Consider the following 72,089-nt stretch of genomic DNA (forward strand, 5'->3'; position numbering starts at 1 on the left):
TGCTTGAAAATCAAACGACCTTCATGAATCGTCCCTTGATCACGATTACCTGAAAAAGATCAAATAAAAATGGCTTAGAGGACCCGGAGTGTGCCCCGGGGGATCATTCTGATGCTTAAGTAAGAGACTAATAAGAGGTTTTGAATTGCAACATTAGAAAGAGTAAATATGAGAATGAGATGCTTACCTTCTTTTAGGATCCCTTTTTATAGTGGTGGAGGCAAACCCTCATTCAACTTGACATTCATGGGGTATCTTTATGTCTAAGGAGTTACAACCAACTCATGGGGTTGCAAGTAACTAATGGGCGGTTATGTAAGCCATCAATTGCAATCTCCTTAATCGCACAAAGGATTATTGATTGTTTAGTGGGAGTTATGCGAGACACTCAACGTTACCCAAAGCTGACCTTATGACTGCTTGCCTCCATAGGCATATTTATAATTATGGGTGTACTAATTTTGGCTGTATCAGTTGCCCCCCGAATGCTCTCGAATATTTGAAGCAAGTTTTCGAGTGTAATAATTCCAACTAGTTCCTTAAATAACCAATAAAGGTTAATTCCAATTAATTTCGGCCCCATTCGGGTAGGTAGGCCTTCTAGCCGAAGTTTATTTGATAACCAGCTCAATGCGAGCTAGTTTTAATTCTTAATCAGCCCAATTCGAGGCAACGATTCCAGCCCCCAGCTTTATCCGAGCCAAGGCTGCCGCAATAGCCAGCTTAATCTGAGTTGGTTTCACTTACAATTGGCTCAATCCAAGGCAATCAGTGTTTTTACCTGGTTTGTTTTATACCTTTGCTCAATTCGAGTAGGATGCTTTGCAATTTCTTAGATTAAAGTTTATCTACCTCATGAGCTATGCTCATCAGTTTGGGCTGGTCTTCGGGTCTTATGAGTTGTGCTCATCAGTTGGGCCAGTTTTTCGAACATCATGAGCGGTGCTCATCATATGGATCATTATTGGTGAGCCGTGCTCACTCATTTGTTGCCTTATAAGTTGAGCTCATCAAATGGACCATTACAAGTGAGCCACACTCACTTATTTATGCCTCATGAGTTGTGCTTGCAAGTTTTTAGGGTCTCATGAGCTGTGCTCATCAAATGGGCCATTACACATGAGTTGTGCTCACTCCTTTGTGCCTCATGAGCTATGCTCATCAAGTGGTCAAGTCGTTAGGGCCTCATGAGCTGTGCTCATCATATGGGCCATTACGGGTGAGCCATGCTCACTCCTTTGTGCATTATGAGCTATGCTCATCAAGTGGGCTAGTCTTTAGGGTCTTATGAGCGGTGCTCATCAAATGGGTCATTGTTGATCTAAGTATGTTGATCCACACCTTTGGGATTTGCACCATTGGGATTTGTGTTATTAGAATTCGTGCTATTGGGGTTGACACCACTAAGGTTTGTGAACCGTGTGTCTATAGGTTGCTTCCTTCCCTTCCTTGGCCACTTCATCTAGGTTCATTAGATTTTTCCTTTTTAGATCGGTCCGACTCCTTCTTGTGGTCATGATCAAGGATAGAAAACCTCCTAAGGGCTCCCACAGACGGTGCCGACTGTTGCTTCCTAAAAATTGAACGGCCTTCACGAATTGTGCCTTGATCACGACCACTTGAAAAAGATCAAACAAGAATGACTTGGAGGACCCAGGGTGTACCCTGAGGGATCAGCTTGATGCCTGAGTAAGGGACCAATGAGAGCTTTTGAATTGCAACAGTAGAAAGAGTGAGTATAAGAATGAGATGTTTACCTCCTCCTACGATCCCTTTTTATAATGGTGGGGGCGAATCCTCCTTCAGCTTGACATTCATAAGGTACCTTTATGTTTAAAAGGTTACAAGCAATTCATGGGTTGCAAGTAACTCATGGGCGCATTAGGGATTATTGATTGTTTAGTGGGAATTATGCGAGACACCCAACGTTACCCAAAGCCAACCTTACGGATGTCTGCCTCGATGGGCATATTTGTAAATATAAGCGTACTGATTTTGGCTGTATCAATATATATATATATATATATATATATTTATATTCTATTAAATAATAATATAGTCTCCTAATATCAATACATATAATTGTGGCACTAAAAGTATTGTAACTTGTTTTGGTTGAATGTTCTAAAAATTTAGAATGTAATCTAAAAATTTGGACTTTGACCAATTTTTATAGATTAGGCTACATTAGCTGGTTGGTCAAACAAGAAACTGACTCCCTTTTTGGATTAAATCACATATCATATTTAATATTATAACAATTTGGATAAAATTAGAAAAATTAGAAGAATTAATTGAACATAAGTCAAACCCTCAATATAAATTTGAGTTTTTTTTTTTTATACATTTAGCATTCATATTTTACACAAAGAAGGACTAAAATTCTTTTATAATATTAATTTATGAAGTACGAATTTTGAAATTTTAGTTTAATTTTTTTGTAATACTCGCGTCTTTCAAAAATTACAGTCATGATAAAAAGATGATTTTTCTATAAATAGAAATAGATAGCTGAAAGCGTGTTAGTTGATTACTTAAATTTAAAAGTATTGAATTATGTTTTATTTGTTTATTACATGTTTAGCCTTTAAATTTGTATGAAAATTGCATATAATAAACATTTTTGTAGGATTATAATTATTAATTATTTTCTAAAATTTATTGTTATCATTTTTATTTTTATATGTTTTAAAAAAATTTAAAATAAGTATAAGTTTATATTGCCACGTTGATATCAACTAATTGATTTCAAACAATAGAGTAGTTGGGTTGGTCATGTAGAAAATTGGTAAGATTGGTTTAGTTTTTAAGCTATTATACTTATTTGATGGATTTCTCAATTTAGTTTATTAAATTGATGTTATTTTTTTAATACAATTGAATGAAAATAATTAAAAATATTATTTTTTTAAAGATAAAATGAATTTTTTGTTTAGTGTTGACTAATAAATGTTACTATGTTAATAAAATTAAATTCAAATTTTTTTTTAATATTTTTAAAAATTCAGAATGTGGCAAAACGAACAAGGGAGATAAAATCTCTTCGGATCTAAAATCTAAACAGATCTGGGTCCAATCGCCCAGTTGCCCATTTACGTCAGAGGCAGCATTGGAGTTGTCACGCATGGTGGTGTCGCTACTCGCTGCAATTGCAATTGCAATTTCAAGTTCACAGGCGGACCATTTTCTCGCTTCTAATTGGCCGACAAGATATCATCTCCATATCCATCCGCTGACCTACCGCTCTTAACACCAGCAAAACCCATCTTCAAAGTCTCTCTCTCTCTCTCTCTCTCTCTCTCTCTCTCTCTCTCTCTCTCTCGTGCTATGGAGACTCTCCCTTTAAACCAGGCTTCTTTGCGCCCTTCTCCGGCTAATCTGTGTCCTGGGTCAGTTTCAGCTCCTGTGCTCTCTCTACCGAAGCTGAAATCTCCTGCTCTTAGCCGCAGGAGAAAATCTCTGGTGACAAGGGCCTCTGTGGCTGTTCAGCAGCAAAAACAGACCAAAGTTTCGCTTATTAGAATAGGCACGCGAGGAAGGTACAATGTTTTCGATGCGATTCAATTTATGGGCTTCGTTTTATTTATGAAATTTTGCCAATTAGATTGCTGATTGACGTGATTGGTGCTTGAATAAATCACTTTCTTCCATTCTTAGGATGTCAGTATTAAGGTAAGTAAGCTAAGATAGCTAATTGAAAAGGTACTTTCTCTTCTTCCTATACGGAGGAAAGTAAAATGTAGCAACCCAATTGCTCAATAACTTCTAGCCATGTTTGAAAACTTTTACGAGTCCTACAATTATTTCAACATTGTTTAGACAATATGCACTTTTACATTTGTTTTGGACAGTGTTAAAGAGCATAGATGCTGGCTACACGTCATGTACATATTCAAAAAAATGTTGAATAATTTAGCCGTTCAAAGCTTTTGGTGTCTACATATCTAAACATAAACATCAAAGCATCAAAATAGGAATATTAAGGTGAAGATGTCATATAATAAAGATGTTAACACTTGTCACTTAGAGAACATGGAACAATCCTTTGGTTTATTAGGAAAAAGTTGGGTTTGCCTGAACTTGAGGGACAATTTTTTGGCATCTCTTTTTGTGGCCTTGACGGGAAGAAGGATGCTGTAGTATTATGGAAGTGTGCATTTTTTGCAGTGTTGTGGGGTTTATTGTTGGAGCATAATTTGCTTATTTTTTTTTGGGAAGAAGCTAAAAACATTTCCTTTGGGATTAGATTCACTGTTTATCCTTGTTTTGGTGTATTAGTTCAGGGTGCTTCAAGTGAGTGAGCTTCTCTAACACATTCAATGGGATTGGTTTTCTTTGGTGGTTTGATTGATGTTTTTCCTCTCTTTGTCTACTTTTTGTTGTGTTTGTTTTGACTTCTGAATAGGAAGTTCTCTCATTCTCCTTTTTGTACATTCTTTCTTCCATAATATATCATTTTCTTTTGGTTATAAAAAAATAAATCCAAATTCATTGTTTGTGTTAAATGTTATTTTCGTCTTTTAGTATTATTATTAAGTGTGTTAGTATGTTAATTCATGCGAGTCAGTAAGGATTTTATGGTCCTTAGAATGTATTTGATTTCTATTATAAATAGAGGGGGAGACCTATATTCAAGTAGGTCATTCATTTAATCAAAATCTCAACATGGTATCAGAGTGTGATCCAACCTAAACCTTGTCACACTTAGCTGTCGGAGAACACCTTCCTGCCGCTGCCCTTCTCAGACCACCTCCACTCTTTGTCATACCACAAAACCAACCATATAGCCAAAAATAGAACCCTTTGAAGCCAAACCCTACAAAACCCCATCACCGGAAAGTGCCCTATCCACCACCGCATGCCGATAGACTGTTGGCTGTCTTAACCCCATGCGCCGGCATGTGAGAGAGATTCCAACCACTTTTTTCTGATTTTTTCCTCTGCCGCCGTGTTTTGATTCCTTCCCTAAACCATATTATCAAGTTATTGGGCATATATCCAACCTTTTTCGACCATGCACTCGTGGTAATCTGTTGTTTGTTGTTTGGTGTTCTTGAAGGCTCTTGTGTGAGTTCTTGGAGCAGTGGCAGCATTTGTAAGTTGAGTTGTGAGGCTGCGACAGTGCTATATCAGTTGGTAAGTGGTTCACCTTGTCCGTGGTTGTTTTAGTGCTTCACATGGTGTGTGGTTGTCCCAATTAGTTTTGATTATTCTCCTTGTTTGATATTGGTGCGGTTGCTGGTTTGTGAGTGTTGGGATGGAGCCTATGAATCCCAAAAACATGTTTCCTTCATCGCTGTTATAGATAACAACTCAAAAGTTGGATAAAGAATTATGTTCAATGGTCTAATGTTGTTCGAGCTTATTTAGCAAGATTAGGAAAATTTGACCACTTGCTCCAATTTGATCCTTTTGATGACAAGAGAAAAAAGTGTGGATTCAAGAAGATGCCTTAATTGTTTCCCTCTTGTAGTATTCAATGGAGCCCCAGATTGAATGGATGTGCATGCATCTAGATACATGCAAGGATATTTGGGATTATGCAAAGCTTCTATCCTCTAGTAACATTATAGATTTATCCTAGAAGTACTTTCGGTTACAACAAGGAGACATAAGCATTGCAAATTATTATGGAGAAATGAAATGTATTCATGAGGAGATTAACGGTGTGCAATCCATAACTGCCAATGTTCATGAGATGCAGAAGCAGAGGGAGCAGATGATAGTTCTTTGGGTTTTAGGAGGCTTGAGACCCAAGTTTGATGCAGTTTTGTCCTAGATACTTAGTCGTGCAGAGTTGCATCATTTGCTGATGTTTATTGTTGCGTCCTTTGTGCTTCCTTTAGCACATATTCTCTTGCTCTTGTCTCTGGCTCTGAGAGGACAGCCTTTGCCATAGGGTGATTCTAGTTCCCTACCAAATAAACATAGAAGTTATTGAGGAGGTTTGAGCGATCGTGGTTGTAGAGATGGATAAGGTAGAAGCATCCTTGCCAAGGCACTCATTGTGGACAAGGTAATCATACTATTAAGCAGTGTTGGGATCTCCATGGTAGATCCTCATGTGTTGCTAATGCAACTACCATCGACTCCATACCTTTGGGGGCAGCCAATGCAGCTACCATTGACTCCACACCTTTTGGGTCAAGTGGGGGGCCATGTATTGTATTTGTGTTAGATGAAGAGTGTTCCAAGTTCCAGTAGTATCAAGCGTCACAACAAGCTTCTCTTCCCATTGCATCTCTTTCCCAAATAGGTAATACCATAGCATGCTTGTCATCCAATACTTCTCATCCTAGTCCTTGGGTTATAGACTCTACTGCCACTGATATGCCTAATCTTCGCTCTACTCTTCAATATCCTGCAAATTACCTTGTGTTACTCTTGTTGATGGATCCACCATTGTCGTCAGGGGAATTGGGACTGTAAATCCCACTTCTATTTCTCTTCTTTCGGCTTTGTATATTCCCAAGTTTCCTTTCAATATCATGTCTATTAGCAAGATTACTAAATCTATGAATTGTTCAGTAACATTCTTCCATAATTATGTGGTTATTTAGGATTTGAAGACGAGGAAGATGATTGGCAGAGGGTGTGAAGTTGGTGGACTATATCGCTTTGAGCCGCTATCTCCTTCTACCGTCTGTGTTGCTGCTGCCACACCTCTCCAAATTCATTGTTGCATTGGTCATCCTTAATTGGAAAAGTTGAAACATCTAGTTCCTGATTTGATCTTTGTGTCTAGTCTTGATTGTGAATCTTGTCAGTTGGGAAAGCATCATCATGTCCCTTTTGCTTCTTGAGTCAATAAATGGGTTGTAAGCCCTTTCATATTAGTTCATGTTGATGTTTGGGGTCTTACTAGAGTTGTGTCCAAGTTGGGTTTCCGGTACTTACCTTTGGGAATGATTATTCAAGGATGACTTGGCCATATTTAATAAAAATGGATTTGAGTAATTTTATATGTTTTGTGGCGTTTTTTTTTTCGAAATAAAGACTTAATTTGGTTTGCCAATTCGAATACTTCGAAGCGATAATGCTATAGAATATTTCAGTACACAATTCACTACTTATAAATTCACTACTTATATGACTCAGTTTGGTATTGTTCATCAATCATCCTGTGCTCATACTCAACAAAATGGATTTGCAAAGAGGAAAAATAGACATATCCTTGAAATTGCTCATACCTTACTTTCTCAAATGCATGTACTAAAGTGTTTGGAGTGATCGTGGGGTGGATAAGTTGGATCCTTGTGCTATAAAAAGTGTGTTTCTGAGCTACTCGTATACTCAAAAGGGATATCATTGTTCTAGTTCTACATTGCATTGCTTCTTTGTTTCTGCAGATGTTTCCTTCTTTGAGTCTACACCTTACTACACCTAGTTCCTGAGTGCTTCTGATCTCAATGAGTCTCTTTCTTTGCCTAATCTTCCAAATTCTAGTTTGTTGTTCTTGCCCAATCAACAACCTATATCTCCATGTAGTTTGAGTCCTTCTTATGGTCTCGATCGTCCTAATTTGTAGGTGAATTCATGGCGGTGACTCCAAGGAAGAGAGTTCCCTCTAGCTTCTACTACCGTGCCTTTGATATCCTTGTCTGATGATAATATTTCCCATGATGTTGATCTTGCCATTGTTGTCTGGAAAGGTAAACACACATGTACCCAAAATTCCATTTCCAACTATGTTTTCTATGATTTCTTATCAAATTCCTATTATTGTCTTGTTACTGCTTTATCATCTACTGCCCTTCCTAAATATGTTTTGGAAGCCTTAGCTCACTCTGGGTGGAGAAATGCCATGGTTGAAGAGATGAATGCTTTGCAGAACAGTGGTACTTGGGACTTGGTATCTCTTTCTCTTGACAAATCTGTGGTTGGTTGTCGCTGGGTATACATTGTGAAAGTCAACCCTGATGGTTTTGTGGTTGTTTGAACGCATGTCTTGTTGCTAAGGGGTATAATCAAGTGTATGGTTTGGGTTATTCTGATGCTTTTTCTCCTGTTGCCAAACTTACATCTATACGTTTGTTCATCTCCTTGGCTACCACTTGTCATTGGCCTTTGCATTAGCTAGATGTGAAGAATGCCTTCTTGCATGGTGATTTTGAGGAGGAGGTCTGTATGGAGCAACCACTTGGGTTTGTTACTTAGGAGGAATCAGGATTATTGTGTTGGTTCAATAAGACACCATATGGTTTAAAAAAACTCCTAGAGCATGGCTTGGTCGATTCGTTACTGTAGTACTTGAGTTTGGTTTTCGATGGTGTGCAGTGGATCACTTTGTGTTTTATTGTCATACTTTATCGGGTAGGATCCTTCGTATTGTGTATGTGGATGATATTGTTATTACAGGTGATGATGATAAAGGTATTTAGAGTCTCAAACTTTTTCTACAAACTAAGTTTCAAATCAAAGATTTGGGACCATTGAAATACTTCCTGGGTACATAAGTATTAAGATCTTGTATGGCAACTGTTTTGTCATAGAGGAAGAATGTCCTTGATTTGTTGGTTGAAATTGGATTATTGAGATCCAAGTAAGTTGATACGATCATAGATCCAAGCATCAAGTTAATGTCAGATATGGGTAATTTGTTGCCTAATTGTGGATGATACCGAGGACTTGTTGGAAAGTTGAATTATCTCATAGTCACTCGGTTGGACATATCTTTTGTGACAAGTGTTGTGAGCCAATTTCTGGATCCTACGAGGACAAGTCATTGGGATGCAGTAATTTGCATCTTGAGATATCTCAAAGGTGCACTTGGGGGAAGTCTTTTATATTGAGATCGAGATCACACTTAAATTCAGGGATATATAGATGCGGATTGGGTTGGGTTGCCTTCCGACCGAATATTCACTACTAGGTAACATATATTGGTTGGTGGTAATTTGGTTTCTTGGAAGAGTAAGAAACAAACTGTGGTGGCTGGGTCAAGTGCTTAATTAGAGTATAAAGCTATGACTCACACCATTTGTGAACTTGTTTGGTTGAAAAACATGTTGGAAGAATTGGGTTTTCCACTTAACTTTCAGGGTTGATGTGTGATAATCAAGCTGCTCTTCATATTGCCTTCAGCCTAGTCTTTCCCGAGGAAATGAAACACATTGAAGTTGGTTGCCATTTTGTTCAGGAGAAACTTGTGCAGAAGCTCATTACTATCACTTATGTCAAGTCCGATATGCAGCTCACTGATTTGTTAAACAAAGATTTGGGGAGTGCTTGTGGTAAATTTATTTGTAACAACCTAGGAGCATATGATATTTATGCTCCAGCTTGAGGGGGTGTTAAAGTTTATTTTAGTCTTTTAGTAATATTATTAAGTGTGTTAGTATGTTAATTAGTGAGAGTTAGTAAGGGTATTATGCTCATTAGAATGTATTTGATTTGAATTATAAATAGACAGAGAGGCCTATCAAGTTAGGTTATTCATTTAATCAAAATCTCAACAGTTTGAAAATTGATGCTCCCAAAACACAGCATAAAGAAAAAAAGGAGTAGAAGATGTGTTTGATGAGATTAGAAGGAATTGCAAGAATAAAAACTGTGCAAAATTCATAACCTACTTTGGATCTGGCCCTTGGGGGTGCACCAAAAAATAATTAAAATTTATTTTTACTTACTTTGTCAAATCCCTTGAAAAAGGAAATTTTTGGAAAATATTTATGTAGAAATCTTATTCTTTACAAAAAATTTTTATTATTATTTCATAGATTGAGAGTTAAAGTTTAAGATTCCACTCTAATCCTTTCCAAACACACTAGGGTTAATAATAGCTGCCATCCCTAAATTTAATGTGCCAAATGATATGAACTCTAGAATGGACCAACACCTTTAACTTATTTAATTTGAATGGCAAGAGCTTCGTTAATGTATACTTTGGATGATCACTTTTATGTAATAAAAATGAAAGAGTGGGAGTTATGACCCGCTACGTTCAATAATCATAATCTAAATTCATAGGAATCCTATTTAATTGAATAGAATTGCCATGTTGTTATTTTTAGAAAAATAAGCAAAAAACCATTTTGACTCCAATATGTGGAAAGATATTCTATTTGGAAGTCTTGGATTTAGGAATTAACTTAGAAATGAAGAAGGTCAATGAACTTTGAAAGCCTATTGAGCACCTTAATTTATCCTTCTGATCTTTAAAACACTGTACTGCAATCAAATCCCACAACACATGTGGTTTTAAATTTTTGCAAGATGCACTGCCTTTCCTTGGGGTTTGCTAAAAAGATGTTGACCTCCTTTAATTTTTAAAGAATAGTAGTGACCTACTGAGACATTTTTAATGCCCCCTCTCATTAGATTGTCATCTCTTATAAATACAAAAGTCTACTGGTGTGCTACACTTCATTAGAATTGGTATCGAAAATGTGAAAGGATTTGGAGAAATAAATATAGCAGCAAATACTCACCTTTCCACCCAGGTATGTATCTTCTTAGCTAGCTGTGCATTAGCCAGTGTGTTGTTTACATTGAAACTCATTTAGGAGTGGCATGTGAGCTTTTTCCGCAGGTAAGAATTTTTCCACTTATTATTTAGGGGGCCAAATTCATTCTTAACACAAACATATCCCACTGTCATAAGGGGTCAACTAATAGAGGAGGCATAATGTCATTATATTTGAATGCCAGCGCTGGTGTTATTTTTGGAAACCATGGAGACCTGCTTCTTTTTGGGAAACAACAGCTGTCAGTGTTTCGCCAAATTTGTTCCCATTTTTCGTAACTTGCCATTGCACAATCATGTGAAGGTCTTATATTTTTTACTTTCAAAGATGCCCCTCCATGTAATTTAGAACACCAAACTTGCCCTCCCATTAAATTCAAATAGAAATAGATACTAGAACCACCCTTTTGTTTCTTCTCTTTGTATCCGGTCCTTGCTTCTTTTTAGGATGATGTTTTATTCTCCCCATCATACTTCTATGTTTTCTTTGCAATATTTTTAATTCTTTTAAGAATGCCATGAAAGAGCTTGTTGGGGAATCCAAGGGAATTTCAGTACATCCTAAAAAAAGGTTGGTGGAATGAGGAGGAATGTAAAGTAGTTATTATTGAAAGAGAATATCATAAAATTCTCAGTTAAAATATTTTTTTTTTATCCAAAAATAAAACATGGAAAATTTGTTGGAGTGAAGAATGCTTTGAAAAAGCATAAATTTAAAAAAATGAGAAAATGGTTGGTCAGATATGTCAACAACTTATTTATTAACTTGTGATAAAAAAACAATTTTTAAGTTCATGTAGGTGCACAAGATATACGTAGTTGTGGGAAGAAGAGATGCAATTGAACTTGTGGAAAGAAGAGAAAAGAGGAATAAAGTTCAGATAAATGCAAAATGTATCGAAAGTGAAAATCAGTGTGTTAAGCAAGTAAGATGACATTGAAGAAAGGTAGAAGGATCATTTTTATAACCTAGAAACTTAAATTTATAGCTGAATAAATTTCCCTAAGTTTGAAACCATATTTATTTTTTGAAAAAAGAGCATGGAAAATTAGAGTGGCTTTAAGATAGATGAAAAATGGTACATTATAGGTATCAAATGATACTGATATGGAAACCTAGTGATGCTTAGGAGATATTTGGATAAAATGGTTGACTGCCTTGGTAGTAAAGACTTAAGAATAAGAAAATGACTAAAAATTGATAGAAATGCTGGTCTTTACTGTGTATAAAAGTGAAAGGAGATATTTAAAGTACAACCTATTGTGCAATCAAAATTTGACTCCATACTATTAGTTATAGGAGAAAAATCAAGGACATTCCATACAGAATGGGTTAGGTTAAATTGGAGAAGTACTATATCGTTGAATGAAAGGAACACTTCATAATATGATTGTTATACCTTTGTGATAAAAAAAGAAAATAAAAAGTGAATGATCAAGAGTGCATACCAGAATATGGATTCTCTGGGCAACGTTTCTCACATGTGTCTTGACTTGGACAGGATTCTTGTTTTTAACGATGAAGCTTTAATTGGGTACAGATGGTGAACAGGTTATAAGGGAGCAGAAGAAGGCTTAAGGGATAGTTTTTTTACCAATTCCAGCTTCATTAGAGCTACACTCTAATTCTGCTAAGATTTGGGTTATTAAGAGGTTATATCACAAGGATAGTGAAGCTTAAGATCTTCTGGATAAGATGGGTTTGGGATTGATTGCTTTTGGAGGCTAGGAAGTTAATTGGATTGTGGCAAGAGTAATAAGAAGGATAGAGGGAGTTGGACAATTCATGGTGTCCCATAAATTATGATGAGAAAGGTTTGAAAAAGGGTTTTACTGAATAAGCTGTTGTAGTTTCTTGGTTTTTCTTTTTGCTTCTGGAGCGTTGAGGACCTCTTGACCTCCTTTAGTTTCTGTCTCTTGATACTTTTTCTTTTGATATAAAAAAGGTGTATCCAAAAAGGGGATGTTGAAAGAAACCAGGTATAGATGGCTTGGACGTGTGGAGAGGAATAACATATTCATAAGTGAGTAATAAGGGTGCTGTAAATGTGGTGGTGCTATTAAGATAAGAGAAAAACCTAACCAATAGAATTGACAGCCTTAGATTGAGCTGAATGGAGAAAAAGGATTCATTTTAGCCAGCCTCAGCTAGTTGAGATAAAAGCGTAGTTGGTCATGCAGTCATCATCATTATTGTTATTGTATTTTTTTGATTAGCGGAATTCTTATGAATAGAAGCATACATAAGCGCACGCAAATCGGTTGGCATTTGGTTCTGCCTCTTTTTGTTCGTCTCCTTTTGTATCAAGTTCCACCATTTGCATTCATAATACGTCTGAATTTGAAAGCAAGTAGTCAAATTTCAACTGTCTCACATAAAGACAAGCACAGAGGAAGACTGAAAAATAAAACCGTACTGGTTAAGATCTTAAAAGGCACATTGCAAAATTTTTTAGAAGCTGTTTTACAAATGGTCATTGTCAGAAACCAAGGTAGCCTTATCAAATTCAACAAAATTCTAGGTGCATATGTTTTGAAAAGAGGAACTACCTTGTAAACAGCATCCATATCTTTCTCTCTCATTACAAGGCAAGGACAAAAACTGATGTTTTACTTGAAACGACTATCTCCCTATTCCTAAATTTGTAGGCCCCATTGCTCAAAATTGTTAGATCCTTCTCATAGTAAAGGATTGTCAAAATGGATGGTTTTAAATTATGTGACTTGGATTGGGGTCATCTACCTACTGCTTGCTACCCCATACTCTTCTTCCAAGCTGCGGAAACATTTTAAGAAGAAAATCAATGTGGTTGTGGTTTGCTATTGTATGTGAAATAATGAACCTAAAGCATACTGGTTTCTCTTATATGTTTCTTTATGACAGTTTCTATGCCCACATGTTTGACATATTACTTGTATCAATTCCATAACTAATATACATTGGTTAATTACGGGTAAATATGGTAATAAATCCAGAATCCTCCAGACTCTGACCTGATATAAATAGATCTCTAAAGAAACAGAGAAGAAGAATCTATCAGTAGAGGGAGGCTGCTGAATTCCTTAAAAAAAAAGGGCAGCCTGGTGCACAAAGCTCCCGCGTATGCGGGGTCCGGGAAAGGGGCGGACCATGATGGCTGCTGAATTCCTGATTTGATTTATTTATAAGATAAACTTGGAACAAGGCTAAGAGAAATATACTCCAGAGCCCTGATTATTTGATGAATTCTTTATTCTTCAACAGATATAATTTACTTTTTCCATCATAGATGATATTTCTACACTTACTAAGGACCCTGAATGATTTTTGATGTCTAATATAAGAACATCAAATGTGTGTGAAATGCAGCATTGTTATTGATACCTCCATCCCGCAATGGTATGTGCAAGAATGAATTATACTAAATAAAAGACGACATTGTTTCTTAAATGGACTTGTAATTACACGGACATAGTTATATTGCATTTTAATTCTGTTTTTTGTTGTGTAGATATTATTAAAAAAATAAAAAGTTCCTATCAAGTTTTTATTTTTATTTTTATTTTATTTTTTATTTTTCAGAAGAATGGAATGAGAGAAAACATGCCATATGTATGAGAGTAGCGTGTTCTCTGTGTGTGTGTGTGTGTGTGATGAAGCGTACTGTACAGATTTCTTCTATTGGACTTTTCATTTCACCATTGAGTATCCATATCTAATAGTTGATGGGAAAACAGGTATTCAAGTAGGACACATTAGAAATAAGTAAAAACATCTGGAAATCGACATGGCCGTGCCTGGCACCCATAGGCCATATCTGAGTCTAAGTACTGTAGTTGCATATAAATCTGCATATAAATTTGTTGAACGCTTCTTCAAGATGTTTTGGATTCCTTATCTTTTTGTTGGATTATGCATATCCTTTGCATTTGTAGGACAGTCCACTTGCACTAGCACAAGCATATGAGACACGTGACAAACTCATGGCAACACATACGGAGTTGGCTGAAGAAGGGGCCATTCAAATTGTTGTGATAAAGACTACAGGTGATAAAATATTGACCCAGCCACTTGCTGACATTGGTGGGAAGGGCTTGTTTACGAAAGAAATAGATGAGGCACTATTAAATAGTGAAATAGACATCGCTGTCCACTCAATGAAGGATGTTCCTACTTATCTACCTGATGGGATAGTTTTACCTTGCAACCTTCAGCGTGAGGATGTCCAAGATGCATTTATTTCCTTGAATGCAGCCTCTTTATCAGAGCTCCCAGCTGGGAGTATTGTTGGAACGGCTTCACTTAGAAGGAAGTCACAAATTCTTAACAGATATCCAACACTCAATGTAAGAAATCATATCTGCTTCTTGTCTTTTGAATCTTATAATCTTTTGGTTGCTAGCATGTCTGTAGCATGAGGATTGGTTTACTTAAGATAAAGAAATTATTTTTCAAATGCAACAAGAGTAGTCCTTCTAAAATGCAACAGGAGCAGTCCTTTAATTAGTTTTTCCTCCATTTCTCTCCAACTCTCTTCATTTATCTTGTGCAAATGCGATTTCAATGTGAAATATGTTGCTGATTCTAATCATGGAAGGCTTAAGTCATTACTGCTTGAAAATCAGGAGGATAATTAGTAATTAAATTTGGGGCTTCATTGAAGCATATGGAGACATTATACACTCGCATGCATTATTGTTGACAAATCAATATTTTGAAGAGACTGTCCTGAATTCTACTTTTAATGCTTGTTCAGTTGCTCTTTGTTTCCTGATGGATAGTGTCTCAAAGCTTTTGTTGGAGATTCTATCTTCAGTGCTTATTGACTTCACTCTTTGCTTTCTTGTGTAGTGTGTCAAAGTTTTTTCCTCTATGCTTCTTCATAAGCGTCAAAAGGTTGCACAAGAGCTTTTATGCATGGAAGCAACTGTGCTTTACATCTTGATGCTATGCATAAGTTGCATGTCAATCCCCCCCCCCTCCCCCTGTTCTTTTGTCTTTTACATGTTTGAATAGAAGAATTTTTTCTGCCCAAAAGAGGTTTGTTCTTGATATTTTAATCATGAAGAATATTTCAGCATTTACTTGAAAGCGAACTTCTCCAAAACCGCTAATATATTCTTTGGTTTCATTTTGCGTGTCCTTCCTTCCCTCTTAATGGATGAGTTCCATGTGGCGTTGCTCATTCTAGTGATGGTCTGATGTTTAGGGAGCAATGTCTTGCTGTTGCTTGTTGTTCCTCCATTTGGTTGATTTCACTTTGCAGGTACTGGAGAACTTCCGGGGAAATGTTCAAACACGGTTGCGAAAACTCAATGAAGGTGTGGTCCAAGCAACTTTATTGGCATTGGCTGGTCTGAAACGCCTGCAGATGACGGAAAATGTAACTTCTATTCTTGCAATAGATGAAATGCTCCCAGCTGTTGCGCAAGGGGCAATTGGAATTGCCTGTCGAAGCAATGATGATAAGATGGTATGCTTTACTCTCTTGGATGATATGTAGACCATCACATTGAATATGTATTTGGTTACGAAATTATTTATCATGTGACTCTATTGTCTAATCCACCTGTGGGTCGATGGAAATGCTAGAACTCCTGGGAATTACATCAGCCTGTGACCTTGATAATTTTTTTGTTTTCCTTCTAATTTTTGTTATGAAGGAGCGAAGTACTGTAGACAGTGAGTTGATCCCAGAACCTTGTGGGAATAACAAGGCTTGGTTGGGTGCCTACCATTGGGCTAAAACTGATCCTGTTGATCAAAGTGTTATTGAGAAACTGTGTATAGTGAGTACACCCCATAGCGTCATTTTCAATCAAATACAGTAGCTCCATCAAGGAAATCATGGGCAACTACTACAGTACTATCATCCACATTATCATGGGCAAGTACTACAACACTGTCATTCACATTACAGTAGAAACTGACAAAAACATGGCCAAATGTTAATTAAATTGAATAAAGCATCCCTCACATTCAATGGTCAGTGGCCCCTGTTACCTTTGTTGAAGATTATATGGAGAGTGTTTGGATATTGTAATATCTGGGTTCTGGAGGATATTTTAGTCTTGTTTTGCCCTTCGTTAATAATAGATGATAAATAATCTGGAACTATAAGCCTCTCTTTCTCTCTCTCTCTCTCTCTCTCTCTCTCTCTCTCTCTCTCTCTACTATTTTTCTTATGCTTTATTCTATTTTCTTCTTCTTTCAGATATATTCATTTTAGGGTACTGAATGGATTATTCTGGTTTAGTTACATGGTATTAGAGCAACTCTAGAGAGAGATTATATTCAGAATTCTCTTTTCCTGGTTGATTTAATTGGCCACTGAGAGGCTCATCTTCCTTGCGTGAATGGTGCACTTTTTCTCCTCTTGATCTGAGTTGTACGGCTGCAACCATGCCTTTATTTGCCTTGGTTCATTCTGATATTTGGGGTTAGTTCATTCTGATATTTGGGGTCTTGGTCTTGTCAAAATCCGAATTAGTTTTTGATACTTTATACTCTTCTTGATGATTATTTGAGAATGACATCGTTGTCTTTATTTAAATATAGATAAGAATTTTTAACAATTTTATAATGAAGTAAGAACTCAATTTGGTATTGATATGGAAAATTTTCATTGTAATAATGCTTTAGAGATACTAAAATTTTCATTCTTTTTGTGTTGATCGTGGTATTCTGAATCAAACTTCTTGTGTTTTTACTCCTTAAGACATGGTGCATTAGAGCCCAAGAACAAGAATATGCATTTAATTGAAGTTTTTCATTCCTATTTATTGCACACACATTTATCTAAGTGCTTTTGGGGGTTATCCAGTCCTTGCTTCCTGTTTTTTGGCTTTTTTTTTTTTTTTAATTATTATTTTTTTCAATAGGAGGTTCACAATATAACTCCTCTTCCTCTGGTCTTTCTGCAAAGTCCATTATTTCTAGTGCCTCGAAGAGTGTTTGGCAGTACATGTTTTGTGCATGTTTTGACTCCGGTCTTGACAAATTGTTTCCTAAGGCTATTAAGTGTGTTTTTGTTGGGTATTCTAGAATCCAAGAAGGTTATGGGTGTTTTAATCCACTTAATTCGAAAATAACGCGTTAGTGCTAATTTCACCTTCTTTGGACGAGTACTGTAATTTTCTAATGAGGGTTGTGTTCAGGATGATTTGGTTCATGTCTTCATGATACTCATATTTCTATCCCTAGTTCCTCATTTTTGTTAGACTTTTTTTTTTATTTTTTATTTTTTTATTTGTTTTGTTTTGTTTTTTTTTTGTTTTTTATGTGCGTTGATACCTCTATAAATTATCCTTAAGCTAATGACTACTACAACTCTAGAAAGGTCATGGATGGTATATGAGTGGTGGAGAGGAGAGCCTGCAATTGCTCCTCTATCTTCTTTACATCCACCACTTTCTCCTCCATCTGATCATTTGTCCAGGGGTCTTCCTTATTCCAATTTGGACATTCTAGTGGCTCTTCAGAAGGGTACTCATTCTTGAACTCCTAAATTTTGTGTTGCTTAGTCTATTTCCAATTTCCTTTCTGTTTACCGCTTACTACTTGAGGTTCCTTCATTTGCGCTGTCATGGTTATCAATGCCTATTCCTTCTACTTATGTTGAGGCATTAGCTTGTCCTGGCTGGAAACAAGCTAATGATGCAATATGGACCCTTTGCTAAGTTGTAGGACTTGGAATTAACTGATCTTCCTTGTGGCAAGGAATTGGTGGTGTCATTGGGTGTATGCCGTCAAATATCATATTGCCAAAGGGCACACAAGAACTTATGGTATTGACTATTTTGAGACTTAATCCTCCACTGCTTGCCTAAAATCTGTTTGGTTCTTATTTTTATTTCTCTATAAATCTTGATTAGCCTATGCGATGCCCTTTCATGCCGTGATTTATTGAAGGAGGTATATATGGAGCAGCCTCTTGTGGGTATGTTGCTCGGGGGGAGAGTTCAAGAAAGGTTTGTCGACCTTCAAATGACAATTTATGGATTGAACCAGTGAGACCTCATGTTTGGTTTTACTTTCACAAAGTCAGTACTCAGTACTATTGTTGTCAAGTATGTGTTTTAATAGTGTTATTCAGACTGTTTAGTGTTTTTTAAGAGGAAAGAATATTTTGTTGGTTTGGTTGTGTATGTTGATGCCATTATTGTCACTAGTGATGATATGGTTGGCATTGAAGGAGTGAAATTATATTTGAATGAACATGTCTAGATGAAGGATTTGGGTGCTCGATGATATTTTCTTGGCCGTTAAGTTCTCAGGAGTAAAAAAGGTGCAAGTGTATTTCAATAGAAGTTTTTTTGGGATTTATTGAGAGGGAGAGGCTTGCTTTGAGGCAAACTTGCTAATATTCCTATGGGTCCTTGTATAAAACATTCAATTGAAAATAGGAAGAATTTTGATGATAAACATCGACATTGATGTCTCTGATTGGCTGGCTTATTGATTTGACCTACTCAAATGATATTTCCTATGCTGCTAGAGTACTGAGTCAGTTTATGAAAAAACCAAAACAAGTGCACTGGGAGGCTGCATGCAGAATACATCAATGTGATTGAAGAGCACTCTTGCTAAGGGGCTCTTCGATAAACTGCACATACATCTAGATATTGTTGGTTAATTTGAGCAGATTTGGTTGAATCTATTAATGAAAGATGGTTAGTGAAACCTAAGGTGTAGTTCTAAGAGGAGGGGGGGGGGGGGGGGAGGGTGAATTGGGTTTATTAAAAATTTCTTTGATCCTCTTTATGAGCTCGTCTCTTTTTACAATCTCTTAAGGTTTTCTCGTATTTTCGTTAATTAGGCAGTACACACTTGACTCCTATTTCCTTTTAATCAATTCACAATCAATAAACACAATCAATTAATTTACCATTCACACACAACAACTACAAGACAAGAAATCAATTCGCAATATTTAAAGGTCCTGCAAATGAATGTTCAATTCTTCTTGTTGATTTATGAATTTGAATATTGCAATGACAACCAAACACCTTTTCAATATCAGAACTTAATTAAACCTTCAGCTAACAAGTTTTGGGTGTTAACCAATCAACGTACTTCCTTTTGGTTTCCGTAAGAGATCAATTAACCAACGTACTCCCTTTCGGTTTCCGCAAGTCCAAGAACAAATTAGGCCTTTTTGGGTTTACTTAAATTCTAATAAGTATTACTTTATGATTTCAAGTATTAAAACATTCACGCAAGTTATATTGTTACTGAAATTAAAAGGAGAGTAAGGAGAAGAGAATAACACCACCACTTTTTATGAGGTTCGGCTTACCCCAGCCTACGTTCTCACCTTAGGTCAACTACCTAAGGAGTTAACTAAATCTTGTTCCTTCCGGGTGGAACAAAAAACCTTACACAATTTACCCTCTTTTTCAGGAAGAGAAAAACCTCTCCAAGCACCAGCCTGTGCTTGGTCCAACGATCCAATCAATCCTTTGAACCGTTCAAAGTATAAGAAGATGGAAAATAAATCTGCGTACAAAAAATACTCTCAAAATTTAGAGTAGGTTGTACAAATTGAGATCTAAATTGTATTTCTAAAAATCAAAGAAAAATAGAATATATGAAACTCTAAAGTTTTAGAAGTCACCGATGGTTCTTAAAAAAAAAATTGAATTGCAACTCGAAACCGAGCTTTGATATTTTCAATCTACCAAATGGTAGAATTCCTCTCCAGCAAAAGATGTGAGTAAATTGAACTCAAGGAGAATTTCTTTCTCTCCAACAAAATGATGTGGGCACATGAAGCTCAAGGAGAATTTCAGCACAAGAAAAGTTTCAGCAAAAGACTTATTAATCTCTCTTCTTTTGTATTCTATCTTATGTATATTTTTCATTACCTAAGGTGGTATTTATAGGCTTTTTCAAAGATCAATGTTCCCATCAAGTTAGGTAATATTTGAAAAAAAATGTTGACTTAATTTTGAATTTTAAAATTTTTCATTACCCAAGGAGCTATTTATATGTTTTTTCAAAGATCAATGTCCGCATCAAGTTAGGTAATATTTGAAAGATGATTGTTGACTTAATTTTAAAATTCAAAATTTTTCATTACCCAAGGAGGTATTTATATGTTTTTTCAAAGATCAATATCCCCATCAAGTTAGATAATATTTGAAAAAGAATTGTTGACTTAATTTTAAAATTCAAAATTTTTCATTACCCAAGGAGGTATTTATATGCTTTTTCAAAGATCAATATTCCCATCAAGAATTATTGACTTAATTTTAAAATTCAAAATTTTAAAAAAGAACTTCCCGTTTGAGATCTGAATCTGCTCCGTGTGGCAGTTGTTTGCCATGGTTAAATCTGAAATTCAGAATGCTGACAGTCATCTGCCAAAATATAGGCAGTCGTCTGTCATAGTTAAATTTTAAATCCAGAACACTGACAGTCGTCTACCAGGACACTGTCTTAAGTGTAAAACACTCAAATTTTGCCATTCGTCTGTCAGGTGTCTGACTTCTTTTTATTTTTGAAAACTTTCCTTCCTTTAAGACCTTTGTTGCTTTGATTTTAAGAATATATTTTAAGCTCTTTTAACAAGGTGTTTATTAGTTTCTTTTGATTTATTAGAGTTTCACATATCTAAATGGCATTTGGTTTAGAAGTACTTACAATAGTCCTTCTAATTATGATCTCCTTAAATTAGTAGGTCCTTCAGCCTTCTTCAGCCTCTTGAGGTTCACTTTTGATTTTGGGTTTGCTTGCTTTTAACTTCTTCATTTATCGTCCATTGCCTTTGATATTCTGAGGAGCTTCCACTAGATTAGCATTGAGCTTTTAGTTTATCAACCTTGAGAATCCTTTTACCTAAAAACACATTATTCAACACCACATGTTAAAGCATCTTTCATTTTGTTGTCATCAAAACAAGATTGAAAAGCCTAGTTAGGCTAACAATCTCTCCATTTTTGATGATGACAAATGAGAAGCAAAAAAAATATGAATACGTGTTAAAAAAAATCTCCCCCTTACAAGTAGCATCATTCTACTCCCTCTTACAATAAGCATTACTTTAACAATCTGTAGATTCAAGACCGATCATGCTTATTGCTCAATAACGCTCAATATGCTCAAATAGTATTTTTGCTCAAATACTACTCCCCCTTTTGACATCAATCAAAAAGGGTAAACACTAAAATGTACATATGACCACATACTTCTCACTCATGCCAAGATTCAACATCATATCTCAAACATCCACATGTAGCATGCTGCATCTCATTTATCATGAGCCTATGTTTCAAGAAACAAAGAAAGCAATTCAAGCTAAGTGTTGCATTATACAACACATCAAAGTACATGCTAAAATAAATTTTGATCACTCAAAAGAGACAAATCCTAGGTGACCCTAGAGACTGTTTATTGATTGTGGATTTTTCTTTAAGCCTTGTTCTTTTAGTTTACTTCTCTACTATGTAGTAGACTAAGTTCTCTTCTTATGGTTATAAATTTATCTTCTGAGAGTGGTTTAGTAAAGATATTAGCCCATTGGTCATTTGTACTGATGAATTCTAGATTTGTCTTCTTTTTGAATCAGATCTCTTAGGAAGTGGTGTCTTATGTCAATGTGCTTTGTTCTTGAGTGTGAAATAGAATTTTTAGATATGTTAATCGCACTTGTGTTATCACACTTAATTGGTACAGTTGTGTAGTTTAAATTGAAATCTCTTTATTGTTGTTTCATGTAAAGAGTTTTTGCACAACAACCACTAGCTGCTACATATTCGGCCTCAGCAGTTGACAAAGCCACGAAATTTTGTTTCTTAGAAGACCAAGAAACTAAAGATCTTCCTAAGAAGTGGCATGTGCCACTTGTGCTTTTTCTATCTATCTTACAACCGACATAGTTCGCATCTAAATAACTGATCATTTCAAAATTGGTGTCTTTAGGATACCATAGTCCTAAGTCCATTGTGCCTACTAAGTATCTTAGGATTCTTTTAACAACAATTTGGTATGATTCCTTAGGTGCTGATTGAAAACGTGCATACATACACACACTAAACATTATATCAGGTCTACTGGCCGTTAGATATAATAGACTTCCAATTATGCCTCTATAGTGCTTTGTGTCTATGGATTTTCCCTTTTCATCTTTGTCTAGGCTGATGGACGTACTCATAGGTGTGTCTATGGGTTTACTATTTTCCATACCAAATTTTTGTATCATATCTTTTATGTATTTTGTTTGACTTATAAAAGTCCCATTTTTTGCTTGTTTAATTTGTAGTCCAAGAAAATAGTTTAATTCCCCCATCATGCTCATTTCAAATTCTTCTTGCATACATTTTGCAAATTCTTTACATAGATGTTCATTTGTAGCACCAAATATTATTTCATCTACGTAGATTTGAACTAAAAGTATATTATTTTCCTTTTTTTTAATGAACAAGGTGCTATCAATTTTTCCTTTTAAAAAATCCTTTCTCAATTAGAAATTCACTAAGTCTTTCATACCAAGCCCTAGGGGCCTGTTTTAGTCCATACCAAGCCTTAGTCTAAATACATGGTTAGGATTTTCAATATCCTCAAAACCAGGGGGTTGTTCAACATATACCTTTTCATTAATATACCCATTCAAAAATGCACTTTTGACATCCATTTGATATAACCTAAATTCTTTATAGGAAGCATAAGCTAACAACATTCTAATAGCTTCCATTCTAGTTACGGGGGCAAAGGTTTCATCATAATTTATTCCTTTTTCTTGATTGTACCCCTTTGCTACAAGTCTAGCTTTGTTTCTAGTGATTATACCATTTTCATCCTTTTTATTCCTAAATATCCATTTAGTTCCTATGATCGAATGATTTTCCGGTTTGGGTAGTAATTTCCATACTTGACTTCTTTCAAATTGGTTTAATTCTTCTTGCATTGCAACTATCCAAGATTCATCTTTAAGGGCTTCTTCAATATCTTTAGGTTCATTTTGGGATAGGAATGCATAATGATTGCAAAGGTTCTTTAGTGAAGATCTAGTGGTCACACCTTTAGATGGTTCACCTATAATTTGTTCTTGAGGATGATATTTCTTATATTTCCATTCTTTTGGTAATTCCATATTTTCTATGAGTTCATCTTTTGACTTTTCTTTGTTTATTTCATTTTCCTCTTTGATTTCTATCTCATCCTCCTTTTTGAACAAATCATCTTTTTCTTCATTTTTAACTTCTCTTGAAAAAGCCTAACTAGGCTTTTTAATCTTGTTTTGATGATAACAAAATGAAGGATGCTTTAACATGTGATGTTGAGTAATGTGTTTTTAGGTAAAAGGACTCTCAAGGTTGATAAATTAAAAGCTCAATGCTAATCTAGTGGAAGGTCCTCAGAATATCAAAGGCAATTGACGACAAATGAAGAAGTTAAGGACAAGCAAACCCAAAGTCAAAAGTGAACCTCAAGAGGCTGAAGAAGGCTGAAGGACCTACTGATTTAAGGAGATTATAATTAGAAGGACTGTTGTAAGTACTTCTAAACCAAATGCCGTTTAGATATGTGAAACTCGCATAAATCAAAAGAAACTAAGAAACACTTTGTTAAAAGAGCTTAAAATATATTTTTAAAATCAAAGCAACAAAGGTCTTAAAGGAAGGAAAGTTTTCAAAAATAAAAAGAAGCTAGACACCTGACAGACGATTGTCTGTCTATGGACAGACGACTGGAAAAATTTGAGTGTTTTAAACTGAAGACAGAGTCCTGGCAGACGACTGCCAGTGTTCTGGATTTAAAATTTAACCATGACAGACGACTGCCTATATTCTGGCAGATGACTGCCAGTATTCTGAGTTTCAGATTTAACCATGGAAGACGACTGCCATGTTGTGGCAGACGACTGTCACGCGGAGTAGATTTAAGATCTCAAATGGGAAGTTCTTTTTTAAAATTTTGAATTTTAAAATTAAGTCAACAATTCTTTTTCAAATATTACCTAACTTGATGGGGATATTGATATTTGAAAAAACATATAAATACCTCATTGGGTAATGTAAAATTTTGAATTTTAAAATTAAGTCAACAAATTTTTTTTTTTTCAAATATTACTTAACTTGATGGAGATATTGATCTTTGAAAAAACATATAAATACCTCCTTGGGTAATGAAAATTTTGAATTTTAAAATTAAGTTAATAATTGTTTTTCAAATATTACCTAACTTGATGGTGATATTGATTTTTGAAAAAGCATATAAATACCTCCTTATATAATGAAAAATTTTGAATTTTAAAATTAAGTCAACAATTTTTTTTCAAATATTACCTAACTTGATGGAGACATTGATCTTTGAAAAAACATATAAATACCTCTTTGGGTAATGAAAAATTTTGAAATTCAAAATTAAGTCATCATTTTTTTTTCAAACATTGATTGGATCGTTGGACCAAGCACAGGTTGGTGCTTGGAGAGGTTTTTCTCTTCCTGAAAAAGAGGGTAAATTGTGTAAGGTTTTTTGTTCCATTTGGAAGGAACAAGATTTAGTTAACTCCTTAGGTGGTTGACCTAAGGCGAGCTGGGGTAAGCCGAACCTCGTAAAAAGTGGTGGTGTTATTCTCTTCTCCTTATTTTCCTTTTAATTTCAGCAACAACATAACTTGTGTGAATGTTTTAACACTTGAAATCATAAAGTAATACTTATTAGAATTTAAGTAAACCCAAAATGGCCTAATTTGTTCTTGGGCTTGCGGAAATTGAAAGGGAGTATGTTGGTTAATCAATCTCTTGCTGGAACCGAAAGGAAGTATGTTGATTGGTTAACACCCAAAACTTGTTAGCTGAAAGTTTAATTAAGTTCTGATATTGAAAAGGTGTTTCGTTGTCATTGTAATATTTTCATAAATCAACAACAAGAATTGAACATTCATTTGCAGGACCTTTAAATATTCCGAATTGATTTCTTGTCTTGTGGTTGTTGTGTGTGAATGGTAAATTAATTGATTGTGAATTGATTAAAAGGAAATAGGAGTTAGTGTGTATTGCCTAATTAACGAAAATACGAGAAAACCTTAAGAGATTGTAAAAAGAGACGAGCTCATAAAGAGGATCAAAGAAATTTTTAATAAACCCAATTCACCCCCCGTCTTGGAACTACACCTTAGGTTTCAATTGGTATTAGAGCAAAGTTATAGCAAAACCTAATAAGTAGCTATATAAAGATCTAAATGACACAAATAGGAGTAGCTCCCTTTGGTGAGGGTCAATCCTCAACTAGACTACCTATTTTTTGTGGATTAAATTATACCTTTTGGAAGCAACGAATGAGAATCTACCTTCAAACTATGGACTGGAAGGCATGAAACATTGTAACAAATGGAAATTTAATCCCTACTAAGCTAGTTGATGGAAAAGAAGTACCTAAAGAAGATAAAGAATAAATGATTCACATTTTAAAATGTTGCAAATTAACTCAAGTGCAATAAACGCTTTATATTGTGCACTTGATGCAAATGAGTTCAATAGAGTAATGACATGTAAAACAACCAAAGAGATTTGGGATAAATTAGAAGTAACCTATGAAGGCACAGTAGATGTTAGGAAAAGTAGAACGATATTTTAACCAGTGAATATGAAGCCTTTAGGATGAACTCCGATGAAAGTATAACAAGCATGTACACTAGGTTCACCCATATCATAATTTCACTTGGTGCCTTAGGAAAAACTTATTCCACCTATGAGATGATCTGTAAAATTCTAAGAGTACTCCCATCTATTTGGGAACTAAAAGCCACAACCATTACGGAGGGAAGAAATTTTAAAATAACTTCTTTAGATGAACTCATAGGATCTCTTCTAACCTATGAAATGATGTTGAAAGAAAGAAGCACAGAAAACAAAAATAAGAAGTCTATAGCTCTAAAAGCTTTGAAAGAATATTCAAGTGAGGAAGATAATGAATCTACTGAATTAGAAGACGAGGACTTAGCTCTAATAACTAAAAGGCTTGGAAAGTTCTTAAGAAGAAACAAAAAATTCACTAGAAAATTTAATAGATCAAAAGCTGAAAAAGGAGAAAGCAATAAAAAGGAATACAAAAATAAAAATGATCCTCCCACTTGCTATCACTGTAGAAATGTCGGGCACATCAAACCAGAATGCTCACAACTCAAGAAGGAAAAGAAGAAAAAGAAACCTACAATGAAGGCAACTTGGGATGACACTAGTTCGAATGAATCGGAAAGTGAGCCAAGTGATCGAGAAGTAGCGAACATGTTCTTCATGGTGCATAACGAAAAGGTAAACTCTTATTATTCCCTCTCTAAAGATTCGTGTAATAAGTCTTGCAGTAATTCATGTGAAAGTATGCCATCTTATAAAGAACTTCAAGCTGAATTACTCTTTCTACATAACAAGTTCATTAAAATCTCGAAGAGGAACACAAACTTGAAAGAACAAAACGAAGCACTTAAAAATCAACTTGAATCTGCAAAATTTGTTGAAGAAGAAAAAGATTTAAAGATTGAAGAACTTGAGAAAAAAGTAGATAACTTATCTCAAAAATTAGCTGAGTCTCAAGTGAATGAAGATAGCAAGATTATGCAAGAAATAAATAATCTCAAAAATAAAATTCAAGAGAAAGAAAATGTCATCTATAACTTTACCAAAGGTAAGGATAACTTTGAAAAGATGGTAAGACAACAAAGGATGACAAACAACAAAGAAGGAATTGGTTATAATGGAGCCTCAAACAAAAGAAAGAAAAATTTGTATGTGGGATAATTTGTAAATCAATCTAAATATTATGCAAGTACTTCATCAATAAATATTCATGAGCACACCACATGGTACATGTGCAAAAAGAAAGGACACATAATGTTTGATTGTCCATTTAAGAAAAAGTATACAAAAGTAAAAGATGAGTGGAAGATAAATGCTAAAAATAGGCAAAATCTAAAGAAAATTAAGAAGGTTTGGATTCCAAAAGTAACAACTTGAATCTTTTCTTGTAAGTTTGTTTTAGGACCACTCCGTCTAAGGATAAATGATACTTGGACAGCGGATGTTCAAGGCATATGACGGGAGATAAATCTAAATTTACCTCTCTCACTCCAAAGGATGGAGGATTTGTAACCTTTGGTGACAATGCAAAAGGTAAGATCATCGTAATAGGTAAAATAGGTAAAGACTCCTCACTTTCTATAGATGATGTCTTGTTAGTAGATGGTCTAAAGCATAATCTACTAAGTATTAGTCAACTTAGCGATAAATGATGTGAAATAATGTTTAAGAGACAAATGCATAATACGAGATTCTAAGAATCAAAATACATTATTCACTGCACTTAGAATGAACAATTTTTATTGCATAAATCTTAATAGTTTAATCCCTCAAGATATAACTTGCCTAGCAGCCATGAGTGAAAATAGTTGGCTTTGGCATAGGAGGTTAGGACATGCTAGCATGGATCTTGTATCCAAATTCTCCTAAAAGAATTTAGTTAAAGACTTGCCTTAAACAAAATTTGTTAAAGATAAAGTGTGTGATGCTTGTCAATTAGGAAAACAAACCAAGAAAAGGTTCAAAAATAAGAAACATATATCAACTAGTAGACCCCTAGAACTTATACATTTAGACTTGTTCGGTCCTACTAGAACCCAAAGTTTAGGAGGAAAACAATACGCCTTTGTAATTATTGATGATTACTCAAAATACACATGGGTGTTGTTCCTAGCTAACAAAGAAGAAGCTTGCAACTCATTGATCACTTTATGTAAGAAGCTTCAAAATGAGAAATGGTATAATGTCTTAAATATTAGAAGTGACCAAGGAAGAGAATTGAAGAATCAAAATGTTGAGAATTTTTGTAATGAACATGGCATAAATCACAACTTTTCAGCACTTAGAACCCCACAACAAAATGGAGTTGTGGAAAGGGAAAATAGAACCCTCCAAGAAATGACAAGAACCATGCTTAATGAAAATGACCTACCCAAATATTTTTGGGCTGAAGCTGTAAATACAGCTAGCTATATAGTTAATAGGGTCTCCATTAGATCAAACCTAGACAAGACATCCTATGAATTGTGGAAAGGAAGAAGGCCTAATATAAATTACTTTCATGTCTTTGGGGTAAGTGTTTCGTTCTAAATAACAAAGACAATTTAGGAAAATTTGATGCTATATCGGATGAAGGCATTTTCCTAGGATACTCCACAAATAGTAAAGCCTATAGAGTCTACAACAAAAGAACACTCACCATAGTTGAATCAATTCACGTAGACTTTGATATTCTAAGGAGCTTCTACTAGATTAGCATTGAGCTTTTAGTTTATCAACCTTGAGAGTCTTTTTACCTAAAAACACATTACTCAACACCACATGTTAAAGCATCCTTCATTTTGTTATCATCAAAATAAGATTGAAAAGTCTAGTTAGGCCAACAGTTAGACTGCTGTGCCCAGACTAGTGCTGAAGTAGAATATAGATCCATGGCTTATATTGCGTGTAAAGTGATGTAGCTTAAGTTGCTTATGCAACAACTTGGTTTTGCTATTAGCTACCCTATGGATATGTTTTGTGACAATCAAGCTGCCATCTATATTGCTGATAATCTTGAGTTTTATGAATGACTACACATATTGAGGTTGATTGCCACTTTGTCAGACATGCTGTGATGTGCAAAAATGTAATTACTCCCTTTGGTAATTCTTCTAACAAGTTAGGTGACATTCCCTGACATTATGCTTGGTTCACGAAATGGAAAATGGTGGGAATAGAAGAGCTGTTATGTGGGAGAGTAATAGTTTACAAAACAAAATTGGTGTTATTCTCATGCAAATGATTATGAAAAAGTTGGTAATATTCAAACCAGTATGGTATAGACTAGGATAAATTTTCTCATGGGAATGTCTATTCTTATGCTATTCCATATTGGTTGGTATAAAACCGACTTACGCATAATCTTTTTCATTAGAATAGAATCACTTTGTTTTTTTGTAAACTATTTTATTCATATGCAATAGCTATTTGATGCAGGACAGCATCATGGAATAACATCACAATTCCATTATTATTCCATTCTGCAACATTGCCTAAGCCTTTGTTTAGAAGAATGTTTCAAAAGTTTTATTCCAAGTTGGGCATGGGTGATTTCTATGCCCCAACTTGAAGGTGAGTGTTGAAGATTGTGTTTTAGTTTGCTCTAACCTATTATATATATATATATAGTAGCTATTTCATTCCTACCCTATTCGATAGATAATGCAAAGGTTTGTTTCAAAACTTTTGTTCCAAGTCAGGCATGGGTAAGTTGTATGCTCCAGCTTTGGGGGGGCGGGGGGGGGGGGGGGGGGGGGGAGTATTGATTAAATATATCTAATTACCAGCGTAGTTTTGAAAATTCGTAATATCTGGGCTCTGGATGGTATTTTAGTCTTTTTTCTTGCCCTATGCTAAAGGAAGATAAAATCCAGAACAATCAGCGACTCTCTACTCATAAACTCATAGATCCCCTCTTCTTCTAACAAATCCTACAAAATGGTGCGAACTTATTTATGCTGAAGCCCTGTTCATGCTTCCCAAACATCACATTCTTGAGTTTCTTATTCGTTTCTGTTTCAGTTACTGTCTGGACAGTTCTGGTTTTGTGACAAATTTGTTCTAATATCTTTGATTGGATAAGATTACCATCAATGCCGTAGCTGTGATCTCCTGATATAGGGCATGGTTCATCAAAGCAGTCAAATTCCATTAGGGGCTATCCCTCTGTCGGTAAGCACCTCACTTGATTTCCTTCTTGCTCAAGAAAGCACATCATTTGTATGGCAGCTATTATATGCAGGTGGTGATTATGATTTTGAATGTTAATGATATTCTTATGGTTTTATGATTTTATCTTCCCCATTTTGATGAAAGATAATCCAGTGTTTCTTTGTGGTCAGAAATACAAATGCCGGCTTGTTTGTTTCTAAAATTAGGACCCTATGTATCTCTATGGGATCTTGGCATCATGCATGACGGATTGTCAATGTTTGATTTTGCACTACCAATTGATCTGTTAATAAAGCCTTTGGTTGATTGGTAGAGAGACTTGAGATCAAATGATTTAAATTCCACCTTTATTAGGACTAGTGGGATCTGTAGGCATGTGAGAACTACAGGAACGTGTAGGGAAAAAAGCAGGTGAAAAGTAGAGAAAAATAGGCCTTTAATTTTACCCATACAGCCAAACCTAATGTTTTAACAAGTCATATATAAAATATTTTAATAGCAGCATTAATGGTTTTTTTTTTTTTTAGTATATTTAAAACAACTTCACATTGGCATCTATAGGAGTATCAATTGGTTTAGCTCCCAACAAGCTAGAGTTACATAGCAACTCCAACGTATATTTTTGATGAGTACACTGTACAATCTCAATAGTAAGAAAGTAACGCAGAATACCCGAGTCCTTGATTTGAAATTTTGCTTGAAACCATTGCTTAACATCTGCAATCTTGCTCTAGTAACTATTAAATATGATGATATCATCGACATAAACTACTAGAAATACCGTACCTGTCTCCTTTTTGCGAACAAAAACTGAATCATCAAGTAGCACTAGATAAAGCCAAATGCAGAGATTACAACACTAACCAGGCTTGAGGAGACTAGTTAAGATCATAAATGCCTTATGCAACCTGCATATTTTACCATCCTCCCCCCTCAAGCAACATATTGAGGAGGTTGCTTCATGTATACTGCTTCCTGCTAATGTCAGAAGGCATTATTCACACCCAATTGGTATAAGGGAGAATCAAAATTAACTGCCAATGAGATCAATACACAAACAAAATTTAGTTGAGCAACAGGAGAGGTGGTCTCAAACTAATCAATACCATATGCTTGGGTGTACCCCTTGGCAACCAACTAAGTCTTAAGTCATTCAACAGAGCTGTCAGGAAGATATTTAGTAATTACCCAACAACACCTAACTATCTCCTTACCTAGAGGAAGATCTATTAAGTCCCACCCAAGGTTGTAAGCAATCAATCACAAACACACGACATCCATTTTTACATCCATTGCATGCTTCCACCCTTAATTCTTTCTTTAGATCAGTAATTGATGGATTTGGAAGAGTAGAAGACTTCTCTAGAGGGATAAGGATAGGAAAATGAGGATTAACACAAGAGGGGGAATTGTAAATCGTTGATGGAATTAGTATAGATTCATCCAAGGATGACCCGAGGAGAGAACTTGTCTTTACCAGTATGTTGAACATGAACAAAACATTTGGCTCAAAGACATAAGGCACAACAGAGAACATAGATGTTTTTGGGTACATGATGGAGAAGGGAATTTGTTCCCCTATAACACTTGAGAGCATCCTGTTGAGTAGAAAACAAGATGTAAGAAGAGCATTGGTTGATAAGGTTTTATGAACATGCATACAGAGTAGAGACCATGCTATGTCAAGTAAATGTCTATTTTTACATTTAACTACTCCATTCTTCTGAGTGGTATGCATACATGATGTTTGATGAATAATCCCTTTTGTCCAGCAAAAAGACTGAAACTTATTTTGAATGAATTCAAGTGCAGTATCATATTGAAAAATTTGAAATCCAATGCCAATTGAGTTTTTATTTCCTGGTAGAATTGAGTAAATAGATTCAAAATTTCCGATCTATCTTTTGACTAATAGATCTAGGTCATATGCAAAAAGTCCACAAGGGACTCAAAAAATATTGATAGTCAAATTCTTGACTCTTCATGGGCTCCAAATATTTGAGTGAATAAGAGAAAACAATGATTTAATACGAGAGAGAGTGGGCCTTGAATTGGTGATAAGATTGCCCCTTTGTGACCTGTTGGTCATATGTTTGAGTCGAAAGAAACAACATATCTATATAAAAGTAGGGGTAAGGCTGCATATACTGTGACGACCCTCCCTTTACCCTTGCAAAGCAAGGAGCCTTGTGGCCCGGGGACACCCTTTTAATGTTTTACTTTGAGACTCGACTCTAGATGGAATAGATGTCCTATTATCCTTTACTAACTGACATTTAGTACACTCAATGAGAAATGGACTTGAACATAGGGAAAATTTGTTGTAGTTTTTGAAGGGATGGATGAAACAAATGAGCGTGCCACTGATCAAGAGATACACCATGAGTAGAAATTGAGGATGCCGTATGACAAGAACTGGACCCACCACAACCACCTTCAAAATAGTATAGACCACCCTTCTCAAGCCCTCTAATCCTCTTCTTCATCTGAAGATCCTAAATAACATAATGACAAGGAAAGAAGGTCACAGAACAGTTATGAAACTTAGTTAATTGACTCATTGATAGCATGTTCAAGGGAAATTTAGGCACATATTATACAGAGAAAAGAGAAATGGAAGGAATTGAAAGAATATTGCTAGAATCAGCAACTGGTGTAATTGAACCACGAGCAAGAGTAACCTTGGAGTGTAAAGTAGGGGGTTCAAGGACTCAAACAAGTTAGGGCTACTTGTCATATGGGAGGAGGCACCTGAATCTATAACTCAAGGTGAGGAGGATGAAGAGGCAAGAAACCCAGTTGCACTGGAATGGGCCACAATAACACCAGATGTAAAATACTAATTTGGAGTTGTCGAACCATGCAAACAAGTTTGTATAGATGATGGCTAGGAGCATTTGAAGCGTCAATTATCGCCCTTTGTAGGAGACCTATTGGCCTAAGTTGGTTTCCCAAGGGGATCCCAACATCAAAGGTATGATTGTCCTTGCCACAATGCATGCAAATGCAAGAACGGCAACAATGAACTCCACATCCTAATAATACACAACCACTGCCACAACCACGATCCAAATCTCGGGCTTGCCTTCCAAAACTTCTACTACAGTTAGGCTGTAACCATGGCTAAATTATTGCAGGAAGGAGTTTGAGAAGAAGTTAGGCAGCACATACTAGCACAAAACAACACTTTCAGGACTTCAAAAATTCAAAACTTACAACTCTTCAGACCATCCAAAATCCAGAACTTCAAGAGGCAGCTATGACTAGAGAACTGTGAGCTTACAATATCCTAGGAGGAATTACTTAACTACAAAGAACAGGGCAGACCACAGCAAAGGACTGCGGGCACTTGAAAAACAACACGGCAGCAGCTACAGGCATTATGGTGGGCAGTAACTGGAAGCAAATACAGGCATGAACATGAAATAATTCTTTGAACACCAATTGAAACCAATTAGCAATCAGCACAAGTTTGCAAGCAATCAATCATGAACACATGGCATCAAAACAGTATCATCAGCAAACCCATAGTACAAATAGACAGCAGCCCGTAGAACAGAAGAATAACAACTGCAATATACTAGAAACTAGGTATAACTGAGTTTACATCAGCAAATCACCATGAACCAGGGATGCTGCACAACCTAACTGAGAGGAAGGGTGTCCTTAAATGGCTCGCAAACCGACCAGAAGATCAGATTTGAGGTCTGATTAAGGGAGGATAAGGGAAAAATGGAAAACAAAGTATCCAAATAAATTCAGATTTGAAGGATATCCTCTGATATATGTTGTAAAGTTAGAGTTGGAGGAGAGAAGAGAAGAAAAGTGGGAAGAGAAAAAGAGGAAAAACTGGGTAGAAGTTTCCTGGAGTCTAGGTACAACTCCAAGTCTGCCTGTCTATATATTATTATTAATAATAAATTCTAAGGACAAAAATACCCCCATTATTTCAACCTAATTACTAAAATAACATATTATCTTTTAATAGTGGAAAACAATTTTATTTTCCATTTTAGGTTTTCAAGAATTACAAAATGCCACCTTGCTTTCTAGTTTTTCAACATTTGTATAGGAAAGCTGGAAGCAATGCAGTTTTGTAGTTTTTTGAAAAACTGAAAATGGAAGATGAAAAGTATTTTTCACAACTGAATAGGACCTTAACTTTTGTTACTTTTAATAAGCATTTTTCTCCTGTAAAGCTGCTTAATAAATGTCATTTGTTTATGATGATTTTATTATTTTTATCTCCATATGACATTTATAGATGGTGGGCTTTTACCTAGTGATAAGGATGTCACATCCAAACCTGAAGCTCAAAGGCTCAAGTTAAAAAAACCTCTCCCAAAATGGATGTAAGGTTGCATATATCATGCTTTTCCGAGGCCCCCAATATGGCATGGTAGCTTTGAGCACTGGGTGTTCCATTTTTGCATATTTGACAATTACCTCTCTGCATGTTCTGGAAAATCGCAAGCTGGCCTCTTATATTATTCTCACTTTTTTGTAATAGGCTAATTATATAGCCTCATTGAATCATGAGGAAACCAGGTTTGCAGTTGCATGTGAGAGGGCCTTTCTTGAGACCCTGGATGGATCTTGTCGCACTCCCATAGCTGGTTATGCCTATCAAAGCAAGGATGGGAACTGCATTTTCAAAGGATTGGTGGCTTCTCCAGATGGAATGCAAGGTACAACTTTCTCGGCTTGATGAGTTCAGTTATTTTATATTGTATCCTTCTTTGTGACATTCTTAAACATTACATCTATGCCACATGTTTTCTTTTTTCAGTACTTGAAACGTCTAGACAAGGCCCCTATGTGCTTGAAGATATGATTCTGATGGGAAAAGATGCCGGCAAGGAGCTTCTTTCGCGGGCGGGTCCTAATTTTTTCAGTTGTTAAATGTTAATTTATCAGTAGGGTAGGGAGAATTATGGTAATCAAGGCTTCATGTTCAAATTTTGCTCATTATATCATGTGATTCTTTCATCTTCTGAGTTGTGTTGTAACTTTAATGTCAATAATTGTTTGATTGTGTAACTTAGAATAGCATGTTTTAATGAATCACGGTAGAGGTGTAGGTTATTGTCATTTGTAATAAATAAATTGCCATTTTTTTTAAAGGGCAGCTTGAAGCACAAAGCTCTCTCTCTCTCTCTTTCTCCGCATGTTGTTTTGCCCGCTTAATGTTTATATTAGTTAAATGCTATGTGCACAAGTGGATTAAGCATGTAAGGTGGTGCATTGAATTACATATTACTGGACTTCCTAAATCCATAATCAGATTCAGCAGCTCCCTTGATGGTCTGTGAAGGTTCTGTTTCAAATGCACCATATTTTCTCGGCATAGTTCCCTTTTATTTTTCCTTCTTTTTTTTTGGTTAGTAAGATTTTGCCTTTAAATTCTTTTATTAATTGCGCGTTGAGGTCAGTGGTGTTCAGACATAGACCCAATTTCTTATGGACCTTAAGAGCACGTTGAAGCTCTTTGTAACACAATTCACTGGTATGTTTTCTGTTGCTCACGGTTTAGGCTGTTGCGGTTTAAACAAGGTTAATGTTAAACAATTCCTGAAGGATCTTATGAATTCAATCTGTTATCCAGTATCTTTGAAATGTGGCATTAATTATTTTTTTCTCCAGAGTATGTTTGTGAAAAATGGTTATGCATTAGGGGTTTGGTTTTAGATTGAGATGTGGATCGTCCTTTGGGCATGAATTCATAATAGTTCCGTGATTTGTTTTGTTTGTTCCATGTTTTCTTGCGTCCTGATTCTTTCATGCGTTGCTGAGTTATCTCTTGATGTCTTACTCTAATTATTCAGTGAAAGAGCCCAGCCTTGCTTAATTATCTTGTCATACATGCATACATATATTAAGTACACAAACACCGGCGCAGGCGCGCACACACACACATATGCACACCCACACCCACATATGATGGTGTGTGACACTTGTAGGGCATTCGACTAATTTACCATGACAATTACTCCATCCTCTCTGCAGAAATTCCAAATTTGAATTTTAACTATTGTGCCTAAGATTCAAATCTTGACATCTAATTAGAAAAGCCGTTGAAGGAGCAAACTGTCACATGAAAATATTAATGGCAGTCCTTTTATTTTGAGGGGAGATGCGAAGTGGGAGGAAATTAGTGCAGCAAGTTTAAGAGTGCTTGGTTTGCGTTATTTTTCAGCATTTTTAAAGATGTGATCTCTGTAATATCTCATTATCACCTTTGTTTTGGTATTCAACATGACAATAATTTCATTAACTAGTTTGGGTGTTTAGTATGACATAACAATAATTTCATTAACTAGGAATGGAAGATTTTCACGGAATATAAGAATTTCAATCCCATGCTGCCTGTGTTGAACTTCATAGAAATCCTATTTTCATGAAATCTTATGTTTAGGACTAGATTGATTACACTATTTTGGCGAATTTAATGTTTCTATATAGTATTATGACGTGCTATTGTTATTACTATATTGATAAAAGTAGAAATTAATAAAAGTAGAAGTGCTATTATCATACTACAACAGTATAACATAATAACTGAGATTCCAAAACCATATTGCCCTATATTTCAGTAAAATTTTTTGGGTAACAATGAAATTATTCTACCAAGGTAAATTGTCTTTTTGCCTCTTGATTATTTCATCGTTCTTGTTTGGTCACTCAACCATTTCTTTTTGTGTTGTTTCATTGCAATTTTGGTTCAGGAATAGAATTGGAGGTATGGAATAGGGCTGTGAATGAGTATGATTAAGAATAGAATGCCACTGTCTGTTATACAATAAAATAAAGGGCTGAAATTATGTTCATATTATATTTACTATAATGTCCTTATGTACAAAAATATTCATAAGTTATAACTTTTGCAATCTAAACTTATTAAACCAAACGTACTAAATATTGCAACTTTATTCACCAAAAAAATAAAATAAAAATCCTTAATAGATCTAGTGGTCAAGTAAATGGATGCCATGTGTAAACAGTTATCAATAACTACTTTGAGAGTATTAGGAACTACTTACTAGTAAATGTTGACTTAGAAAAAGTATCAGATTTATTAAAATTGTATTTGAAAATATGACTTTTAAGTATTAAATTTGAACAATTTTTTTTTTTTTTGAATTTTTTTTTTTAAAAAGATAAAATAAATGAAAGTCTTTTGAAGAGATTAGGTTTAGAAGTAAAATTGTGTATAGGGAAGGTAATACTTTAAATTCTTATTTTTGAGAATTCAAAGGGTTAGCACCCTAAAATACCAATTTCATTAAATAATTGTCGTGCTTAGCCTATGTATGTGTGTGTATTTTAAAAATGACTTTAGAAAGAAAATAAATTCTTAAAAGTATATGATGCTTAATCAAAACACTAAAAGAACATAAACAACATACATAATAATGCAAATGATGACATAATGCGAAGGGATTTGAGTTTTTGTTTGATATGGTTGAATCAGCAAAATAGGTTGCCTACATATCCTCAAAAAAGGAATTGAGCCATCTCTAGTTTGGAAAACGTTTTCAAGAACAATTTTGAAAAAAAAAGAAAACAATTATTCAAAAAATCATTGTTGAAAAATGCTGAATTGGATATTTAAAATTCCTCGGTCAAATTAAAATCACAATCGATCAGTATTACACAACTTAGGGTCTGTCTAATCAAACACAAATCAAATAGATATATGAGCTTTTAAATAATTTAAACAAGTATAACAGTTCTAGTATTTCCCAATCAACCACAAATCAATATTTAAATGTAACTGCAGTAATTTTAACAGATAAAGATAAGCAAGCAAATACGAAAATGTAAAGAGTATAGGGAGAGAGTGACACTTGGTTTATACGAGGTTCGGCAAATGGTGCTTATGTCCTCGCCTCAAGCCAACCCAGGCAGAGCGACGTCGTTTACAAACTCTCCTTACAGGGCGGAGTCTCCCTAGCTCACTTACCGGGCGAAGCCAAACCTTTACACCTTACAGGGTGGTGCCCTCCTAGCTCAATTAACCGGGCTGAGCCAAATCGGTTCTCCTTACAGGCTAGAGTCTCCTTAAATCACTTACCGGGTGGAGCCAAACCAATTTACAGATATGAAAATATTGTGTACAAATAAAGTGCTTTCATAATAAATAAATGTGTACAATATTAAGCTCAATGCACTCTTGTATGATGAGAGTTTACGCTCATTAGAGTATTTGTAGTTTATCTCTCAAAATTATATTTATGAAATAATGTGAGAGATGATAATGAAAATGATCTGTTAGCCTTAGTGACTAAGGGTTCTCATTCCAGTTTGTTTTGATGACAACAAACCATTAGTGGTTCTTAAGTATGCTAACATTTTTCCTCAAGTTTAGTTCAAATATATAGGACATTTCCAAGGCAAGCATAAGGGTCAGACATATATCGAACAAGCAAAGAGCAAATGACCATCAACAAAGTTTCGCACATGGCACATCTGGAGCTCAACCACCCAAACAAAGCATATATAAAACTCTACATTAATTGTATTTTTGTTGGGTTGTGTGTGTGAGAGATAGGATGTATGTTACAACTTTTTGTGAATATGGTGTAGTCAAGAGTATCCTGTAAGAGACGAGCAAATTGCATATGCATATAGTTCACAAAAGGCTAAGACATGAAAACCGAGTTCACACATGCATATCAAGTCACTTAACTGGATAAGATGTCAAATGGCTTTCAAATGTATTTGATCAAATCAAGACATCTTATAACTGGTAAAAATACTTTTGGACAAGATTGGTTTTTAATTTGAACAAAAGATTATTTTTTGGAACTTGTCCATTTTCATTTAGGTTTTTATTAAAACAAAAAAAGAGTCACTCGTCGACGAGTGTATTGGACTTGTTGACGAAGAGATCCCGAGGTCACCTAAAATCTCAGAGGTGACTTGTTGACAAATGCAGGGATTTGTCGACGAATGTGTATGAGTGGCTTGTCGACGTATACAAGGGAATCGTCGACAAAGAGAAACTGAGACCTATTTGAATTTAGAAGAGAAGACTCATCGACGAATGTAGAGGATTCATCGATGGATGCATGTGCAAGACTTGTTGACGAGGTCATGAAATCGTCGACGAGTGTCGGGCCCCAAAACGCATTTAATGCACAATCACGACTAGTTTTCAAATTGTCTTTTCTCCATTAATGCCTAACGACTCTCTAGCGAGCTACTTGTCCCTTTGCCCTTTAATATGAGTCTTGTGCATTCATTTTACATTAGTTAAGAACTTGGTTGTTGAGCACATTCATTGAGCATTCTTTCTAGGGATTCATCTTTGCTCTCAAACTCTCTTGATTTTTACTCTTGTCTTACACATCATTTACAAAGAGAGTAGTGTGAGGTTTGGATTTGTATCATCAGCTCAAGAAGGAGCACTTTGAAGTTACATCTATTTGATTTGATTCATTGTATTGAGGGGGTTCTTTGAGAGCCTTTGTAAGGTGACTTTTGATGAGCATCTTGTTGTAACTCTTGGTAAGCAGCTAGGGTGTGTACTCGTGATTGTAAAGGCTTCTCCGTTTTGAAGGAGGATTACTTAGTGGATTTTGGGAATCCTTGAGTTGGTCTCAAGGCGTGGACATAGGCTTGGTGCTGAACCACGTTAATATCGTTGTGTTGAGCTCTTCTCTTCCTTCACTATTTATTCGTTGCAAATCTTTTTATTTGTTATTTATTGTGATATATTTCACTTGTTTCTAACCCAAAGTTATTTTGTAGAAAAAGTTATATATCCGCGAAAGATGTCTATTCACCCCCCTATAGATGCACACCCGGACTGACAAGTGGTATCAGAGCGAGTCGCTAGACCTTCCGAGTAACGTCTAAAGCTTAAAGATCAAATGACAGATATGTTTTCCCAAGGACAATTGGTTGACTACCCACTAAAGTTCAAATGGAATCAACTACCCTGCATGGAAAGAATGAATGACAATCTTCATTCAGTCATATGATTTGAAAATGTGGAATGTAATCACCGATGGAGATTACGTATTCAAGGATAAAGAAGGTGAGATCATACCAAACAAGAAGTTGTCTGACGCCGACTCAAGGTTAGTTTAACTGAATTTCAAAAAAAAAAAATTTCTCTATTGTGCTGTGAGTGACAAAGAGTACAACTGCATTTGCGGATACAACACTGCAAAGGAGATGTGGGAAAAGCTCCAGGTAACGTATGAAGGTACGCCTTAAGTTAAAAAATAAAAAAATCTATATGTTGGTTAAAGAATATGAAATGTTTAAAATGGAAGAAGGTGATTTGATTACTTCTATGTTTACACATTTTACACATATAACAAATGGCTTGAAAGCACTTGGTAAGAAATACTCCATGGAAGATAATGTGCACAAGGTGCTTCGCTCATTATCGGAATCGTGGCATGCAAAGTCTACAATGATTGAAGAAGCAAAGGACCTATTCAAGGTCACTCTTGATGAGCTCATTGGGTCTCTTATGACTTATGAGATCAAGAAGAAGAAGGTTTCAACTAAAGTAGATAAGCCAAAAAAGATAGTGGACATGGCTTTAAAGACAGCAAGCAAGAAGAAAATTATGGAAGAAGAAGAAGAATGTGACAATGAGGAAGAAATTGCTCTTATCACTAGGAGAATTAGAAACTTCTTGCTAAACAAGAAAGGTAAACAAAAGAATAAGGGAGAATCAAGCATGAAGTGCTATAATTGTAAGAAATTCGGTCACCGGATGGCTGAACCTCCCTTATTAAAAAACAAAGGCAATAATCAGCAAGGGGATAAGAAGAAACACAAAGCCTTGAATGCAACCGAATGTGATGAGCTCGATGGACTTTCTACTGATGGAGAAAATGAAGAAGAAGTTGCAAACTTTTGCTTCATGGAGGATGAGCAAGATGAGGTAAATTCCGATGATGAATACACTCCTTCATATAATGAATTAGAAGATAATTATAGAAAACTCTATAATGAATTAATTGCAACCAAAAGGAGAAATAAACATCTTTAAAAAACTCATTCAAAATGCAAAAGAAAAGAGGTATGTTTTGTTCTACTCTAAAGGAAGAAAATGCATCTTTGAATACAAAAATTGAAGAGCTTAATGAAAGTTCTCAACTAGATCACGAGTTTTTCCAAAAGAAAATAAAAAACCTGAAAAATCAAATCAATGAAAGTATTGAGGAAAACTTATCTTTGAAAAGGAAAATTGAGGACCAAAGCATTACTATTGACGAGTTTATAAATGGAAAGGAGAATTTAGACAAATTACTTGGGGCTCAAAGATTTGGGATTTTCAAAGAAGGTTTAGGTTATGGTTTTTCATCATCCAAGTTGATTGGTGTTACAAATTTATGTGTTAAAAGGAACTCACTTCTAAACAAAAATCTAGCACCCAAACCAAACCCTTTGCATGCTAATAAAACTTGCCTATACTGTGAAAGAAAGGGTCATGTGCACTTCACTTGTCCTTTTGGAGGAAACAGAGGAAAAGGAAAGAAGTACGAATGGGTGATCAAGAACACTAATCCCATAAGACCCAAGAAAAATTGGGTACCAAAACAAATCACCTAATTCTATATGCAGGTTTGCTTGAAGAACTCTTCGACAAAAAACAAGTGGATCCTTGACAACGAGTGTTTGAGGCACATGACGAGAGGCACCAACAAATTCATTTCATTTTTCTACAAGAAAGAAGAGCTCATGACATTCGGAGACAATGCCAAGGGAAGAATCATAGACAAAGGTAAAATAGGTAATTCATCTCTTTCTATTGATAATATTGGTCTCGTAGATACAATTAAGCACAACTTGTTGAGTATTAGTCAGTTTTGTGACAAAGGATTAAATGTTTTATTTCAATCCACACAATGCTCAATAACTGACTTATAGAGAAATACTATATTGGTAGGAAAACATGAATCAAACGCACTCATCATTGAATTTGATGATATTAATTCTTGTGATGTTAGATGTTTGACTGTAACAAGTGAATCTAGTTGGCTATGGCATAGGAGGTTAGGTCACGCTAGCATGGACCTCTTGTATAGACGATCTTCTAAAGAACTAGTAAATGACTTACCTAAAGATAACTACATTAAAGACAAAGTGTGTGATGCTTGCCAATATGGAAAACAAAGTAAATCATCTTTCAAAACTAAGAAAATGATTTCCATGTCAAGACCTTTAGAGTTAATACACCATGATCTATTCAGGCCAAATGATGTTGCAAGCCGAACTGGAAAATTGTATGCATTTGTCATTGTTAATGTAACAACCTAAAAAAAAAAAAATATTTAAATTAACTAATTAATTAAAAAAATTATTATTAATAATTAATTAATTAATTATTAAGAAAATTAATTAAATTAGGAAATTTGAGGATTTTGGGTATATATATATACATATGTGTGTGTGTGTGTGTGTGTATAAAAGTATATATAAAGTTATTATATAATAAAGTTTAAAGTATGGATAAAGGAAAGAAAGGAAAAAAAAAAAGGAGGAAAACTTAATTCTTAAGTTTCCTGGAGCAGAGGAAAGCAGAAAAAAGAAAACTCCTTCTCACGCACAGAACAGCAGGGAAAGAAAGAAAGAGAAAAAAAAAAAAAAAATTCTCTCAACTCACATTCTCCACTCCTCTCTTTACGATTTCATGATGGATTCTCGCCCAATTGAAAATTTTGAAAATACTACCAACATTTCTACTGAAGTGGATTTGTCATAAGAGCAACGTAGACATTTCTTCTGAGGTAAGACATATTCTTATTCTTGCCTCATTTTTTCTTAAATTTTAAGTCAAATTGATGATCAGACACCACCACGAGAATCTAGGGATGATTCTCTACAAGTCTAGCGGAGCAGAAATAGCCTCAAAATTAGGATAAATGGGTTATTTAGAAATTAAGTATTATTTAATTATTGTAAATTAGGAAATTATAAAATAATATTTTATTGGGGTTGATTTGATTGAATCAGGGTTCGGGTGACACGGGTATAATTTTGGGAGCCCTACAGGTATGATTCAAGGAATCAAGTAAGGGGGAATAAAATTATATCAGTATTTTATTAAGGTGAACCTGTCATTTACGAACGTATGAAATTTATTATTTATCTATAGGATTTTTAGAACCGTCTGAGTACTAGAAAATGATGTTTTTGTTTAAGATTTATATTTGGGATAATTGCATATGATATTAAATTTGTGTGACATGGGAGTATTTTTCCTAATAAATTGAATATGAATTACTGTGGTATTTGGGTTTGCATATGGGGGGTGTTTGGAATGATTATGACATGATGAATGAATTGTTATGTTTGACTCCTGTGTGGAAATGTATTGATCTATTGGGATACTGTGTGGGAAATGAATTGATCTATTGGATTCCTATGTGGAAATGCATTGATGCGTTTGTGTGAACTAACTTGTTTGGTTATTCGTATGTATCTCAATATAATGTTGGCATGAGGAGGTTGTTATATTGCCTAGATATAAATCATGATATGACGTTGGCAGGTCGAGGAGTTTGTCATATTGTCATTTATATGGGGTAGGACATTGGCAGGTCGAGGAGCTTGTTCTACTGATGTATAACGGGTAGGTCATGGGGATTGGATACTGGTGAATAGTGGTGCCTGTGTGGGCCACGTGTTGCGGAAAATGAAGTGGTGCCTGTGTGGGCCACATTATATCCTGTGTGGATAATGACGCCTGTGTGGGCCATGTTATGTATCCTGTGTGGGTAGTGGTGCATGTGTGGGCCACGTTATATCCTGTGTGGATTATGGCGCCTGTGTGGGCCATGTTATGTACCCTGTGTGGGTAGTGGTGCCTGTGTGGGCCACGTTATATCCTGTGTGGATAATGGAGCTTGTGTGAGTCATGTTATGTACCCTGTGCGGGTAGTGGTTCCTATATGGGCCACGTGTAGATAAGAAGTACGTAGGTGCCTATGTGGGCCACGTACTGATATGTACGAAGTTGCTTGTGTGGGCTACGTACCGAGGACATTGGAAGATGAAGTATAAGTTGCGTGATTCTTGTGTGGATATGTTGTGCATGTGAATTTAATTAAAACATAATAGTAATGGTATAGCATATTGTGAATGCACGTGTGTGCATGCGGTGATGTGAACATACCACCAAGGGCTTGCTAAGAAAAGCGAGTGCTCTGCTAGGTAGTTTCTTGGTATCAGTGCAAAGGGATGCTACTTGTATGGGCAGGTAGACATCTAGATCCTAGGAAACCTTCACCTTTAAAATAATAAAGATGTGTGTACTGGCGGCGAGGTAATACTTCACTTGAGGGCTTACTAAGTAAGGTGAGTGCTCTAGTAGGTAGTTTTTAGTACCAGAGCAGAGGGAAACTACTTGTATAAGCAGGTAATCTTCCCTATCCTTGGGGACTTTCTTCTGCATAAAAATTATGTACTTGTGCATATTGGATGTGTGTATAACATTAGATGTCAGGAATGTTATTAATGGTACATTTTCTCAGTTGTTATTGATATTATGTGAGAAACAGTTTATTTTGATATGTAAATATTAAAACTCATTTGTCACACATTGTTATAATTTATTCCACCCTTACTACGAAGCATCTTACTCTAGTGGATTAACAATTTTTTCAGGTTCTTCTGAAGATCAGGTTTGAAGGCCTAGGCTGGGACTGTTTTTGTTGGTTTCTTTTTGGGGTATTGTGAGATACTGATATATGTATAGATATATTTGTACTGGGTTATGTTTTAAATGTTGGATGTGGATATGGATATCTGGATGTTGTAATGTTCGTTTTTGGGCTGTTATATAGAATTCTGGTATTTATTTGAGGTCATTTATTTATGTTCCGCTGTGTGCATGTTAATTGTGGTATCATATACAGGTGATTGGAACATGTGGCACCCGGGCCTCACTTGGTGGGTTTCGGGGCGTCACATTGTGGTATTAGAGCATTAGGTTATAGATTCTGCAGACTTTAGGATTGATTAATACCAGAGTATAGGTACGAATAAGGATAAGGATAGGAATGAGTAGATTAGGATATTGATAGGATATTTTGAGTTTTGTTTCGTAGCTTAGAGGTAGAAATCCCTTGACGGACTTCTGTGAGTTTTTGAATCCAGCCAGTTTCAGAAAACCACGGTAAATCCGTTGACGGTGATGTTTATGAGCAGAGAGATTGGAACTCAGAATTAGAGCTTGAGAGTTAGGTTGGTTTGGGGATAAGCTAGTTGTTTGATGTTTTAATTAAGAATTTAAATGTTAAACTGATTCTTTGTTCTATAACTGTATCTAATGTGATATGAAGGTTCTAAATTCACTTCTGTCCTATCTACAGGATGGATTCCAAGGGAAAGGACGTTGACGCTAGAGAGGAGAATGATGTAGGAACTACTAGTGTGGGAGAGATTGATACCTCCACTCTACTGCAGGGTTTAGCTCGGTAGGTTTGGGAAGAAATTAGGCGAGACTTTGAAGGACATAACTGCCCACTTGTGAACTAGGGTTGTTCGATTGACCAATTTACTTACCTAAAACCTTCTGCATTTGTGGGCAGTGTTGACCCACTCGTAGCAGAGAGCTGGGTGCAAGAAATGGATAAAATGTTGGTAGTGTTATCTTGCACTGATGCACAAAAGGTTCTCTTCGCTACCTTTAAGTTAATAGATGAGGCTGAGCGCTGGTGGCAAGTAGTAAAGCTGCTAGAGGAATAGTGGGCAGTACCCACGGATATGACTTGGAGTGGATTTAAGGAGTTTTTCTATGATCGGTACTTCCCTGCCACCACCAGGGCTGTGAAGGCAGAGGAATTCTTCCACCTGACTCAAGGGCAACTTACTGTGCAGTAGTACGCTGAGAAGTTCATGGAGCTATCCTATTTTGCAACTTTTTATGGTTCCATAAGGCGAGGTGGTTTGAGAGGGGATTAAAACCAATAATTCATGAACAAGTGGTTGTTCTAAAGGTACAGAACTTTTCAGAACTGGTGGATAGAGCCATTGTGGCAGAATTGAGTCTGCAAAGGAGTGCAGAGATGGCAGAGCAGAGGAAGAGGCCTATGCCTCCCAGTTTTTCCGATGATGCCAGACAGGGCTCGTGGAAGAGGGACAAATATGTTGGGGGACAAAGATCTAATAGAAGTAATCAAGGACATCAGAATGATTTGTCACCTCCCTATTGTGCTCGTTGTAAGTTAAGGCATTGGGGAGAATGCCTAGCTAGGAACATTAAGTGCTATCGATGTGGCAGATACGGCCACATGGTTCGAGATTGTCAGGGATTGCGGAACAACGCACTTGCTCCTGATTAGCACCAAAGGAATGAGCCACTTCCTCGTGGTGGTCCAGCATGTGTATATACCATGGTTTCAGCTAATAGGGATATTGCTCGTGGTGCAGGAGCAAGTATGATTTTATATTTAAAGATTGATTTGATTTTAGATTCATATGCTTACTTAGAATTGTGGAGCATATTGAATTTGTGGTGTAATGATGATTAGGTAATTTTAGAATTTTGTAAAAAGATTGATTAATGAATTTCGAGGACGAAATTCTTTTAAGGGTGGGAGAATGTAACAACCTAAAAAAAAAATTAACTTAATTAATTAATTAAAAAATTATTATTATTAATTAATTTTTTATTATTAAGAAAATTAATTAAACTAGGAAATTTGAGGATTTTGGGTATATATATATATATATATATGTATATATATAAAAGTATATATAAAGTTATTATATAATAAAGTTTAAAGTATGGATAAAGGAAAGAAAGAAAAAGAAAAAAGAAAAAGGAGGAAAACTTAATTCTTAAGTTTCTTGGAGCAGAGGAAAGCAGAAAAAAGAAAACTCCTTCTCACGCGCAGAACAGCAGGGAAAGAAAGAAAGAGAGAAAAAAAAAAATTTCTCTCAACTCACGTTCTCCACTCCTCCTCTCTCTAGGATTTTACGGCGGATTCTCGCCCAATTGAAAATCTGAATATACCACTGAACTCCATTCTCTGCCACCGACATTTCTATTGAAGTAGATTTGTCATAAGAGTAACGTAAGCATTTCTCCTGGGGTAAGACATATTCTTATTCTTGCCTCATTTTTTTTCTTAAATTTTAAGTCAAATTGATGATCAGACACCACCACGAGAATCTAGGGATGATTCTCTACAAGTCTAGCGGAACAGATTTCTCATGGGGTCGTTATAGAAATAGCCCCAAAATTAGGATAAATGGGTTATTTAGAAATTAATTATTATTTAATTATTGTTAATTAGGAAATGTTAAAATAATATTTTATTGGGGTTGATTTGATTGAATCAGGGTTCGAGTGAGCGTCGCAGGTATAATTTTGGGAGACTTGCATACGTGATTCAGGAAATTAGATAAGGGGGAATAAAATTATATCAATATTTTATTAAGGTGAACCATTCATTTACGAGTGAATGAAATTTATTATTTATCTATATGATTTTTATAACCTCCTGAGTACTAGAAAATGATGATTTTGTTTAAGGTTTATATTTGGGATAATTGCATATGATATTAAATTTGTGTGACATGGGAGTAATTTTTCCTAATAAATTGAATATGAATTGCTGTGGTATTTGGGTTTGCATGTGGGGGTGTTCGAAATGATTATGACATGATGAATGAATTGTTATGTTTGACTCCTATGTGGAAATGTATTGATCTGTTGGGATACTATGTGGGAAATGAATTGATCTGTTGGATTCCTATGTGGAAATGTATTGATGCGTCTGTGTGAACTAACTGGTTTGGTTAATCGTATGCATTTCAATATAACGTTGGCATGAGGAGATTGCTATATTGCTTAGATATAAATCATGATATGACGTTGGTAGGTCGAGGAGCTTGTCATATTGTCATTTATATAGGGTAGGACATTGGTAGGTCGAGGAGCTTGTTCTACTGATGTATGACGAGTAGGTCATGGGGATTGGATACTGGTGAATAGTGGTTCTTGTGTGGGCCACGTGTTGCGGAAGCGGGAGTGGTGCCTGTGTGGGCCAGGTTATATCCTGCGTGGATAATGGCGCTTGTGTGGGCCATGTTATGTACCTTGTGTGGGTAGTGGTGCCTGTGTGGGCCACGTGTAGGTAAGAAGTACGTAGGTGCCTGTGTGGGCCACGTATTGATATGTACGCAGTTGCTCTGTGTGGGCCATGTACTGAGGACATTGGAAGACGAAGTATAAGTTGCGTGATTCTTGTGTGGATGTGTTGTGCATGTGAATTTAATTAAAACATAATAGTAATGATATAGCATGTTGTGAATGCATGTGCGTGCATACGGTGAGGTAAACATACCATTGGGGGCTTGTTGAGATAGGCGAGTGCTTTGCTAGATAGTTTCTTGGTATCAGTGCAAGGGGATGCTATTTGTTTGGGCGTGTAGACATCCCACTCCTCGGAAACCTTTGCCTTTAAAATAATAAAGATGTGTGTACTGGCGGCGAGGTAATACTTCACCCGAGGGCCTATTGAGTAAGGTGAGTGCTTTGGTAGGTAGTTTTTAGTACTAGAGTAGAGGGATGCTACTTGTATGGGTGGGTAATCTTCCCTATCCTTGGGGACTTTCGCCTGCATAAAAATTATGTACTTGAGCATGTTGGATGTGTGTATGACATTAGATGTCGGAAATGTTATTAATGGTATATTTTCCCAGTTGTTATGATATTATGTGAGAAATAGTTTATTTTGATATGTAAATATTAAAACGAATTTGTCACACACTGTTATAATTTATTCCACTCTTACTGAGAAATGTCTCACCCTAGTGGATTAACAATTTTTCAGGTTCTTTTGGAGACCGGGTTTGAAGGCCTTGGCTGAGACTGTTTTTGCTAGTTTCTTTTTGGGGGTATTGTGAGATAATGATATATCTATAGATATATTTGTACTGGTTGTGTTTTAAATGCTGGATGTGGATATGGATATTTGGATGTTGTAATTGAAATTAGGAATAGCTTCCCAAGAAAAGGGGGGGGGGGTGAATTGGATTCTTTTTAATTTTAATAATTTTTAAGCTTTACTTATGACACCAAGAAAAGGAAAATTAATAACTGATAATCACACTTGAATATACTAAAATTTAAATTCACAAGCCAATCAATTAAACCAAAACAATTCAACCACTCAATCAAGAATATTAGTACTTTTGTCAATTTTCCTGTAAATGTTTTCCACCTTCTTTGAAAAACCTCTTCGTATGCACTTCTCTTGATCAAGATTTTTGCAGATTAACCAACGTTCTCCCTTTTGGGTTTCCGCAAACGATTAATCAAAACGTACTTTCTAAATATCAAGAGTCTTCGTATCTTTCTCACTTTAGAACCTGCAACCTACACTTTAAATCATACAACAACAGCTAGTATAGAAAATAGAAAGTAAAGAAGAGAGAAAGACACAAGGTTTTTACGAGGTTTGGCTTCAACACAGCATACGTCCTCGCCCTTGGCAAAACACTGAAGGGTTCCACTATAGCAGTTCCGTTACCAGGTGGAACAACGCCTGTTTACAATCACTTCTTGGCCAAGGCTAGAGCCTGCCTTCTCCAAACAATATACTATTGTTTGGTCAACAATCCAACAGCCTGGAATCGTCCAAATTCTACAAGAGAGATATCAAGAAACTGGTGTACAAGAGATGCTCACACAAAGAGTAGGTTAGTACAAATTGAAACTATGTACTTCAAAAGATAAATATCAAGAAAGAAATACACTTTTGAAGCTTAACAAGGATTTCACCAAATTCCTTTTCTCCAGATGAGAAATCAGTAATCTTTCTTCAGGAATTGATGAGCAAGACTATCAGAATCATAGCACTTTTCAGCTAGCAAGAGATTAATCAAGGTAAAACTTTGAGAGCAAGAGAGCTTGAGAGATTTTCAATGCTTGGTGTAAATTTGATTTACAAGAACCATGTATTTATAGGCTTTCAAGTAAGTTTCCTTGTTGTAAGAGTTTCCTTAGAGAGTTTCCCAAGTTGTTAGAAAATTTGGGGCTCAAACGGCTATAATTTAAAAAATTAGATTTTTAAAAAATTTGTCCATTGAATAGTGTTCAGCTGTCTAAAGATTCAAGTTCAGACATCTGAAGTTCTTGAAACCCTTTTAAAAATGAATTGGACACAGGGTCAGATGTCTGAAGTGAGGGTTTAGATGTCTGAGGTGTTGAGTTTAGATGTCTGAAGTATCGAGTTCAGACGTCTGAACTGCTACTGCTTGTTTCTATTTTGTCCATAAAAGCTTCAGACGTCTGTACTTATTTTTTTAGATGTCTGAAGTAATTCTTCAGACATCTGAACATAAAGTTCAGCCATTTGAAGTTACCACTTCAGACATCTGAATAGCCAAGAAGCTATTTTAGAAAATATTTTTCATTAAAAAATGATTTGCTCTCTATTTCTGAATTTTACAAGACTTGCTTCAATAATCCTAAATAGGTCTTTAGGTCCTCATAATCTCTTGGAAAAGCTTCAAAACATATTTCAAACGATATTTAACTTTTAAAATACTTACAATATGTTTCCTAAGACTTTGTATGCCTAGCTTAATATCTTTCTCAATCTTTGCTTTTGAAGTTCTTTGCTTAAGCTGCAAATGTCTTAGTTTCTCTTTGGATTTAGATTATCTTCCTTGGTGACCCACACTTGATCCATACTTGATCTTCACTTGTTCTATACTTGATCCTTATTTCCTAAAACACAAAAACTCAACCTTTCCAAATTAAACTGTCCTTTGTTTGTTATCACCAAAACCAATTGAAAAGACCTTGCTAGGCAAAAAATCTCCCTCTTTTTGATGATGACAAACAAGGAGTAAAGATAAAGGTTTTATGTAAAATGAAAAATGAAATACTCCCCCTTACTATAAGCATTAATAAGTAATCCAAGGAAAGTACATCAAATATCCAATATCCGTGTTAAGTTCATCATATATCAATGCCAGTTTAAGTTCACATCAGTTTAAGTTCACATGAGTCCATTCATCATATGTCAGTTTACATCAGTTTAAGTTCACATGAGTCCATTCATCATATGTTTATATATTTTATCTTTACTAGAGCTTTCTCTCCCCCCTTTGTCATTAGTCAAAAAGAGTAACAAGATTATGAAAAACCATCAAGAAGTTATTCTTATAACAAGATGTAGTTAATACAAAGTAGTATCTATAGATCAACTCAAAATATCAATACATAGAAGTTGCATATGTACCCTTACAAAAATAGAAATGTGACACAAAAAGCTGCATTGCATCATTCTTATAGCTGAGGTACATAAGTCTTGATATTTTATTACAGACAAAAAGTTTCTTCTTCTTCTTCTTCTTCTTCTTCTTCTTCTTCTTGCATATGTACGCTTACAAAAATAGAAATGTGACACAAAAAGCTGCATTGCATCATTCTTATAGCTGAGGTACATAAGTCTTGATATTTTATTACGGACAACAAGTTTCTTCTTCAGTATTGGCTTCCTCACCTTCTTCTTCGGAATCTCCTTCTTTTTCTGCAGAGTCATCATCATTATCATCATCATCTCCACTTTGAGGAGCAGAGCTAATATCCATAGGATCACTTCCCTTAGAAGATTTGGCATGATATTGCTCTATATGAGTAACCTGCTTATCAAGTGATGTGACTTTTTCTTTAATGTTCTGAAGTCCAGTGCGTACTTCAGATGAAAAGCTGGAGAAATCCCTTTGAAAGGATAAGAAACATGAAGGTTTGTCTTGAGATGAACCAAGCTCCTGGGAAGAAGAAGATTGTGCTGTTGTTGATACTGGTGCTGAGGCTGAGGCTGGTGTTGTATGTTGAGTCCTTCTTGAATTCAAGTACCACCCTGAATTCCCCTTGTCATACCCCATTTTCTTTAGGGAAGTCTCATTGGAAATATCATATCATGTTCTTTTTATGAAGAATTCAGAACTATTGGTAATATGAAGATGATTAAAGAGAAGAGTAAGAATTCCTTCATAAGGAAGAGTAACTCGAGAAGATTCCAGTTTGGTCCACATCCACCTAATGATTAAACTAGCTAAGTCTAGTTTCTTTCCTTTAAGAAGACACCAAAGAACAAAACATTTGATATAGGAAAGATGATCAAAAGAGCCTTGTTTAGGCAGGATATTGTTTGAAACAAGTTTGTGTAGAATCTGGCCTCGTAAGCTTAATTGTTTGTATACCAGAGGATGTGCAAAATAGATAGGTTCATTTTCCATGATCATTGGAAGAAAAGCTTCAGGAGTGAATCCTTGTTCTAGGATCCAAGAAAAAATCTCTGGTATACAAAATCCCATTAACTTCCGAAGAAAAAAATCCCATTTTCATATGTCATATTAGCATAGAAAATTTTGAAAAGATGGGGAAAACAACCTTTGGGTTGTTGAGTGATGAAAGCAAGCCAACCAATGTCATGAAATAATGAAAGGATATATGAAAACTCAGTATTGAAGAATGAAACATCCAGAATTTTACCTAAGATTGGTTCTACAGTACTTAGTGAAGTATGATAACAGATTCGAGCTCGAGGAGCAACCAACCACTTGTCAATATTTTGAGCATCTTTCCCCGATGAAGAACCCTTGTTGGCAGTTTGCTTGAGTCGAGGCATGGAGATACTCGATTTTCTAGGTTTCGTGAGATGATTCTTTGAAGAGTAGAAGCTTCAAATATAGATGAGGATGAGAAAAGATGGGGAGAGATGTGTTCGGACGAGTGGAGCAACTTACTTCAGAGGTATGAAATTAGGGTTTAGTCCGCAAGTAATATTTAAACCTTGCGACTTCAGATGTCTGAAGATTATCTTTAGATGTCTGAATATTTTAAAGTACAGAATTTTAAAGGTCAGTAGGCTCCTAGACGTTTGAAGTCCCAGGTTCATTCATCTGAACTTATTTGCTATAGTGTTCAGACGTCTGTGGTGTGAAGTTCAAATGTCTGAAGTGCAGAAGAATGTTGAAATTTCATTTCTAATATACTTCTTTGCTATGAATTAGCCCAAGTTCTCTCCTAATATGTATAAATATTTCTTCACTTAAGGGTTTTGTAAATATGTCAGCCCTTTGATCACTTGTATTTATAAATTCAAGAATTATATCCTCTTTTTGAACATAATCCCTTAAAAAATGATGTCTTATGTCGATATGTTTAGTTCTTGAGTGTGAAATGGGGTTTTTAGATATATTTATGGAACTTGTGTTATCACACATTATTGGTATTGTTTTATACTCTAGATTGAAGTCTTTTAATTGTTGTTTCATGTATAGAATTTGTGCACAACAACTTCCTGCTGCCACATATTCAGCTTCAGCGGTTGATAAGGCTATACGATTTTGTTTCTTTGAGAACCATGACACTAAGGATTGTCCTAGAAAGTGACATGTGCCACTTGTACTTTTTCTATCAATTTTACATCCGACCAAAATCAACATCAGAGTAACTTATCATTTTAAAATCAGTGTCCTTTGGATACCATAAACCTAGGTCAAGTGATCCTATCAAGTACCTAAGAATTCTTTTAACAGCTGTTAGATGGGATTCCTTAGGTGCTGATTGAAATGTAGCACACATATACACACTAAACATAATATCAGGTCTACTACCAGTTAAATATAGTAAACTACCAATAATTCATCTATAGTGTGTTATGTCTACTTGTTTTCCTTTTTCATCTCTATCAAGACTCGTGGATGTACTCATAGAAGTTCCTATGGGTTTACTTTGTTCCATATCAAACTTTTTGAGCATATCCTTGGTGTACTTAGTTTTATTTATGAAAGTTCCATTTTTAGCTTGTTTTATTTGTAATCCTAGAAAATAATTTAGCTCCCCCATCATACTCATTTCAAATTCTTTTTGCATACATGTTGCAAATTCCTTGCATAGATCTTCATTTGTAGCTCCAAATATAATATCGCCCACATATATTTGAACTATTAGCATATCTTTGTTTTTGGATTTAATAAATAAAGTACTATCAACCATTCCTCTTGTAAATTCATTTTTGAGCTCAAATTTACTTAACCTCTCATACCAAGCTCTTGGAGCTTGTTTCAAACCTTAAAGAGCTTTTGTCAATTTGAATACATGGTTTGGATTTTTAGAATTTTCAAAATCTGGAGGTTGTTTGACATACACTTCTTTATTTATATATCCATTTAAGAATGCACTTTTTACATCCATTTGATATAACTTAAAATCCTTATGGTTTGCATAAGCTAGAAGCATCCTAATTGCTTCCATTCTAGCTACTGGAGCAAAAGTTTCATCGTAATCAATTCCTTCTCCTTGATTATACCCTTGTGCTACTAGCCTAACTTTATTTCTTACAACAACTCCATTTTCATCCTTCTTATTTCTAAACACCCATTTGGTTCATATAATTGATTTGTTTTTGGGTTTAGGTATAAGTTCCCACACTTGACTTCTTTCAAATTGATTTAGTTCCTCTTGCATAGCTATAATCCAAGAATCATCATTTAAGACTTCTTCAATGTTTTTGGGTTCATCTTGGGATAAAAAGGTATAATGGTTGTAAATATTTTTTAGTGAGGCTCTAGTGGTTATTCCTTTTGAGGTTTCACTAAGAATTTGTTCTTTTGGGTGATTTTTTTCATATTTCCATTCTTTAGGAAGTTTTATATTTTCTGTAAGGTTATTATTTGGAGCATCATCATTATTTTCTTCTTTTATTTCAAGGTCTTCTTCTTTTTGTGAATTACCTTCTTTTTCATCATTCTTATCTTTAATGTCATGATTATTTGATTTATCAAAAGCTATGTGAATTGATTCCATAATAGTAGAAGTTCTTTTATTGTAAATCCTATAAGCTTTAATATTTGTAGAGTAACCTAGGAAGATACCTTCATCCGACTTTGCATCAAACTTTCCTAAATCATCTTTAGTATTAAGGATAAAACATTTACATCCGAATACATGAAAGTAGGAAATATTAGGTTTTCTACCTTTCCAAAGTTCATATGGTGTTTTATCTATTTTTGGTCTTATTGATACCCTATTTACAATATAACATGCTGTATTTACAACTTCTGCCCAAAAGTATTTAGGAAGATTATTTTCATTGAGCATTGTTCTTGCCATTTCTTGTAGAGTTCTATTTTTCCTTTCTACAACTCCATTTTGTTGTGGAGTTTTAGGTGCTGAAAAGTTATGAGTTATTCCATGTTCATTGTAAAATTTATCAACTTCCTTGTTTTTAAACTCTCTTTCTTGGTCACTTCTAAAGCTTGTTACATTATAGCCTTTCTTATTTTGTAATTTCTTGCATAAGGTTATTAATTGGTTACAAGATTTATCTTTGTTTGCTAGAAATATTACCCAAGTAAATCTTGAATAATTATCTACTATTACAAAAACATATTGTTTTCCTCCTAAGCTTAAGGTTCTAGTTGGACCAAATAAGTCAAGGTGCAAGAGTTCTAGGGGTCTTTTGGTGGATATGTATTTTTTCTTTTTAAAGCTTGTTTTTACTTGTTTTCCCTTTTGACCTGCGTCACACATCTTGTCTTTTATGAATTTAGTATTTGGTAGTCCTTTTACAATATTTTTATTTAATAATTTGGATAGTAGGTCCATGCTTGCATGTCCTAGTTTCCTATGCCATAACCAACTTACTTCATTCATAGTTGTCAAACAAGTTATGTTTTAATTAGCTAATTTCTCAAGATTTATGTAATTGACATTATTTATTCTATGGGCTATAAATAGAGTTTCTTTGTTTTTAGGATTTTGGATAATACATTTTTCTTTCATAAAAATTATTTCAAACCCTTTGTCACTCAATTGACTAATGCTTAAAAGGTTATGTTTTAATCCTTCTACTAATAACACATTATCTATTGTGAGTGATTTACCTTTGGAATTTTCGCCGAAGGTGACGTATTCCCCATCCTTTTGTTTTAATGTAGTGAACTTGGTCTTGTCATCGGTCATGTGCCTTGAGCACCCGCTGTCCAAGTAGCATTTGTCCATTGTCGTTGTTATCCTAAGGCAAACCTACAATGAGGGATACTATGTGTTAGTTTTTTGAACCCAAATTCTTTTGACTTTCTTTGTTTTGTTGTTAGTTCCACTATTGGCTTTCCATTCTCCTTGAACTTTGACATATTTTCTTTTTAATGGGCAATTAAACATCACATGTCCTTTAGTCCTGCACATATAGCAAGTGGTGTGTTCATATTTGTTGTTTGATGAAGTGTGTACTTAGCTTCCTTAACAAAGCATCCCATGTATAACTTTTTATTCCTTTTATTTGCTTTACCGTTGTAGCCTATTCCTTCTTTGTTCCCATGAAGCCTTTGCTATCCAATCATCTTTTCAAAGTTTTCTTTACCTTTGGTAAAGTTATAGATAATCTTTTCTTTATCTTCAACTGCCTTTTTGAGTTCATTTATTTCTAGATCCTTTTTATTCAAGTTATCTTTATGAGTTTTACCTAACTCTTGTGTTGCTATATTTATTTCTTCTTCCAACTTCTTAATATGAGAATTTTTTTCTTCTTCAATAGCTTTGAATAAGTCAAGTTGCCTCACAAGTTCTTTATTTTGATCTTTTAAAGTTATATTTCTCTTAGAGATTTTTATGAATCTTTCATGTAGGGAGAATAGCTCAGCTTGTAATTCTTTATAAGAAGGCAAACTATCACACGACTCATCACAAGACTCATTTTGAGATTCGGTTGAAGAGTAGTAAGAATTTACCTTTTCGTCATTCGCCATGACGCATATATTTGCCATTTCTTGTCCACTTGTTTCATTTTCTGTTTCGCTGGAGTTTGAGTCATCCCAAGTGGCCTTTATAGCTTCCTTCCTTTTCTTCTTGTCTTTCTTGAGCAATGGACAGTCCAGTTTGATATGCCTTGGTTTTTTGCAATGATAACAAATTGGTGGTTCATTCTTACCTATATTTTCTTTCCTACTTGTCTTTCCTTCTTCGGTTTTCTTTTTCTTAAACTTTCTAGGAAACCTTTTATTTCTTCTGTAGGATTTTCCTAGTCTCTTAGTAATGAATGCTAATTCCTCTTACTCTAAGTCACTTGTTTCTCTGTCTTCTTGACTAGTGCTGTTACTAGATGCTTTTAGTGCTATGGATATTTTATGCTTTAGTTCAGGATTCTTTTCTTTTAAGGCCATCTCATAGGTGAGAAGTGAGCCTATAAGTTCATCCAAAGAAGTAGTCTTAACGTTTCTATCTTCCGTGATAGCTATAGCCTTTGGTTCTGAAATAGAGGCAAGGCCTCTTAGAATTTTTCTGATCATTTCATAGGTAGTATAGGTTTTTCCTAAGGCGCTTAAGGAGTTTATTACGTGGGTAAATCTAGTGCACATGCTTGATATTGTTTCATCAGGATTCATCTTGAATGCTTCATATTCGCTTGTTAACATGTCTATCGTATTATCTCTAACATTAACGGTTCCTTCATAAGTTACTTCTAATTTGTCCCAAATCTCCTTAGCTATTTTGCAAGCCATGACTCGGTTAAATTCATTAGCATCTAATGCACAGTATAACACATTTATAGCGCTTGCATTTATTTGAAGCATTTTATAATCTAAGTCGGTCATATCTTTTTTTTTTGGAATCTGTTTTCCATCAACTATCTTAGTGGGGATAAGGTTTCCATCCATAACAACTTCCCATGCTTTCCAATCTATGTGTAGGAGATATATTTCCATTCTCTTTTTCCAAAAGGTATAATTGTGTCCACAAAAAATTAGTGGACGGGTTGAGGATTGGCCTTCACCGAAGGGTGCTACTCCAATGTTTGCCATTAGATCTTTTTATAGTTTCTTGTTAGGAATTTCTATATCTAGGCTCTGATACCAATTGAAATTAGGAACAACTTCTCAAAAAGGGGGGGGGGGGAGTGAATTGGATTCTTTTTAATTTTAATAATTTTTAAGCTTTACTTATGACACCAAGAAAAGGACAATTAATAACTGATAATCACACTTGAATATACTGAAACTTGAATTCACAAGCCAATTAATTAAACCAAAACAATTCAACCACTCAATCAAGAATATTAGTACTTTTGTCAATTTCCCTGTAAATGTTTTCTACTTTCTTTGAAAAACCTCTTCGTATGCACTTCTCTTGATCAAGATTTCCACAGATTAACCAATGTACTCCCTTTTGGGTTTCCGCAAACGGTTAATCAAAACGTACTTTCTAAATATCAAGAGTCTTCGTATCTTTCTCACTTTAGAACCTGCAACCTGCACTTTAAATCATACAACAACAGCTACTACAAAAAATAGAAAGTAAAGAAGAGAGAAAGACACAAGGTTTTTACGAGGTTCGGCTTCAACACAGTCTACGTCCTCGCCCTTGGCAAAACACCGAAGGGTTCCACTATAGCAGTTCCATTACTGAGTGGAACAACGCCTGTTTACAATCACTCCTTAGCCAAGGCTAGAGCCCGCCTTCTCCAAACAATATACCATTGTTTGGTCAACGATCCAACAGCCTGGAATCGTCCAAAATCTACAAGAGAGATATCAAGAAGCTGGTGTACAAAAGATGCTCACACAAAGAGCAGGTTAGTACAAATTGAAATTATGTACTTCAAAAGATAAATATCAATAAAGAAATACACTTTTGAAGCTTAACAAGGATTTCACCAAATTCCTTTTCTCCAAATGAGAAATTAGTAGTCTTTCTTCATGAATTGATGAACAAGAATATCAGAATCACATCACTTTTCAGCTAGCAAGAGATTGATCAAGGTAAAACTTTAAGAGCAAGAGAGCTTGAGAGATTTTCAATGCTTGGTGTAAATTTGATTTACAAGAACCATGTATTTATAGGCTTTCAAGCAAGTTTCCTTATTGGAACTTAGAGAGTTTCCCAAGTTGTTAGAAAATTTGGGGCTCAAAAAGCTATAATTTAAAAATTAGATTTTTAAAAAATTTGCCCGTTGAACAGTGTTCAGATGTCTGAAGATTCGAGTTCAGATGTCTGAAGTTCCTGAAACCCTTTTAAAAATGAACTGGACACAGGGTCAGATGTCTGAAGTGAGGGTTCAAACGTCTGAGGTGTTGAGTTCAGATGTTTGAAACATTGAGTTCAGACGTTTGAACTGCTACTGCCTGTTTCTGTTTTGTCGATAAAATCTTCAGACATTTGCACTTATTCTTCAGACGTTTGAAGTAATTCTTCAGACATCTGAACATAAAGTTCAGCGATCTGAAGTTACCACTTCAAAAATCTGAGCTGAAAAGTTCAGACATTTGAACAACCAAGAAACTGTTTTAGAAAATATTTTTCATTAAAAAATGATTTGCTCTCTATTTCTGAATTTTACAAGACTTGTTTCAATAATCCTAAATAGGTCTTTAGGTCCTCATAATCTCTTGGAAAAGCTTCAAAATATATTTCAAATGATATTTAACTTTTAAAATACTTACATTATGTTTCCTAAGACTTTGTATGCCAAGCTTAATATCTTTCTCAATCTTTGCTTTTGAAGTTCTTTGCTTGAGCTGCAAATATCTTAGTTTCTCTTTGGATTTAGATTATCTTCCTTGGTGACCCACACTTGATCCATACTTGATCTTCACTTGTTCTATACTTGATCCTTATTTCCTGAAACACAAAAACTCAACCTTTCCAAATTAAATTGTCCTTTGTTTGTTATCACCAAAACTGATTGAAAAGACCTATTTAGGCCAACAGTAATGTTCGTTTTTGGGCTGTTATATAGAACTTTGGTATTTATTTGAGGTCATTTATTTATATTCCACTGCGTGCATGTTAATTATGGTATCAGATACAAGTGATTGGAACACGTGACACCCGGGCCCCACTTAGCGGGTTTCGGGGCGTCACAGTTAATGATTTCTCAAGATTTTCATGGGTTATTTTTCTAGCAAACAAAAGTGACACATGCAGTGCTTTTATTCACTTTTGTGGAAAAGTTCGAAATGAAAAAGGAGCGCTCATTGTCCACATTAGGAGTGATAGGGGTAGAAAATTTAGAAACCAAGAGTTAGAAGACTTTTGTAATGTAAATGGTTATTCACATAATTTATCTGTACCTAAAACTCCACAACAGAACGGAGTAGTTGAAATAAAGAACAGAACGCTCCAAGAAATGACTAGAACAATGCTTAATGAACATAAACTTCCAAAATTTTTTTGGACTGAAGCCATTAGTACAACTTGCTATTGACTTTTTTAGTCTGATCTCTATTTTAATGCTGACAAAGTACCAGTATTTTATGTGTGTTTAAGTATGTAAATAGGTCTAAATTTTAGCACACATAAAATCAAGGGATTTCGAAGCCAGAAGAAAAACTAAGATCATATGTATTTGGCACATTCCATGATCGAGCAAAGAAGAAGAAGAAGACTGTTTAAATTGTAAATGCATTTTTATTTTGATTTGGTCTGTAATATAATGCATGACATGCATGATGTGGGTGATAAGTTTAGACAACCGTAGATTGACCCTAGGGACCAACACTTTTCATAGAAACTCTTTTCTTAAATTAACTAATTCGTTAAGGTAAAAAATTAGGGTTAAAACGAAGTTTACAAAAGTCGACCGATGCTAGATTTTTTTGCTTAATTTAAAAGCGTTGATTGTAGGGAACCGGACAAGAACCATAGACCTTATGGGCAAAAGAGGAATTTCACTTGCCTCGGTCGATTGACCATCGCAAGGTCATTTGACCTTGGTCGATCGAACTAAGAAGTTGACTAAAGTCAAAGATTCAGTCGACCAAACCCAACTTGTATATTCAGCTCAGTCAACCGAATCATTTAGGGGTCAATAGTTTGACCATGGTTTAGTCAACTGAACATTTTTGAATGTATCTTCCACAGTTAATTGAACTGGCATGTGTCTGACACTCAACTATTCGGCCAACCGAACTTCTAGTTCATTTATGATTGAGTTGACTGAACCATATGTCGCGACGTCCTGGAGCACGTGTGCCTCGGGATCGGTGAAATAAAATTTATATGTTGCCACTAACCTTTTAGTGTGATTAGAACACATGATTTCTACCCAATTAAGGGTAGAATCGATTTGCGTTACCAAAGCAGAGATCGGGAGTTCGGTTATGTGAAGGGAAGGTATTGGCACCCCCTACACGCCCATTCTTATGAACGGTACCTAATTAATTAAAAATTATCCCATAAATTAAATTCAAGAAGCCTTCGAAATTACTCCCTTTGTGAATTTTTAAATGCGCTTGCAAACAAATAAATCACACAAATATTAACATAATATACATATTCCCTTAGAACTAAGGTACGTGAAGTCCGAAAGCTCATACCCCTTTTTGAAATCATAGAGATGAAAATCGAAAATAATCATAATAATAAACTAATAACAAGTTAATATAAATACTAAAAATACCACAATTGAATATACATATACTTCAAAATAGAATAATGAGAGTAATATTAATAATAATAATGAAAACACATACGATAATAATATTAATAATGATAATGATAATGTCAATAATAATATACAAAAATAATAATGATAGTAATAATGAATACAATAATAACGATAATAAATAATAATGACAATAATAACAATAATAATAATAATAATAATAATAATAATAATAATAATAATAATAAATACAATAATGATAATAATAATAATAATAAATAATAATAGAAATAGTAATAATATTAATAGTAATAATAATAGTATTGTTAAATAATAATAAAGATAATATACATATTTTAATAATATGATATTTACCATAATATAAACACACAATCAATGATATACATAATGCATATAGAAGCAAAATTAACAAAACTAAGAAAACAATATATTACTCAAATTATGGAAACCAAGTAAACTTAAGATTAGCAGGTAATTATACAAGGGCAAGAAGGTAGTGAAATTATGGAAACGAATTCAAACTATTCCTAATATGTAGACAATCAACATGGTGACCAAATACGAAATTATGGTAATAAATCAAAACAAAAATCAATATACCATTCTAAATTTTTTGTATGTTAAATATAATAATAAAACATGCTAATAACCTTTCACGTGATATGATAATAAAAACCCTAATATGAATAATACACATTTGAATCAAGAACACGATAATAAAAATCTTACACATAATAAACACAACATAATAACAAAAAAATCCTAAGAATACACATTAAACATTAAAAATAATATAAACTTTACAATATGAATATTAACATTTTAATAAATACCACCGTAATAAGGTCTTACAATATGAACACTACCCAAATAAATACAATGAATAACAATCACACCCTAAAAATACATATTAAACATTAAATTATACACATCAACAATATAAACCTTACAATGCGAATATTAATATTCTAATAACCCTAAATATTAAATAAACAACTTGAATATTACGTACTTAAATAAACACAATAAAAATTACCATAGTTAAATACTAAGCAATAAAATACTTACCACCACAAAGAAAATAAATCCTAATAAAATACATGTTAGCATAACACCTACAAAAATTTGAGCTTCATTGGACGAGTAATCGCCATCCGATCATCTACATCATGCGGACTGTGCAGGCGCTGGTGAACCTGTCGCTGCTGTGTGAGTTGGCTGTTTAAGAAATAAAAATAAAATTTTAATATTCAAAAAATTAATCTGACTGGTAAAAATTAAGAAAAAGGGTTAGAAACAGCTTGGAAAAATTTTAGGTCGATCGGATAAGAAATCGTTGTTCAATTGGCTTCATCAAGTCAACCACATAGCACTGGCAAACCTGCTGCTGCTGCGGCGGTAAGTTGGCCGTCCAAGAAATAAAAATAAAAGCTTCAAAACTCTAAATAAAAATCCAAATGTGAAAATTAAAATTAGTGAGTTAGGAACAACTTGGTAAAATTTCAATTCAATCGGATAAGGAATAGTTGTTCAATTGACTTCATTAAGTTGACCATGCAGCATCGGCAAACCTGCTGCTGCTGTGGTAAGTTGGCTATCCAAGAAATAAAACTCAAAGCTTCAAAGCTCTAAATAAAAATCAAATTGGTGAAAATTAAAATTAGTGAGTTAGGAACAACCTGGTAAAATTTTAATTCAATTGAATAAGAAACCACCGTTCGATTGGCTTCATCAAATTGATTGCGCAGGTGCCGATGATGCTGTGTTGCTGCTGCTCCTCTTATTCTTCTTTTTCTTCCTCTTCCTATTGCCGTGACCCCTTGCTGTGTTCAACCTCCATATTCCCACCTCCTCCCTTTGCTTCCTTTGGCTTTGTTTTTATAAGCCACAAATACCCAAAAATCTTAAGAAAAACCCTAATCCACGTGGGTATGCGGCAGCCCTTGTATTTAACTTACATGGGCAGCATAGCCCATGCAAAGCAAAAAAAAAAAAATCTTTTTATTCCTCCAAAAACAAAGGAAAAGTCTGGTAAAAATGTGAACTTAAAATTCCTAAAAATAGGAGCCAAACTCAAGTTAAAATAAAAACGACTCAAAAAATTTAAAAAAAGGACTTGATTTTTAGGGACTCAATAAAATATTTAATTGAAAGAACTCAATTTTAAAATGTGAAAGACTCAATTTTTAAAAATTAAAAAACTTAATTTAAAAAAAAATTATATAAAAATTATTGGGACTCATTTTAAAAATAAAAAGGATTCAATTTAAAAGTACCAAGACTCGGTTTAAAAATAATTGGGACACCTCTTAAAAATAAAAGACTTTAATTTTTAAAATAACCACGACTCACATTTGAAGTAAATGGGATACAATCGAATCCTTCCATTCCCGGGAATACAAGGTCAATTTTTTAGTACACAAGGTCTTTTGGTTAAAATTGGGCTGTTTGCACCCACAAAGAGGAGTAGCTGTAGACACCCCATTTTTACCCGGGCCCAATATAACAAAAAAATTATAATTATTATTAGTATTATTACTTTATTATTATTATTATTATTATTATTATTATTATTATTATTATTATTTCTAGTATCATCATCATCATCATTATTATAATAATAATTATTATTATTAATATTATCATTACTTTTAAATATTATTATTACTACTTTATTATTATTATTATTATTATTATTAGTATTAGTATTAGGGTTTTGAGTCAATATCAATTAAGTAGGTAATTTGGTAAGTTTGTATTTACTGATTTAGGGGTTAGGATATATATATATATATATATATATATATATATATATATATATATTTAGCACTTTAAGTAATATAGTATATTTAGTAATTTAATATTTTAGGTAATATTATATATTTATTAACTTAATATTTTAGATGATTTAGTAATTTAGAATTTAAGTAACATTATATATTTATTAATTTGGTATTTTAGGTAATGATATATATATTTAGTAATTTGGGGTTTTAAGTAATTACATAGTAATTTAAGTATTTTAAGTAACATTATATATTTAGTAATATAGTATCTTAAGTAATTATATATGTTTAGTAACATAGTATTTTAAGTAATTGTCTTTAGTAATTTAGTTTTCTAAGTAATATTATATATTTAGTAATTTAGAAACATTATATTCAGTAATTTAGTATTTATACATATTTAGTAATTTAGTTGTTTAAGTAATATTAAATTTCTAGGAGTTTGATATTTGAGGTAGATATTCGGCATGTTAGCTTTTAAGTTATATATCTTAGTACTTTAGTAACATTGTACATTTAGTGTATTAGATTTTAGAATCGAGCCACTAATTAATTAGGAATTATCCCAATTTAAATTTATTAAGTCTTTTAATTACTCCACTTTATTTTGTAAATAAAATACTCCCATATTTAAATAAAGTGCTTTGTGAAAATTATAACACGTTTGATTTAGTAAAGACATATGTTTCCATAGTTGTAAATATCTTTGAGTTAATATTCGTAAATATCCTTGAGTAATATTCTCATATATGTAGATATACCTTATTAATGAGAGTATTTAGTTCCCATATAGGTAGGTATTCGTGATTAATGTGAATACTTAGTTTCCATATATGTAGATATCCTTGATTAATAAGAATATTTAGTTCCTATGTAGGTAGGTATCTTTGATTAATGTGAATTAATGTTCCCATATATATAGATATCCTTAATTAAATCTGAATATTTAGTTCCCATATAGGTAGATATCCTTGATTAATGTGAATTAATGTTCCCATATATGTAGACATCCTTGATTAATGTGAAAATTTAGTACCCATATAGGTAGATATCCTTGATTAACCTGAATATTTAATTCCCATATAGGTAGATATCCTTGATTAATCTGAATATTTAGTTCCCATATAGTTAGATATCTTTGATTAATGTGAATATTTAGTTCCCATATAGGTAGATATATTTGATTAATGTGAATTAGTGTTCCTATATATGTAGACATCGTTGATTAATGTGAATATTTAGTTCTCATAAAGGTAGATATCCTTGATTAATCTAAATATTTAGTTCCCATATACGTAGATTTGATTAATGTGAATATTTAGTTCCCATATAGGTAGATATCCTTGATTATTGTGAATATTTAGTTCCCATGTATGTAGATATCCTTGATTAATGTGAGTATTTAGCCCCCATATATGTGAATATCCTTGACTTAATGTGAGTGTTTGTTACTATATTTGTAAATATTTTGAATTTAATGTAAATATTTAGTTTCTATATTTGAAAATATCCTTGATTTAATGAAAATATTTGTTTCCATGGATGTTTGAATAAGCATGTGATTAATTGTGAATAAGCATGTGACATGCATGTGGGATAGCGGGATTAGGCAAAATTTGAATTCACACACTTTCACATGTTTTCTACCCGGGCTTTACATGCTAAGATTAAAAAGGAGTGTAATACCGTTTGTCTCCACGTGGTAGGGCTTGTGGGGACTCGCGAATCATTCCACTCAATTTAAGCTTTGTCCAAACCCCTTTTGGGTGAGGATAAGGGTTAGATTGGGAACCTTTTGTCAAAGAATTAATCACATGTTTATTCAAACATCTATGGAAGCAATTATTTTCATTAAATCAAGGATATTTTCAAATATAGAAACTAAATGTTTACATTAAATCCAGTATATTTACAAATATAGTAACAAGAATTCATATTAAGTCAAGGATATTCACATATATGGGGGCTAAATATTCACATTAATCAAGGATATCTACAAAGATAAGAACTAAATATTCACAATAATCAAAGATATCTACCCATATGGGAACTAAATATTCACATTAATCAATAATATCTACCTATATGGGAACTAAATATTTAGATTAATCAAGGATATCTACCTATATGGGAACTAAATATTCACATTAATCAAGGATGTCTACATATATGGGAACATCAATTCACATTAATCAAGGATACCTACCTATATGAGAACTAAATATTCACATTAATCAAAGATATCTACCTATATGGGAACTAAATATTCAGATTAATCAAGGATATCTACCTATATGAGAACTAAATATTCAGGTTAATCGAGGATATCTACCTATATGGGTACTAAATTTTCACATTAATCAAGGATGTCTACATATATGGGAACATTAATTCATATTAATCAAGGATATCTACCTATATAGGAACTAAATATTCAGATTTAATCAAGGATATCTACATATATGAGAACATTAATTCACATTAATCAAGGATACCTACCTACATAAGAACTAAATATTCTTATTAATCAAGGATATCTACATATATAGAAACTAAGTATTCACATTAATCAATGATACCTACCTATACTCTTATTAATCAAGTATATCTATATATATGAGAATATTACTCAAGGATATTTACGAACATTAACTCAAAGATATTTACAACTATGGAAACATATGTCTTTACTAAGTCAAATGTGTTATAATTTTCACAAACCCCTTTATTCAAATATTGGTGTATTTTATTTACAAAATAAAGTGGAATAATTCAAAGACTTTCTAAATTTAAATTGGGATAATTCTTAATTAATTAGTGGCTTGACTCTCAAAAGTTCCTAGCGGAGTTGCCAAGTTGTCGCGACGTCCCGGAAGCGCATGTACCCCAGGGTGATGAAGTAAAAATTGTGGTTTAAATTTTTGGAAAAAATAGGAATGAAATCGCCACTAACTTTTTAGTATGGTTAGAACACTTGATTACTACTCAATTAAGGATAGAATCGATCTGCGTTACCAAAGTTGGGATCAAGAGTTCGGTTACGCGAGGTAAAAGTACGAATTCCCCCTACGCACCTGTTCTTACGAACGGTACCTAATTAATTATGAAATTATCCCGCCAATTAAATTTAAGAACTCTTTAAAATTACTCCATTTTAGTTAATTTTTGAAATACACATGTAAAGCAATAAATCACACAAAAATATGTATAATATATATATTCCCTCAGAACTAAGGTACGTGACGCTTGAAAGCTCATACCCTCTCGTTAAAATCATAGGGAAACACACACATGAAAATATATAATATGAAAATATTATAATAAAGATAAATATATAAATCTAATATGCTAGACATATATATATATAATATTGCTAAAAGACTAAAATACTGAATATATAATATAATTTAAAATCTAATACACTAAATGTACAGTGTTACTAAAGTACTAAGATATATAACTTAAAAGCTAACATGCCGAATATCTACCTCAAATATCATACCTCCTAGAAATATAATATTACTTAAACAACTAAATTACTAAATATGTATAAATACTAAATTACTGAATATAATGTTTCTAAATTACTAAATATATAATATTACCTAGAAACTAAATTACTAAAGACAATTACTTAAAATACTATGTTACTAAACATATATAATTATTTAAGATACTATATTACTAAATATATAATGTTACTTAAAATACTTAAATTACTAAATATGTAATTACTTAAAACCCCAAATTACTAAATATATATATCATTACCTAAAATACCAAATTAATAAATTATAATGTTACTTAAATACTAAATTACTAAATCATCTAAAATACTAAGTTAATAAATATATAATATTACCTAAAATATTAAATTACTAAATATACTATATTACTAAATGTGCTATATATAATATCCTAACCCCTAAATCAGTAAATACAAACTTGCTAAAATAGCTACTTAATTGATATTGACAAGATACGGATAAATGTTAAAAATCCTATAACAATAATACAAACTCAGTTACTATTTACACTAAATATGGATATTACTTATAAAAAAAATCCTACGGTAATAAAGATAAACCAATTAATATTTATAATAAATATGACAAAAATATAAACATGGGAATCAAATACTAATATTATTTACTATATATATATATATATATATATAAATAAAAGTCAAAACTTTCAATATTAAAACCCAAATAAGATATTAAACTATATACAAACATGCGTGTGTTTGATTGCAAAGCTACAGGGTCGTGTGTGTGTGTGTGTGAGAGAGAGAGAGAGAGCGTGTTTTACTGTGTGTGTTTCAGTGTGTTCTGCTGTGTGTGTAAAAGTGTGTGTGAGTGTGCGTGAGTTAGTGTGCAGGAAACTCACAGCAGGGGGGTGTGTTCAGACGTCTAGGAGGTTGTGGTTGCGCGGAGTGGGTGGCCGGAGCTGTGAGGAGCAGATGGCCGGGGAATCGGGGAGCTGTGCGAGATGATGGTGGGCGGCGGTGAGGGTGAGCGACGGCGGTGGTGACGTCTTGTTGGTGCTTCTGGTGCGCTGGTTGTGATGGTGACGGAGACGAGGCTGGTGGCAGACGACGATGAGGCTCTTGTGCGACGACGACTTTTTCCGGTGACGATGATGGTGAGGATGAGAGTTGGAGTGCTGGTGCACCTCGACGGCGTGGCTGTGGCGATTCGTCGACGTGGGCGTTGATGCTGCTAGTGCATTAAAGTGAGGAGGCAGAGTGGGATCTATGGCTGTGTGAGTGCCGGGGGGGCCGTGTGGATGATGATTGCTGCCGTGGAGAGGAGGAGCTGCTGCGTGGATGATGATGCTGCCGTGAGGATGGGTGTTCCTCATCGTGGAGTTGCCTGCGATGGTGACTGGGTCGTGGGAGATTGGGTGTTTGCTGCGTTTGGGTGTCGTGGCCGTGAGATGGAATGTCGGAGCTGCTGGGTTTGGCTTTGCTCTGCGTGGAGAAGATGATGGTGGGGAGGCTAGCCGTGAGGTTGGCGGAGAGCAGTGTGATTGTTTGGGTGGACGGAGCTAGTAGTGTGTGCGAGGGGGCTATGGATCGGAGAACAAGGAGAGTGGAGAGGAGGGAAAGATGGAGATGATGAGAGAGATGACGGGTGACGGCCGGGTGCGTGAAAAGGAGAAGAGATGGTGGTCGTGCGGCTAGGTTTTTTTTCTTTTTTTCGTTTTTTTTGGTCTCCTCGGCCCCTCTAGCCGTTTCTTTGTGTTCCTCTAAATAGGGGTGAGCAAATGATCGGTTTGGCCAAATTCGGTTAATTAACCAAATTAACCGAAATTTTCGATTAATGATTTCTGATAACCGAACTGACCGAACAAAGGAAGCTCACCGAACCGAACCCGACCGAATTACCTTTTCGAGTAATTTGATTAACCGAATTTAACCGAAATAATTTGAAATTAATTATTAAAAACAGAATATAATTATAACTTTTTTACTAATTCGAGCTTAATTAAGCATCTCATCTATTAATTTTATTAATAAAAAAGATATTTTGGTATTAAACTATAAGAGTAGAATCACTAGAATCATTAATTATCAATTCGGTTAATTCGGTTAACCGAATTGATAATTCATATTAACCGAACCGATAACCGATTAACCGAAAATTGGTGAAATCGTAACCGAACCGAACTGACCCTATTTTTTGACCGAACCGAACCGACCGAAATTGGTCGGTTAATTCGGTTAATTCGGGTTTCCCCGAATTATGCTCACCCCTACCTCTAAAGCCTTCTTATAGGCTCCCCCCCCCTCTCTTTCAAAACCCTAATAATAATAATAATAATAAAAAAGTAATAAAGTAATGATAATAATAATAATAATAATAATAATAATAATAATAATAATAATAATAATAATAATAATAAAACTTTTGTTATATTGGACCCGGGTAAAAATGGGGTGTTTACACCATATAAATAGCAGACTGAATTTCAAATATAGTCAACCGAATCTCAAACGTTTTCAAAATTGTCTTAATTCAGTTGATTATATTTGTAATTCAAAAGTGCCTCGATCAATCGTACTTATCAATATAGTCGACCAAACTTAAAATACAGTCGACCGGAACTCTCGGGTTGTCATATTTTTTAACTATGGTAACTGTGGTTAATTAAAGGTAAATTGGATTAAAGGCTTATTAAACAATTTTAATAATTCCCTTTATATCGTAACATTCATATTTTTATTGAGGGCTATATATATACCTTCATTTGGAAAAATCAAGATGAGATTAGTGCCTTAATTAACAAAATTTCTCTCTGAATCTCCTTTAGCTTTTTATTCCCAAACAAGCTATATACTCCACCCATTCCTATTCCTTTGCTAAAACAAATTTGGTGAGAGTGCTTTGAGAGATCCTACATTGTTTCCACTAGCTTATACTCTCATATTGATTGTTGATTTCAAAGAGAATTAAGCCCAAAGTTTTTCCCCAGTGATTTAATCAATATAATCTCTTTGGGGAAGACTTTTTAAGCTTGTGAGTTTTTGCATTTTTATTGCAAGACTCTTGAGCTTGTCTTGTGTTTTTGAAGAAAATATTTTTGGACAAGCTTGCTTTTCTAAATATCTCTTGTGCTTCAATTTTTGAAAATTATTTTGAAATATTTGATTATACACTTGAAATCTTTGGAACATTATTTGTGGTTGATATATTTATATAGATTGTTTCAAAGAAACTTTGCTAACACACTCTCACACTTTGATGGCATATTAATACAATATTGAGAGTAGATTCATATATATCTTCACAGAACTTATACTTCCTATCCTATTGAAGTGCATTGGTTATTGCTGGTATGTATCGGTACAGATATGCTTGTGTTAGAAGCATCTTTATTTGTACGCATATTTTTTATTCATTGTTGTACTCTAGGCGTGACTTGAGGGGGTGTTGATCTAACCTGTAAGGATGAGGTTGTAAAGGTTGGGGTCAGCCCTGTTAATTTGATCTAGTATTGTATTTGGTGCTGCTCCACTCATTAAGTGAGTATTAGTAGAATCCTCAAATTTGTGAGCTAAAGGCGGGGACGCAGGTAGTATTGGCCGAACCCCAATAACATATCATGTATCTACTTCAATTTCTAGCACTTTATATTTAATATTTTGTGAATGCTGCACATGATTTAATTTTCGCATATCATTATCTACGCAATTGGTATATGATTAGAAAGATCTTAAGTTGTGTATTTTTGATATCTGGTTAAATCTAAGAAGAAGTTTTTAAAATTTCAATTCACCCTCACTCTTGAGAATACACCAACTCCAACACTTGCTACGTTAGTAACCGTTTCATAATTAGATCCAAAATAGGCAACACCCCATATGAGATATAGAAGGGCAGAAAACCAAACATCTCACACTTCAAGGTCTTTGGATGCAAATGCTTTATTTAAAATGATAGAGATCACTTAGCAAAATTTGACTCAAAATCCGATGAAGGGATATTCCTAGGGTATGCAATGAACAGTAAAGATTATAGAGTATTTAATAAAAGGACCCAAACTATTCAAGGATCAACACATATTGTTTTTTATGAAACCAACCCATATGCACCCAAAGCAACAGTTGACTTAGAAGAAGATGATCAAGTGACTACTATGAGAATTGAAAGGGAACTTCAGCAACTTAAGATTAACGATGAACAAAATGAAAATGCCCAAGAAATAAAAAATGAT

General features: G+C 34.5%; 2 protein-coding genes across 2 annotated transcripts; one reads left to right on the top strand and one right to left on the bottom strand.

Moving 5' to 3' along the window:
• The first annotated feature begins 3,044 nt into the window (after positions 1-3,044).
• LOC131153088 (porphobilinogen deaminase, chloroplastic) lies at positions 3,045-35,320 on the top strand. Its single transcript, XM_058105129.1, has 5 exons — positions 3,045-3,539; positions 14,386-14,791; positions 15,712-15,918; positions 34,689-34,866; positions 34,968-35,320. The coding sequence occupies exons 1-5, from the start codon at positions 3,328-3,330 to the stop codon at positions 35,078-35,080; spliced, it is 1,116 nt and encodes a 371-aa protein (XP_057961112.1). The 5' UTR covers positions 3,045-3,327; the 3' UTR covers positions 35,081-35,320.
• Positions 35,321-68,774: 33,454 nt separating this feature from the next.
• LOC131153849 (uncharacterized) lies at positions 68,775-69,233 on the bottom strand. Its single transcript, XM_058106299.1, has one exon. It carries the CDS (start codon positions 69,231-69,233, stop codon positions 68,775-68,777), a length of 459 nt encoding a protein of 152 aa, XP_057962282.1.
• Positions 69,234-72,089: the final 2,856 nt, after the last annotated feature.

The sequence above is a fragment of the Malania oleifera genome, chromosome 4, assembly GCF_029873635.1.
Source record: "Malania oleifera isolate guangnan ecotype guangnan chromosome 4, ASM2987363v1, whole genome shotgun sequence".
Classification (NCBI taxonomy): Eukaryota; Viridiplantae; Streptophyta; class Magnoliopsida; order Santalales; family Ximeniaceae; genus Malania; species Malania oleifera.

Coding starts and splice junctions, on each gene's coding strand:
- LOC131153088 (XM_058105129.1), top strand. CDS start 3,328: ATGGAGACTCTCCCTTTAAACCAGGCTTCTTTGCGCCCTTCTCCGGCT. Junction 3,540..14,385: donor AGAATAGGCACGCGAGGAAG/GTACAATGTTTT, acceptor TTTGTAGGACAG/TCCACTTGCACTAGCACAAG. Junction 14,792..15,711: donor ACAGATATCCAACACTCAAT/GTAAGAAATCAT, acceptor TTCACTTTGCAG/GTACTGGAGAACTTCCGGGG.
- LOC131153849 (XM_058106299.1), bottom strand. CDS start 69,233: ATGAGGAACACCCATCCTCACGGCAGCATCATCATCCACGCAGCAGCT.